This window comes from Cupressus sempervirens, chromosome 4 (genome assembly GCF_028749045.1).
Source record: "Cupressus sempervirens isolate cs-2001-9-10 chromosome 4, ASM2874904v1, whole genome shotgun sequence".
NCBI classification, from domain to species: Eukaryota; Viridiplantae; Streptophyta; class Pinopsida; order Cupressales; family Cupressaceae; genus Cupressus; species Cupressus sempervirens.
In genome coordinates this window covers 8,586,039-8,658,127 of record NC_143121.1, presented here as the reverse complement: position 1 = coordinate 8,658,127, position 72,089 = coordinate 8,586,039, and positions in this window count along the sequence as shown.

Here is a 72,089-nt window from a genome sequence, read left to right as displayed (position 1 = left end):
TAGACAAGAAGAGGAAGAAGAATTTCAAGTTCTTTGTCCACCTATAAGCTTGAAAAATCTGCAAACACTATGAGATAGATTATGAGTTCCTTTGTCTTCTTCATGCTCATGTGGACCTACAAAACCAATTTATACAATCCTACCAATCACAAAAACAAGAAAAATTAGCCAAAATCAGCAAATAACATACAAAACTTGACTAAAAAAGCTAATGAAGATGACCCATGCGGGGTCCCACCGGGCGTGCCAAAATGTATATGAGCAATGTTAGTATGCTAATAGAAACCAAATTTAAATAAAGCTTCTACAAACTAAACAAAATTCATAAACTTCAAGATAGACTAAGATGAGCTCTCAATTGAGAATATGAGCCATTAATGGGCTCTCTCAATGAGAAGCTCTCTTGTTGAGTAGCTTTTGTCTAAAAAGATAGGATGTATGCTCAATATGCTTCCAAAGGCTTCAATGGATGATTGTGGATTTTTGGTGTGGATAGATGGATTTAGTATGAATTTGGCTCTCAAAATAGCATTATAACTTTACTTCATGGATTGTGTTATTTTGCAAAGGGGAAGGATCCAATTTATAGGCAAGAGGCTTGAGGGATTGAGGGCTAAGATGCAAGGATGGGAAAAAGCTTATGGAGGGCTCAGATTGCATGAGAGGAGAGCACATGGATTGTGCTTCCTTATAGCCAATCAAGGAGTGACACATGTCACATGGTGAGAGGATGGAGGAAAGGGCAAGGATGAGTCAACAAAGGAGGCTCAAGAGATAAAATCTTCATAAAGACCCTCATAATGACTTGTAAGAGCAATAAAAAGGCTTGTAAGAGTCATTTATGACCTAGTGGACTTCATAAAGTTTTATGGTTGAGATATTTTGAGGGTGATGAGAGAAAATTCGACTTGGACTTGATTAGAAATGTTTTAAGCTTGTTTAGGCTTGTGCAAATGATTAGAGGATGGATTAGGATGGTTTAGGATTAGCTTAAGGATAGGCAAGTGGATGGCATTTAATGAGGGTGGGTGAAGGAAGAGATATTTGTTAACTTTGGCTTGGGTTAGTAAGTTTTAACCCATGTTTAGGGAATGTGACAAGGTTAGGAGGGGATTAGGATTAGGTTTAAAGACATCTTCTAGAAGAGTCTAGATTTTGGAGGAGGATAAAGACTTTCTAGAATAGTCTAGAATTTCCTAGGATGAGGATGAAGACTTTCTAGAAGAGTCTAAAACTTCTTAGGATGAGGATAAATTAGATTTTTAGGAAATAAATAAAGTTTTATTTATTTCAAGGGTTTGGGTTGAGGAGATATTTATTAAAACTTTTTTAATAAACATGAGGATTAATATTTAATTTTAATTAAATATTTTGAGTTGGGATTAGGGGTAGGAAATGATGAGATTAGCCTTTAATCGAAATTAAAGAAGGATTAGAAGATTTTGGAAGAGGTTATTGGTCATAAGGAAATTGGCCAATTTTTGGGCAAAAAATAAATTTTTTATTTATTTTAGGATTTTTGGTCAATTTATTAATTAAATAATTAATAAATAAGGAAATAATGTTTAAATAAGATTTAAACATTTTTGGGAGGGATTCCTTAATTAAATATTTTTAATTAAGATAAAAGAATTTAATGGCATAAAAATTAATTAATTAATTAATTAATAAATGATGATGTCATCAGGACTTTTTCAGAAAATAAAAATACTTTATTTTCTAAAGGTTTTTAGGTGTCTACATATATTACCTCTGCTTCAAACTTATAATCCATGGCGTGGCTTCTTCTATAGAGTATATCCCCATGCAGTCTTTGTAAATGGATGCCTCCTTTAAACTGCCATTGGGGAGCTCTTTGAATGCTTTCACACAGCTTTCATTCATGTCGTGGATTGTCTTTGTTTAGCATGGAGCCTGGCTTGTGTTCCTTATCATACAGGTCTTGGACGTGGAGCTACTACTCTCTTTTCAGTGTGGGCATAAAACTAGAAAGAAAATCCCCTGCCTGCTATTACGTGGATTGTCCTGTACTGCTACGGCACTCCTCTGCAACACTGGTGTCTATGCACGATTTTAAGAGGTGGAGACGTTTGAAAAAGATTTGACTCCCCAACACCTTCCTTCCAATGCCGTGGGGTTCTTTCTTAATACTGGCAGCTTCATTCTATTGACTATGTGTGTAGAGCATTCTTTATCATGGTCGTGGGCTTCCTTTCTGTACTCCACGGGGCTTTGATTCCTGGAAAGACTTCCCTTTAACAAGACGTGTTCTACTTTTTCTTGCAATGGTCATGGTTTTTCATGCTTGGACGACCTTTGAACTGGCCACTGCTCCATCAATGGCTACGCATTCTCTATTATAGACTGTGGGTTTTGCTTGTCTGAATGCCGCCCCTATTTGATGTGTTGCTCCTTCATATGGCATGGGTTACTCATTTAACATTGTGGACTTCTTAATACTCTATGTTTTTTAACTCCTCCTCCAGCTTTGTCACCATATCCGCCTCCCCTGTTCTCCAAATTGATGCTACTAAAAAGCGTAGAGACCTTCATCTATTTGTGCCTAAGGGTTCCTAATTAATCATAGTTCAAATTCTCTAGCAGTTTCTTCATTTGTCGACCCTAACACTCCTCCAAAATGGGCGTCTCAACCTCTTCACCAATTGGCTCCTTTCTTTGCTGTTCGCCACTAAAGACATCCCCTTTTTTTATCCTTTTGACATGGGCATTCCTGACTGCAGCAACCTCTTTCCTTTACTAGTATCTTTTCTTTAATGAACAGGCATTTCAATGTCGACATGTCTTATTAGGGAGTTAGTGTCACAGCATGCAATGGTGGGGATATTACCAAGTGCTTATCTTTTCCTAACATAAGTTTCCCTTGACAAATAGATGCACTGACATATTTGATTAACCACCTTGGTGACCTTTGGTCAAAGATGTTGATTCAACAACACTAGCTGCCTTTCCCTTGTTGCTAGTAACTTGATGATACCCAAGAACAATCAATAGAAGAACAAAAGGTGATGTAAATATTTCAATTTGGAGGCCTCTGGAAATACAAAAAGCACACTTGGGGCTCTAATTGTGATTTTACAATTAAGTTTGAAACCGCTCTGCCTGGTCATATTACTTTGCCTTAAAATTAGTAGCATGTAGCATAAAAACCCTCGTTACATTTTAATGACCAATATGAGACCATTTTGACTAGGTGGATACTATAGTATTTATAATCTGCACATCTTATCAATCTTATGCAATTAGTCGGGCCCCAAAGTGGGCTTGGCTAATATTTTTTTTTCGTTTCCGAACAATTGAAACACAAAACTGACCCAGTCACCATCCAGCACTAAAATGAAACAAATTCGAACACTCAATAATTAAATAAAAACTCATTTTAACTCCTTTGCAAACTGTCAATTTTTTGAGTCAGGAGGTCCTTTCACTAGCCTTAAAAATTGATCCGAACACCTGACCAAGCTCTGAAAACTAGGGCACTAATTCTCTATTCCGCACACTTTTACCCCGTCGAATCTCATCTCATGACAAATTCCAAGTCAAAAGATATTCATTGTCAAAGTTGACTTCTTAGATTTACCTGCAAGAAAACATGTTAGAAAACACTAAATTGGGTTCAGATTTCACTTTGAAAATTGGGTAAACTGACACTTGGGGAGACGAAAATTGGGGCATTGGTTCTTTGTCTCGAGGAGATTATGGATCTATGATTTGGGCTCATAATGAATAACTGGGCACAAATAGCGAGTGGTCAAAGTGGGCTACTCAGATTTTGCAAACTGGAAACACTTACAGAAAAGCATTTTTTGCAAATGGAAATGACCATGAAAAGTATGCAAACAGATTCGTCATGACTTGCAAACTAACATACTTAAAGTATTTTCAAAGGACAACATAGTGGTACAGTCCATTTGATTTTACCAATCACGAGTGTCAAGATATGACATCACGAACAGGGCTTCCAACTAATCTGCAAATGCTGACTCCAGTAAAAAGTTATAAATAACGTTTGGAATCGCGTTTGAAAACTGATCAAATGGATTCGTCATTAGCTAAAACTTGAAACATAACAAGTCTCTGACACTACAATGCAACGCAAAAGGAATTTGAGCATTTTGGTCAACTGAGTCAAAGCTATAACATGTCAAACATGGCTTCCCAGAATTCTGAATATTTGCATCAGCATGAAAACATTAAATAACCAACTTTGAGGGCTTCAAAACCTAGTCAAATGGACTCGAAATGACTCAAAATCTAAAACATAGGTTCTGAGGTATGGACTCTAAACATTCCCAAAGTGGTGAGTCATAAAACATTTCTAGGTGCAAGTTACTTAATAACAAACACAACCTCCTGTCACTGTTTGACACTTAGTGTAAAATTATAGATTTAACAATTGCTTAAAACAAAACTTCACGGGATGGCTCAAAATCTCAATTTAACATCATGGAACATGTAGAAACACTAAATGAAAGATGTCAGAAACATTAAACACCTCATATGCTTCAAAGGTACAATCGGGTACATCTGCACTTAAAACCATTTATGGGGCTTGATTTTCTCAACAATGCTCAAAATTCAGGGTACAATTTTGAGTGCCAATAGTTGCTTTGTCTGGGTATGCATGTCCCTTGTGGGCATGGAAAGATTTCAGATCTCTTAGAGAAGTAGACCACACACTTGGCTTCAAAAATTCTCTCGAACAGCTTTATTGAAAACAGGAAACAACAACTAGCACTACTATGTACAAGCGATGAACCCAGGCCACCGAAAAGTTTCAGAACTCCTTACCTTTGTCATACACTTGATTTTCATTTACATTCTCTTGAGGAAAACTAAAATTCTCATTTCCATTTGTTTCACCCAGCACATCAACATTTGCAATCAGCTCATTAGGCAAAACAAAACTATCATCATCTTCATAGTGCATATAAAAATCAGACATACATTCTATATCTTTCTCACTATGAAAATATAAATCAGCGTGATCATAGCAACTGAAAACAAATTGAAACTGATCACTACTAACTGAATTATGGATTCCTTCAACCAAAAACACAAAAGCTTGGTACTCTACTTCATTAAAAGAGTTACATGAATTAATTTGTAACTCACCTTGTGCCTCTGGGTGTGAAGTGTATGTAAAATCTGATTTCTACTTGTTTGAAATATCAGTACTCCATAAATCAGATTGAACATATGTTACATCTTCTTCACATTCGAACAAATGATTAGACCTCAAATCATAATAATTATCATGAAATTGCATGTTCACTAAATGTTGATCCATATCAGATTTTCCCTCAAATAGCTCACTAGGATAAACCATTTCATTAGTATTACTTTTCTGAGCACATGAGCTATCTGAACTTGTCTTAGCCTCATGAAAACAAAAACAAAATGAACCAGCAACAGACCTTATCCCTACATCTTCATTCTCAACATAGAAGTCGTCATGTGCATTGATGTACATATTGCCATCACATACACCTCCAAAATTTGACAAAGCATATTCTAAAACTGTATCTCCTTCAACATCAAATTTAGGGGAAATGACTTCACCACATGAATTTGCATAACATGTCAAAAAACAAGCATCCTTAGATTGGTTAGCATACCTTTCAAAATCATGAGCCAACAAGTCAAAAATCTCATCAACGCTTAACAAGATTTCACTACTAGTTTCTTCTCCTTGGCTGAGATCATTATCTGGATGGCTTGGCACATTTGTAACAACATAATTGTTAGTAAAAGAGTGTGAAAAATCAGAATTATGATCACCACATACATCTACCTTTTCAAACAATACCTCAACAACCGGCATTGTAACACATTCACTTTCATGACTAGAAGAAGGACTATTACTGCTGTCACATTCTTCCTCTTCTTGACAATTATCATCATAAAGAGATGAATCCACATTATGACTATTATCAAATTGCTGATTACTGTCCTTTGATTCATAAAACTAAGACTCCTCATATTCATTATCACTTTCAATGGATTCGTTACATTTGTTAACATTAGACTCATTAGCCTTTAAAGCACTTTCAACCTCCATGATAAAATCTTGGATTTCATAAATCTTATCTAATCTTATATTGGTTGGCCAATCAACCAAACGTGGCATAAAAAATTCTAAGAGTACCACTAGCTATGAAGACTCCTTAGGTCTAAAAAACTTGTCAAGATTCTTAACTACTGATTTGAACTTCATATAAATTTGAAATCCACTAAGATCCTTAATATTAGCAATTGTACTTCTTAACATTAAGACATTCTTATCATGAATCTTTCTTTTCAATCTAGCAATATTTGCATGAACACTTTCAAGAGTTGGCACATCACTTTCAGACCTAGACTCAGAATCCATCTTAGAAACTTTTAAAACTCCCACCTCTTTTTCTTAGTGCTAAAAACACTAGATGGAGGCAACCATTTCGTTCATTCAATTTTCATGAGAGACAAATATATGAAAATTGAAATACCTTTATGTGTTGCTGTCTGAAACTTCAGATCTGCTAATTGGCATAGGTGCAAGCATGAAACCCTTCACACCGTAGATAGAATCCTTTGTAGAGCCACCACCTCCTTGAAGAGGAAAATAGAATCACAACAATGATTCACCTTTTGAAATCAATTATATCAGTAGATACAAACAATCACATAAACTATTAATCAGGAAACTTTACTTCCTCTTTCCAAAAACACTAGATCTGCCCATGAATATTGAAAGCCTTTGATATTTCAAACAAACCATGCACTAGCACAAAGATTTTGACTACAGTCCCCACTCACATTTAGTGAGAAAGATTTTGAAACTATTTATCACTTGTAAATTCTGAACCAGACTTTCAATACAGAAAATCTTACATATTCACAATTCGCAGCAGATCTATACAACCTTTTACTAAATAACTTTCTTCAAATACACTTCACAAACTTAAATACAACAACTGAAACTCAATCCAATGAATTTTATGAAACTTATCAACTATTCTCCTCCTCTTAGTGTTAAGAATCACCTGATGGAGAACATGCTTCTTAACAATCAATTTTCATGAAAAGAAAATACATGAAAACAAGAATACCTTAACATCCAGATGACTAAAAGTTCTTTGTCCACTAATTACAATAGCAGACCCAAAATCTTACCAAATCCTTACTGAGCCTTTTGAACTGGCACATCACAAATCTTACCTAGCTTCTAAATGTTTCAACCTCTTCGAATCTGCTCTTCTCATGCAAGAACTAATCACAATTCATGCATAGAAATACACTAGTACAGAGATTAACTTCGAGTTTCCACTCACATTAAGTGAGACATGAATTGAATTAGCCCTAAAGATACCACAAACTGATTTGAAACAACAACAGATAGAAGACCACTCTTCAGATTTATCTTTACTTTGAAACTTCCACACAAAGCTGAAACATAACTTCTTCAACAACATCAGATCCAAACTACACTTCTCTTTTCAAACAAAATTTTCAACAACAAATCCAAATCTGCCCAACAATGTGCTGAAAACCCTCAACAAAATACACACACAATTAAATGCCACTGGTTGCAGAGATAGGGTCGCCACTCACAATTGTGAGAATAGATTTTGAAACACAGATTATTACTGATCTAATTCTATACCAGACTTTTAGCATAAGACAAACTTGCAAATCCTCAAACATTTTGAAAAGAGAACAAGATACTCTCCATTTTTAGATTCTAGACTTTGATTTTTACAACAACAACTCACAAAATTGAACTGATTGAAGGTACATTCATTTCTCAGCACAATTTACATCCAAGTCAAGAACTACTATTGTAAGAGAATAAAGCTTACAGGGGAACATGAAAATATAGCAAGGAAATGGACTGAACACATCAACTTACTACTATACAAAAACTTTCTCCATGTAGTTCCTTCTGTTGTGTTGAATTCCTTTAAATTCTCAAGGTTTGTCTATCATGAATCTCAACACAACTCCCTAGAAAAGTCACCATTTTGTTGGTGTTGAAAACATTGGAGGGTTTTCAATTATCCCACTGAGAAATTGACATATCTAGGGGCAGCTAACTCCCATTTTCAACATGCCATTTCTGACAATAGGCCAACTATAAGGCATGACCCTTCTTCTACTTTAGGCTCTGCTAAACCTAGGCGAGTAGACCTAAGATTCAAATGATACCTTACCAGTGTAAAAACATATCCTTGAATCTATTAAGCAGATGAAAACCCCTTATATCTCCTAATTACTCATGAAATGACACAGGTCTACATTAGCTAAATGCAAATCTATGAATCACATAAGCTGAGTGAGGGTTAAACTATTCTAGCTCGTCAACATAAAATTGTAAAGATGATTTGAATTTGATTTGATTTTATGTGGGTGGGGAAAGTGGATGAAAACCATGTATAGACAACAACTTAATGACCCCATATCTGATCAGTGCCTGATCCATTGGGCAAACTCATGAATCTCCCTCATGCATTTTAGATATCTAATACTTATTCATATATTCAAATATATGATCTATCCATTCACCTTGTAAATAGACATCAATGTTCAACTCAAATCTCATTCTTACCTAATATCCTCCTCACTAAATCTGCAACCCTATTGAATCTCTGAAGCATTTACATAATTCCTTGAATTACAAGCAACAATGAAACAACATATAACCTTAAGGGACTACAACTATGACCTAGGCTCTTGTTCAAAAATCATAAAACATTACAACTCACTGAGAATGGAGACAAGATTTAAACTAAAACTAAACCCTCACTGTCCTTTGTATTGATTTCCTTGAAATAATACATGAAAATGCATGAAATTAACTCACAAATCACGTAATAAACCAGGCTGTACAATAACATATGTTGTCATACAAGAGAGAAAATGGTGGGAATGAGAAATTGATGGGATGAGAAGGGGGTATCACAGCCAAAGCATAGCTTCATGGTCTGGAACTGGCACATCCTAGGTCTTCCATTTAGAATACCTCAATTCCAGGGCCAGTCCTACTAACTATCTTCATACTAGAGAAACTTTCCAAATTTTTCAACAAAAACCAAAAGAGAAGAAGAAAGAAATAAATATCAAGAGTGCAATTCTTGTATTGAATCTGCAACTGATAAGTGCCCCCTCTGAATTCCTTCCTAAGAAGATCAAAAGCCTCTCTCTACCTTCTCTCTGTAACTAAAAATTAAATTCCCATGATTCTGGCTCTTAGAAACATATAGAATATCAGATATTTCGCAAAAAATATAACTGATTTCTGATGTCGCTTTTGAACTCAAAGTAAAAAGTGAAAAATTAGTTATATGACCTTTAGGAACCAAGAAAATATCACAGAATTTTTTTTCTTCACTTTCACATATCACCAAGCCTTAATATCTGTCCTTTAACCAATTGTGTTGATCAATGATGAGTTTTGCCTATTCTGCTGAGAATGCCCTAGATTTTATAATTTGGCTTATAGCTCAAACTGGTGAGCACCTGTGCACAAATTGACTTCAGAAATGGATAGTTCATCTTTTGCCAATTCCAACAGTATATTGGAGTGGATATTTTTCGTACAGGAAACCCCTTGAAAGTCAATTTGAAAAATAGTCCCCTACTATAACTATCAAGTCTGCAACATCTTTGATTTTAAATTTTGAAAAATTTAAAATGTCCTAAGGGTCAAACTTTATAAAACACCAGTTTTGCATCTAAAAGTCCACATGTGAAGGAATGTAAAATAATAAAGTTTTTATGACTTTAAAATTTTTCCTTTTCCTTCAAATTCATGGTCAACCCTAGTTTAACTTTTTCCTTTTTGCCACGTGGCAGCCTCTGATTGGTCAACCACTACTCATCAGATTTCACATCATCATTTGTGGGACCTGCACCACGTGTCATCGTCCTGCAATCCCGCATTATTTATCCCGTGAGCACTTCTCTTTTGCGGAAATGCACTATCTATCGGATCTACCATGTGGCAGTATCCTGTGCATCAATCTCAGACTACTCTTTTCGCGCCACAACGAGGACCCATCACCACGTGTCAATCAAGGGCATTCCTGCATTATTTAACTCATGAGCATCTTAATCTAGTGGGGATGCATGGGCCGTCAATCTGGCCACGTGGCAAGATCTCATAACAATTGCCAAACCTACCACATCATCGTTATAAAGTACACCTCATCACCCCTAGCCTTGACTAGATTGCCACCTTGTAATGCACCCCAGGCCCACTGCCACGTGGCACCTAGGTGCATTCCTGCATTGCTTATCCTCTGGGAAACTTAATATTGTGGGCATACGCCCATCACCAGATAAGGACACATGTCAAAAATCCAAGCGTTTGATCTATTCTAGTGCCAACTCATCATATTCGCATTTTTCTTTAAAATTTATTTCATCATTTTCCACCCTGGCCTTTGATGGGGTCCACCATGCATGCGAGTCTAGGCTTCCATTTGTTGTAATGAATGATATTTAAAGGTTAAAATATCCCATGTCCCAGTCAATGTGGGATAATGGGAGTATCATTATTTTACCTTTGCTTCAAACTTATAATCTATGGTGTGGCTTCTTTTGTAGAGTATATCCCCACATAGTCTTTGTAAATGGATGCCTCCTTTAAACTACCACTAGGGAGCTCTTTGAATGGTTTCACACAACTTTCATTCATGTCGTGGACTATCTTTGTTTAGTGTGGAGCCTGGCTTGTGTTCCTCATCACACAAGTCTTGGATGTGGAGCTACTACTCTCTTTTTAGTGTGGGCATAAAACTAGAAAGAAAATCCCCTGCTTTCTATAACATTGATTGCCCAGTACTACTACAACCCTCCTCAACAACATTGGTGTCTATGTTCGATTTTAAAAGTTGGAGACATTTGAAAAAGGTTTGGCTGCCCAATGCCTTCCTTCGAATGCTATGGGGTTCTTTCTTAATACTGGCAGCTTCATTCTATTGATTGCGTGTGGAGAGCACTCCTTGTCATGGTCGTCAGCTTCCTTTCTGTACTCCATGGGGCTTTGATTCTTGGAATGACTCCTCTTTAACAAGGCATGTTCTACTTTTTTCTTGTTGTGGTCATGGTTTTTCACGCTTGGATGATCTTTGAACTGGTGACTGCTCCATCAATGGCTGCGCATTCTTTGTTATAGACTGCAATTTTTTCTTATCTGAATGCCGCCCCTGTTTGACATGTATGCTCCTTCAAATGGCATGGTTTACTCATTTAACATTGCGGACTTCTTAATACTCTATTTTTTTTAACTCCTCCTCTAGCTCTGTCACCATATCTGCCTCCCCTATTCTCCAAATCGATGCCGCTCAAAAGCGTCGAGACCTTCATTTGTTTGTGCTTGAGGGTTCCTATTTAATCAGGGTTCAAATTCTCTAGTAGTTTCTTCATTTTTTGACCCTACCACTCCTCCAAAATGGGCATCTCAGCCCCTTCACCAACTGGCTTCTTTCTTTGCTGTTCGCCACTAAAGACATCTGCTTTTTTTATCCTTCTGACATGGGCATTCCTGACTACAACAGCCTCTTTCCTTTACTGGCATCTTTTCTTTAATCAACAGGCATTTCAATGTTGACATGTCTTATTGGGGAGTTAGTGTCACAAAATGAAATGGTGTGGATATTACCAAGTGCTTCTTATCTTTTCCTAATGTGAGCTGCCCTTGAAAAATAGATGCATTGACATATTTGATTAACCACCTTGGTGACCTTTGGTCAAAGATGTTGATTCAACAACACTGGCTACCTTTTCCTTGTTGCTAGTAACTTGATGATACCTGAGAAAAAGCAATAGAAGAACAAGAGGCAATGTAAATATTTCAATTTGGAGGCCTTTGGAAATACAAAAAGCACACTTGGGGCTCTAATTGTGATTTTACAATTAAGTTTGAATCCACTCTGCCTGGTCATATTACTTTGCCTTAAAATTAGCAGAATGTAGGATAACAACCCTCATTACATTTTAATGACCAATATGAGACCATTTTCACTAGGTGGATACTATAGTATTTATAATTTGCACATCTTATCAATCTTATGCAATTAGTTTGGCCCCAAAGTGGGCTCAACTAATTTTCTTTTTTGTTTCCGAACAACTGAAACACAAAATTGACCCATTCACCATCTAGCACTGAAATGAAACAAATTCGAACACTGAATAATTAAATAAAAACTCATTTTAACTCCTTTGCAAACTATAAATTTTTTGAGTCAGTAGGTCCTTTGACTAGCCTTAAAAATTGATTCGAACACTTGACCAAGCTCTGAAAATTGGGGCACTAATTCTTTGTTCTGCACACTTTTACCCTGTTGAATCTCGTCTCATGAAGAATTCCCAGTCAAAAGATATTCACTGTCAAAGTTGACTTCTTAGATTTACCTGCAAGAAAACACGTCATAAAACACTAAATTGGGTTCAGATTTTGCTTTGAAAATTGGGTAAACTGACACTTGGGGAATGAAAACTAGGGCATTGGTTCTTTGTCTTGAGGAGATTATGGATCTATGATTTGGGCTCATGAGGAATCACTAGGCGCTAATGGCGAGCGGTCAAAGTGGGCTACTCAGATTTTGCGAATGGAAATGACCTAGAAATGTATGAAAACAGATTCTTCATGACTTGCAAACTGAAATACTTAAAGTATTTTTAGAGGAGAACACAGTGGTACAATCCATTCAATCTTACCAATCACGGGTTTCAAGATATGATATCACGAACAGGGCTTCTGACTAATCTACAAATGCTGACACCAGTAAAAAGTTATAAATTGCATTTGGAATTGTGTTTGAAAACTGATCAAATGGATTTTTCATAAGCTGAAACTTGAAACATAACAAGTCTCTGACATCTACAATGCAACACAAAAGGAATTTTAGCATTTTGGTCAACTGGGTCAAAGCTATAACATGTCAAATAGGGCTTCCCAGAATTCCAAATATTTGCATCAGCATGAAAACATTAGATAACCAACTTTGAGGGATTCAAAACCTAGTCAAACAGACTTGAAACGACTCAAAATTTAAAAAATAGATTCTCAGGTATGGACTCTAAACATTCCCAAAATGGTGAGTCATAAAACATTTCTGGGTGCAAGTTATTCAATGACAAACACAACCTCCTGTCACTGTTTGACACTTGGGGTAAAATTGCAGATTTAACAATTGCTTAAAACAAAACTTCACGGGATGGCTCGAAATCTCAATTTAACACCATGGAACATGTAGACGCATTGAATGAAATGTGCTAGAAACATTAAACACATCATATGCTTCAAAGGTACAGTCAGGTACATGTGCACTTAAAAGCGTTTATGGGGCTTGATTTTCTCAATAGTGCTCAAAATTTGGGCTACAATTTTGAGCGCCAATATATTCAATGGTCAATTTCAAGCTTCTATAACTACAATTTTAGAGCCAAGTTTGGCTTTGGAAACACAATTCAATCATTCACATTTCTAGATGATTTAGCATAAGCCATGCCACTATTGGTTGAGTCATTTAGACAAGTCAATTCATAGGATGTTGTTGAGCCCAATCATAGAAATTGAAAGATTAATAAATGCCAATGTTGTTGTTTAGACCCAATATCAACAAATTTCTAATCAAGTGTGTAAAATAAAACTATTAGATATGGGGTCTATAATCATTCTTTGTTACAACCCAGTATTAATTTCCATGACACATCAAATGAGTTTCCATTTGATCTTTCCAAAAGGAATAGTTTGTGCCATAAATTCTTGGACTATCCTTGTTAAAATTTATCATCCTTGATAACCTCAAGTTATTAGATTTTATAATAGAAACCTTTCTCTAATACAAAATTATGCAAACATAGCTTGTAACACAACTCAAACATAGAATATCCTAAAACAAGATTTCCAATCCTTGTAGAAATGAGTCATAACACAAACACATCAAGATGTAATAGAAAAAAAAAATTTGATTAACCATGAATCTGGTGATATCAAATGTATCGATTGTAAATCCTTCTTGATTACAACCGCAACAAAGAAAACCCACTCATATGAAATCCTTTGTATACCCATACCTAAATCCTCTTGAGCTTTTGTAAGGATTCTTCTCAATCCTCAATAGTCCATTAGTGCCCTTTCACAATCACAAGCCCTAAACTTATTCACATAAATTTCTATAGGTCAGTATTCAAACATTACAGATCCCAAGATAAATGTATTAGACCAATTAGTCAAATAAAAATAATTATTTAATTCACTAGGAATAATTTAACCACCAAGTTAGCTACACACATGGCAACCTCCAAATTTTTTTCATTCAGCCTCAACAATTAGAAACTTCTACCACAATGCCTACCAAAAAAATTGGTTAACATGAATGTATTAGTGAATGAAGAAAACATTACTCAAATTGGTAGGGATAATGAACCAGTGAAAGCATAACCCATAAGATCGATGAGCACACTAAACAAGTGAGAATGGAACTAGCCAAAGAGAACACAATAGGTTAGACCAGTGAACACATTTAACTAATGCATGGAGAAATCAAAAATAAATCCTTTGAAGATAATGTAGGAGTATAAAGAACCCAAGATGCTCCTACACACACTCGCAAGTAACAAAATATGTTCCATAAGAAGGAATTGTGAAAATTTTACATAATTAAGAAAATGAATCTCATGCTCATTTGTAATTTGACTGTCCTAATTATCTGATACCTTAGTACCTTTCCTACAACCATTTCTACTATTTTTGCATTCAATCCTCTTGTTCTCAATAATATGACAAACTCCTATGATGCCACCAGCATCAAATAGCTTAGCTCTACCACAAATTATTGACTAATTCACAATCACAGTATTCTTAACTCTATCTTTGTTCTTCACCATATGATATTTAAGTTTCCTTGGTGAATCTTGCAAACTCTTCCCTATCTGATCAAATTTATCTTTTCCATCAAGCTTAGCTTCTTCATCTTCCTCTATAGCTATCCTTCCTATATGCTCAACAACATCCAAACTATGGGTCTTGAAAACTCTCAAGTTCATTTCATTTCTCCTTATATCATCCTATAAAGAAATCAATGTAAAAATTTGACTACATTTTACAATAGTACTAGTATTCTTCCTATAGTCATTAATAGATTCCTTATCATATTTCCAAGGTCTACCAAGGAGAATACGACAACCATTCATTAATATTAACCACATCATAAAAAATATACATCCTTGTAAGGTCCAATACTGAATTCGAAAAACATTTCTCTCTAACTGTCACCCAATTATTATCTTGAGATCAACTTACTTTATTAAAACATGGATTTTTAAATCTCTAAAATCCAAGTTTTCATACAATTCCTTCTAATACAAGGTTAGTAGTGCTATCACCATCTATAATGACTTTACAATATTTTTCCCTTGACTTGCAAATAGTTCTAAACATGATTGCATTCTCCTCTAAAATATTTTCAATAAAAAAAAATTACATTCATTTATATATTTCATCAACCTTATAGAAATAAACAAGGTTGAGCTTACTAAACACCTAATCACAAAGCATTTTGTTTTACAACAAAAATTACAAAGTCATCAATCAAATATCCTCTAGGACATAGCAATGATCCAAAACAACATCCTCGAAAATGAACAACTCTTAAACTCTCACCATGATGTATTTCAATGCACTACACCATCAAGTTGTCAAAGAATAATATTATGTTAGATAATTGAGAGGGAGAGGGGGATGTGAATAAGTTATGATCCAAAGGCCCTTTCAAATAATTCACCACACTTATTTTAACTTTAACTTATCAAATAACCAACTCAATAATCAAAATAAACTTAATCTTTCATATGCATTAAACAAATTGGCATGAATACTCAATATCAACAACATTAACTAACTTTACAAAAAATAGTAATAGTTTCAACATGCAAAGGAAAATAACATGCAAAATATACATAAACTCTTTCACGCCATAATTTTTAATTTAGAAACTTGAATATGGTAAAAACCACCTGGTACTACTCAAATGAGATAATTGCACTCTTCTAGATTAAGCTTAGTTAAGATCCAACCTTGTTAAAGGTTAAAAACATACTGCTAGGTGTGACCTTGTTAGGAGATTTTAACCTAAGATCATCTAGACCTTGTCACACTCCCATGAGTGGTTTGTTGAAAGGACTTACAATCATTCAATGGAATCTTGCTACAAAAATCAATATACAAATTAAGATTGATATGTCCACTTAGCTAGGAGATTTTCTACTATAATGGTTATAGAGTAATTCTCAAATTATATGATAAAAATGCAACTCAGTTCACTTGTTTAGATCTCCATTTCTACTCAATATTTGGCCATCACATCAACTTTTCACTTCTTCTCAAATTGCACTTCTAATCTTCTCAGTAGGATCTCCTCCACATCCTTTGTATCCACCTTACTATCAACTTGACCATACAATTTCCTTTCTCCTCTCTCCATTTTATAGATATTTTTTTTTGATTTCATCTCCTTGATTGATTTTTCTTCTTAATCACAATCATTGCTTAATCTTTTCCAAATTGGATACATTAAATCTAGTCACTTAAGAAAATGTTCTAATCCTAAACTTTTTAATTTGCCCTAGATCACTAAACACACTTCAAGTCTCCATCATCAATTCTTTCTTGATTTCTCCAGCTATAAATATTGCTAACAAAATTTAGCCTTATTTTAGAAATTTCTTGATTAATTTAGATCTTTGAACTTTTTGGGCCTCAACACAATCTTTCTAAAAATGTTGTTCATTTACCAATTGGTGTTGTTCTTTTTTTCAACCTTCTTCATATTTGTTTGATACTACACTTAGTTATGACTAGATATGTTTCATTGACACTTATCTTGATCAATACTATCTTTACTCAATTCACCTTTCTTCCTCTTCATTTACTAATTGCTATATACAACTTAGTGTATCTTATCTTTGCACTCTTTAGCTACATTTCTTTTCTTATTGGTGAGACTAACTTACTTATACATCTTTTAAACACCTCTTAAAGTCATGTAAAATAATCAAATGGAAAATATATTGTTATAGACTAATTCTTTAGTTTCTGAATTAGGTTCACACACGTAACATCACTTCCTCATTCTCATCTCCATTAAATGTCTTCAACTTCTTTATCCAACATCATAACCTTCAAATGATTTCTACTTACATAGATTAGTAACATGCCATATAGCTTGACATTGATGACAATATAACAACTGATATGAGTCTTTCACATAAACTTTGTAGCTCAGTTCTAACCTTTATCTTTATCAGATTGGATTCTATCCAACAATCTCACATTTACTTTGATTAATTCTTGACATTATTCCATATAGAAGGAAAAACTAAAACACCAAAAAATGAGTTTCTTTAATAGAAAACTCTCTACATTTATCAAGTACAACTCCTTGATTTAAAAGATTTTGTAATTAATTGTTATTTTAAAATATTAATTTATAAGAATCTTTTTAATGAGAAAGTATATGGTAATAACATTCAAATCATAAAAATGTTAAAAATCTACAAATTAAAGAACTATTCAAATTTCATTGTAACAATAAGCCACATGACTAATCACAATGATGAAATCATTAAGATTTTGGAATTCTTTAGAATAACTTGTTGTGGGGGGGGGGGGGGGGGGGGGTTTGGATCAATTATCTAAGGTCCATATGTACGATTAAAATTTTTCATAGCTTAATGAACCCATATCCATAAAACATATTCATCATGCATGCATCCATTAGGTCATACATATACTTAAACTTGTAGGTTACTGTCAAATCAACTTCCCTGAAATGTAAGCATGAAACATAATAGATTCAATAACACATTGGATGCAATGATTCAACATGGAAATCCAATCTGGGAAACGCCACTAGTAACATGCTACTCATTATCACTCTTCTTAAGTGTGTCATGTGAAAGGCCAACCCTATTAAAGGTTATAATGCACACTATTAAATGTGACCTTGCTCAATGATTTCAACCACTTTGTTAGGAGTGAGCCTTGTTAGAGGACTTTAGATCATTTACCTGGAATGTCACCTAGTTAAAGGATTTACAAATTGATGTTACGTCAACCTTAACCTAAAGGATTTACCTAGACTAATACAATGATTAGAGAGTACTAGTAAGGCTTGATCTAATAACAACTTACAACACACTCACAGATTACAGATCTTTGTTCGAGTCCTTCATTCTACTTGGCTTTCATACACTTCAGCTTTGAGAGCTTGTTCACCCTTCAAGCATCTATACCCTTAAGCCTTCTTGCTTTGCTTGCAAATGCAATATCTTCTCTTAGGTCATTGAATGAAGCAAATACGCTAGAATCCCTATCTTCCTTAGGTTCTTACACATGACAACCTTTACTTCTGACCAACCATCTCTTTAAATAGAAAAATAAGATCTTTTTTCATTCATCCTCCATCATCCATTTTAGGGTTAGGTTGCATTAGGTAGAGTTCAATGAATTTTCCTATCTTTTCATTTCATCCCCTTCTAGAAACTTCTCCTTCAATCCTCTTTGAATTCATCTCAAAATGGTCTATCTTGAATTTTATGCCACCAACTCATCAAGCTTATCTTCCACATAGTTCACATAATACAATAAATCAAACTTGTTGGCTAAGATTCATCAAATTCTCTATCTTTCTCAAAATGGTGACATTTTGCATTAACTAGCTTCTGATGCTTGACACATACTATGTTTCTCAATATCCACTATCAAATCACTCCACATGAACTAAAGTTTACTAGTGCTCGACATCAACTAAACTTTACTTAGCTTATAGTGTATCACTTGGCTTACTTTGAATTTTGACTTTTCTCATCTCCAATTGATTTTCTGCTTGGCTTTCAGTAACATTTCTCAACACCTATTATGTAGACTATTAAGCTTGGTATACATAATTTGTTTAACTTGTTCTTCTGAACTTAATTAGTGTAACCATCCTTTATAACCTTAAGTAGATTCTCAATGCACAATAATATCACTATCTTAACTAATCCTTGTAGTCCTTTTCCATAGCATAAGTCAACCTTTCCTCTAGGTTCTATTATTGCCTCATTTCATCAAATCCTCTTCATCAATCAAACAAATGATAGTACTCAAATCATATAAACAATTGTCTTACCAACAAGAAGCAGGTTTGACATTAGTGACAAAATAATTATTGAAACACATATTCATACTTGTATCAATCTATTTTCAATATAAGATTGATTAACTTCTAACAAATTCTTTCTTCCACTTTGGATTTGAATAATTTCATATCATGAAAAGAGAATCAATTAACATATCATTGATTTCCATAAGAAAGGAAGCAACATACATTTATAAACCATGAGATTTACTTAACAAATCATTCATATATAAAACTATAGAATTTTGTATATCTATAGCATCATATGTCATCTGAAATAAATCCATAAATAAAAACATATAATATAAGTTTATTTGTTTCAATAGAGAGATAACCCCCTCAAAGTCACAAAATAATATTCAAATAGCCACACAAGGCATCCACATTTTAGTTTTGAAAACTAATTCCTCTTAGAGTTGGTAAACTATTATAAGTTTTTGAATAAGTTTTAAAAACAACTAACTAAAATAAGAAAATACCCTATTTGCCAATAACCTCTACATCCCTATATAATTTCTCGCTATAGAAATAGGATTAGCATATTGGTCTAGGTTACTTCCTTCCATTCAAGGATAACTTTAAGAAATACCTCTTTGGAAAAATATATAAAATCATGGTGAATCCAACATTATTTTTGGGGAAAAAATTAATTTGAATTGGTGATTTTGTTTTTCAAAATAGGAAAATATTTAATTTCATTGTCAGTTTTTTTTTGTCGTATGAAAATTTTGTAAAATCATGGCGAATTTTTAATTATGTCAAAAAATACAACCAAAAGTAAAAATATGTAGAAACCATAAATTTATATCATCCAAGATATAATAACCCTTTTTAATGAATGTTAGATGATCATAAATAAATGGTTTAAATCCCATTTCAGGCTAAAAAGTTAAAGTACAACAAGTTTTAGAGAAGGTTTTTGAAATAATGACACTTTTCCATAATATAATCTATTTTGGGCCAAAGATTATAAGGATTAAAAGTTCCTTTTAAATTCTTCGAAATAGAGACACTTGTCAAGTATATGTAATTTACATATAACTTGACTTAAAATTTTAACATAGATTGGTGAATGTGACCATCTATTAAGACCTGCCTCAAAAATTGTCAAAAAAAAGATATAATTTACCATGTCGAGAGGTTAGATTCCATTGGCAAAGTTTTTGTCAAATTAAAAATGATTATGTATCAGTATTGGCAATTGGTCTAAGCATGTGACCTAGTTTTCTTAAATTGTGGGTGATGTCGCCACCCCAAAAGTGCAATTTTTTTTGCCAAATCTAGGGTCCCTAATGAGTAAGATTAACCATTTGACAAATATTTTCCACTAAAGTAAACCCTAATTCCATTCCTTTTGCATGACCATGAATTTAATCAATTGCTTTTGTTGTGGTACTCTTACGTATTCCTGCTAAAAAGTAAAGTCCACCAAGTAATTGGGGGGGAGGGTGTTGAATATGTTGTCAGATCAATACAAATTTTATCAACCTTATTAAACCTTAACCACTATATCAATATAAAAAAAAACCATAGGAAGATACAAATAAATAATAACACTAGATATGTTAACTAGGAGAGCCCTCAATCAGAGAGAAAACCTCAGTAGCAATGGTACCCAAAAAATGATGTATCAATATAAAAGATCCTTGTATGAGAATGGCCTTTCTTAGGAGCTAATGAAATAAATTTAGTACATATTAGTCCATATTAAAATACTTTGAATCCCTATTAGGATATTTCAACCCTATTAGGCATTGTGAGAGTAAGATGAACCCACTATCAAACAAGCTTCAGTGGAAAGACTATCAAACTCACCCTCCAAGTGCCCTCTATATTATTCCTTTTGGAATAATATAAATGCAAAAATTCTCAACAAATCAAACTCTTTCTCTGTCATCTTATTGTGCCAATATCGAACCAAAAACTTCTTGGACCTTAATACTAGATCTCTAACTTCACATCACATTGATTCCTTTGACTTCTTACTTGCATTTACCAACTTCACATATCCAATACAATTTTCTTACAATACATATACACCTTCATAAGGGAAATAAATTTCTTTTATGCTAGGTCTTCAAAATAATTCTTTGAATCAATGTTGAGGCTTTCCTAATTAATTATAGTAGGAGATCATTAACATAATATAGCTCACTATATTTTTTCATAGTTGCGAAATACTATCAACTTAGTCTTCACAACTTTTCATACATGTGACCTTGAACCTTGCACACTTGCTAACTTCATCATCAAGTTTTCTACTATCACTATCCAACTTCACTCATCAAGATTCTATCCCTATTAGGAGATGCAATTTGAACATCAAAACCCACTTCTCAAGTACTTTTTCTACACATTGTCTTGTGTAAATCACAAATGATTCTCACATGTCTTCAACTTCCTGCATGCACACTCATTCACATAATTAGGATAAAATATAGAAAATATCCTCAACTATGCTTGACATTATCATCAATACTAAATCTATACAACTTTAATTTTTTTCTACTACTATGCCATTCTTCTTAGTATGTTTGTATCAATGACAAACATAGTCATTAATGCAACACATAATCTTTCTAACCGATTCTTAGCTACTATATCAATGCTAGAATAATCCTCCATATAAATTTCATTTGCATTCATGCTAACAATCTCCCCCTTTGGCATTGATGACAATATAGATGAAAAACAACTAATTTCCAAGAATACCATATTCAACTCTATTGATGTTGTTTCTCTACTCTTTACAAATTCTCTTGATTACTCTATTGATGTTGTTTCTCTACTCTTTGCAAATCCTCTTCATCAATCAAGTATGAAACTCTCAAGAACAACTACTCCTCCATTAATAAACTTATCTTCTCCCCAGTGATATCAAATCTATATTTTATTCATTTCTCTCCTCCATTCAATATGATTATCTTTCCATGCAGTCTCTCCTTAATATTTTGGAGAAGTTTTTCATGCACTCTCTTCCCCATCAACATTAATGACAAAGGAATCATTATATCAATAATCTTCAGGTAAAAGCATAGATCCGTGTCACCTTTTGTGATACAAAAACCTGTTTTAGTCAAATCTCATTTCTCTATCAAAACTCAATTTAAAAAAAAAAACTAAAAATACCCTTTTATAGATTTCAGATTCAATATCATCATTATATAAATTTTTGAGTGTTTTGATTAGTTATAATATGTTATAATCTCAAAATATTATAAGTCGATATTTCAACATTTCAGAAGATGCTCTCTCAATAAATGATAAAAAATAGTAAATCATATCAAAAAAATAAAAAATATATATTTATCACTAGAGGAGAGAATCCTCTTCACGAATATGTAATTTATTTTCAAGAAGGTATAGATTTGATAGGGAAGTTTTGACGGGAGGAAAAAACTGTTGGATTTTGACAAGGTCAAACTTGAGTACTTATAACAAAAAAAATATACATAAAAAATAATTATTTCTTTTTTTTTGCACTAGCTATACATGTCATCTATAAAATATTTTCAAATTAGAACAAAAACAGGTGATTTGCACATACTTGTTTGACGGGAACTACATCCTATATTTTTTACAATTAAAAAAGGGACTTCAAAATAAAATAAAATGAATAAATTCTTAGTCAAAAAAATTATAAAAATTATAGGCATAAAATTCATACAATTCTACACATTTCATTAGTTTACATCATCTTCATATTTTAAACACAAATACCATTTTTTTTGTCATTAATGTTGAACTGTCACATTCTGATATCACATTTCTTTATAAAAGGTGACACAAGTTTGTGCTTTTACCCCTTCTCAATGTCTTCAACCATCTCAACTATCCAAAGATAGTATTTAATACCATCTACCAAGAGTCCTCAGTTACTCTATGCATCCACATATACTCCCTCATAAAGGAAGCATTAACATTTAGTCTAGATAAAAAATAGTGCTTTGTACCACTAGACTGATGCAATCTCTACCTCAACTACTTTGAAATAGGCATGGGAATAACCAAAAGAATACCTCTAAAATAATCAAATGTATCCTTAGGAAAAGGCTATATAACTTGATATCTACAATTTACTCATTTTTATTAACATCTAGTCTAATCCGATGTCTTTATCTACAACTTTCTTTCTTAGAACATGTTACTTAATAGGTATATGATTTCTCTTAGAATGTAACACATGATTCTTAGACATATTCACTATACCTTTTTTTTCATGATGTATTATAATAGGTTCAAATAATCCTTTAGTGTCTGTTTCATCCACATGATTTGATTGCAATTATTTTTTGTTGCTGCATACTCTCCTTCTATTGTACTCTGTGGAATAAAATCTTATTTGTTTCTTAGCCTAGAAACCAATTTTCCTCCAAGGAAAAATGTTCCAACACTTATACTCTTAATATCATCCATATTGCCTACCCAATCAACATCACTATATGTGCTTAAAGTAAAGCCATTTGATCTATCGTAGCATAACCCAAAATATGATGAACCCTTTAGATATATGAATATATTATTTAGTTCTGCATAGTGTGATTCATTATGGTATTCTTAGAATCTTGCTACAATACCAACAACATTTTCTATATCTACTCTTCTATGAGTTAGATATTACAAACCTCGGATCATAGATATGTACGTCTTCTACTCAATTGTAGGTGTCAGATTTGCTAGATAACTTATGAACAATTATCATATGTATGCCAACATGCTTACAAATTTCAAAGACAAATATCTTCAACAAGTCTATCAAGTTCTTAGTTTGTGATAAGAAAAATCCATCACTATTCTGCACAAGCTATAAACCCAAGAAATATTTCATTTCTCTAATCATACTCATCATGCATTAATTTTTCATTTAATTAGAAAAATTGTCACTTGCTTCATCATTACCTCCAAAGTGTTGGCATTATGATACATTTTTGTCATTAGTTACAACACTTATTGGATTCTAAATTCTTACCGAGCTCTCACCAGACATTCCTTTGTAAGCCAAGCTTTACCTAGTTCTTAGTGTTTACCAAGTGATCGAGGTGAACAAAGAAGTCAGTGTTTACCGAGTAATCGAGGTAAACAAAGCAGCCAGTGTTTACCGAGTGTTCGAGGTAAAGAAAGGAATCAATTTTGACCGAGTGAAGATGTACTTAGTATTGACCGAGAACTTCGTGATAACCGAGCTCTTGAGGTTATCAAGGAAATTAATTTTATCGAGCTCAGACGGTTATCAAGGAAACTAACTATCACCGAGTCACAAGGTTCTATCAAGTGTTTCCTTTGATCACCGAGCTACAGTTCAGATAGAAGTGTTCACCGAGTGACATCTCTTCTACCGAGTCTCCAATGGTTACCGAGTTCAGAACTACTCAAAGTGTTTAGTATGGACCGTGCCTTCACTTCTACCGAGTGCATGACGATGCCGAGTAACGCAGTGGATGCCGAGTATCAGAAGGACACCGAGTCAGTTCAGTGAACCCGAGTTTTTACCTTGGGCCGACTTTGTATAGAGATTTGCACTTGTTGTTTTGGCCGACCTTGCATGTATTGTTTATTTGGATGGTATATATATGCAATATATTGTATCATTCAAAAGTAATGGAAATAGTAATGGTAATGAATGAAACTACGGAAGTGTGAAAGAAATACATGCATGCGAAAGTATGTGTACTGAGTTGTGAAGGAATTCAGCAAGGTCGAGTTTTGGAGCAGAAAAGTTTTATTTATCACATCAAGGTAAATCAGAGCATAGCAGATCTTATCAGCAATCAGTTGTAATCAGATCCACTGTTTCATTCTAACAGGTGAATCAGTTTTTGTAAATCCTTTAACAAGGTAGACTTAACAGTCCTTTGTAAATCTCCTAACAGAGTGCATACTTTATTGTATGTTTGTAAATCCTCTAACAAAGTGGATCTAGCAATCCTTTGTGCTCCTAATAGGGCAGATCACCAGAAGTGGTCATTGTAAGCCTTAACCGGCCAACTTCATACTGCAGTAACGAAGCTTTGTGGGTTTCATCCCCACCCCAGTTTTACTTTCTATTTGGAAGGTTTTTGGGTCACCAAATCTGTGTGTTCAAGTGTTGCAAATGATTTTGTTTCATGCTTACAGTAGGTTACTTGGATGAATGGTGAATATATCAGTATGCAGTTTTATTGTTTGAAATTTTAGAAGTTACTGATTCACCCCTCCCCTCTCAGTAACTTGTCATATCTTGAATATTTCCAACACAAAGATTATGTCATTCTCAAACATCACAATAATCAACAAGCCATTTTCATTTTTTTTAACTATAAGTTATTATCTACAGTACCTATAGAAAATCCCAAATTTTCCAAATACTTGTCCAACCTCACACATATTAGGTTTTAGGTACTTGCTTTAGTCTATATAATGATTTCTTCAACTTGTATACCGTATCTTCTACTTTGATAGAAGGAAATTTTTTAGGCTACTCAAGATAGACTTCTTCAATTTCTCAATTCAAAAATGCTTACTTCACATTCATCTGATACACTTTGAACTTCTTATTTTCTACATAAGCCAAGAACATCCTTACTACTTTAATTTAGGAAATAGGTGCAAATGTCTCTTCATAGTCTATGCCTTCTTTCAATGAATATCCTTTACAAACCAATATTTCTTTCTTTATCACAACCTCACCTTGTTCATTTGTCTTGTTTCTGAAAACCCACTTAGCTCCTATAACATTCCTATCTTTAGGTCTAGGGATGAATTCCCACGTTTCATTCTTCACAATCTAATCTAGTGTTGATCTTTAAGCCTTATTTCCTATTAGTTTCCAACACTAAGGAATTCTTTTAGGAAGCATTGGTTAGTAATCACTATGACCAAGCCATCCAATGAAGACTAAACTAAATCAACTTATTTATATTTTTATTACATGGCAAACAAGTCAAATTTTGTTAAGTACCCTAGTATAGACCAAGTCACAATATACACCGAATGGAAAATATGTAGACTGACCAATGTAATATTAGTTTATGCCGAGTGAGTTAGTACATCTTGAGTATATAGAAGTTGAGGGACAACATGAATGTTAGTTATGACCGAGTGTCAAGTTATTCAATTGTCAAGTAAACCATTTTTGGCATATGTATTTGTAATGGCACAAACACTTATGTAAATCATTTTTCACAACTTCTATGCGATATTTATGGATTGTAGAGATAATCAAGGAGATAATTAGAATTTTCTTCAAAGGACATCAATCCTAAGAGTAACATAGTAACCATTTAGACAATCAGAAGGACTAAGCAATGAAAGGGTAAATTCTAGATTGGTGATTATTATCTAGAACCTTCCACTATTGTCTATTTAAGAAAGGATCAAACCTTGAATCAATGAGTCTGAAGGAAGATTGTAAATGCACACAAAGGATAAGAAATAGTGAGGAAGGCTAAGTTTGTTAAAATGATCAAACAAAGAAGCCGAGCAATGAAAAGTAGAACAAATAAAATCAAATACATAAGAGAAAACCAAAGGATTGGGTATTGAGACATTATAACTAGTGTATCAAGGAAAATTGCTTAATACTAGTTTTAATAAACCTAGTTAAATCTTCTAATAGAGTGCTTACTTAATCACAAGTTTAAATCATTTAATCAAGGTAGACTTAAAAATCTTGTAATTATTGTATTTTAGAAGAACCCTCATAGGGAAGATCATAAAAAATATCAACATTATATCCCTAATAAGAAAAAATTATTACTAATGTAGTGGAGATTTATGGGTTTCATCTCCACCCAAGTTTTACCTTCACCTTGGAGGGATTTTGGGTAGCCAAAATGTTTGTGTTATCTATAACATTTTTATGTTAATGGATAACATGCATGGTTAGATTTATTTCATTTTTATAATTCATGATTATAAGGTTTATGATATAGATATGAGATGGATTAGGAGTGAATTTAGTTAATTAGTTATTTTATTTAAGGGATTAATTTTTTTATATAGCATGATTCAATCCTCAATCTCATTATCTTGCTTCCCAATAAGACTTCCAACATCTAGTTCTTCCTTCATTCCTTGAATCCAATGGTCATTATTTCTTGTTTCATTTGTACTCTTTGGTTCTATTGGAACTAATCAAGACTAGCTAGGTTACTAAGAGGGGAGGGATGAATCAATAACCTCAATTTTTTTAACAAATTAAGCACTTAACAACATAATCCATTCATCATTAATTGATCTAATCTAGTGCATACATGATAAACTAAAAGATAAACATTCATGGCACATGAACACAATATTTGGTGACCTAGAAACCATCCAAATAGAAAGTAAAACTCGAGTGGGGATGATACCCACAAAACTTCAATACTGCAATATAAAGTTGGCCTATTAAAGCTTACAATGATCACTTCTAATGATCTGCCCTATTAGGAGCAATTAGGACTGCTAGGTCCACCTTGTAGACATGTAAATCTGATTACATCAATAAGTAATCATATTTAGTCATCTCCTAGGACATTATTGATTAAATATTTATTATTTAGTTAATTAATTGTCATCCCATAGTTTATTTATTTATTTAATTAACTATAGTCCAATTGATAAAATCAATTGATCAATTAAATCCCTATTCCTCTATTAAATTGGATAAATCATCAAATCTATTCAATTTAATTCCATACTCCCATTTTATTGAATAAAATATTTAATAAAATATCTAAAACCCTTCGTAAATCCTATGCTAAGCCATAATACAACCCATTCACCCATACTAACCTCACTTAGCCACCTAACTAACCCATCCCATCAAAGCTAAATCACTCACCCCTAACCCCCCTTCTAAGCTAATCCTAAATCCCCTTCTAATCATGTGCACAATCATAAACATAGGTTAAGACTTGCTAACCAAAGCCAAAGTCAACAAACTCAACCCCACCTCTTACATCCCCAAAATATCTCTTACGCCTCTCTTAATGACTCTTACATGACTCTTACATACTCAACCACCCTCATCAAGCCTTTGACCAACCCTTATCCTACCTTCTCACATTCATCCTCCTTGTGACAAGTGTCACCTCCCCATTGGTGCTAAACAAGCACAATCCATGTGCTCCCTTTTGAGTGCATCCTTACCCTTCCTCACCATCTCATTGTCTTGACATCTTGGCCCTCCATTTCTCCAACCCTTGGCCTATAAATTGAACCTCCTCCCTTCACAAAAGGATCCATCTTTTCATGCAAAGTTATCATGCTATTTTGAGAGCCTAAAAACTACCAAAATACCATCATAATGTTGAAATTCCTCCATACCTCCATTGTTGAAACCCTCATCCACACCCATATTTGATTATCACCCATCCACTTGGAGCTTGAGCATAATGTGAGCATACATCCCTTCTCATCAGGGACATAGCTTCATCATCATGATAAGCACTTGAGGAGTTTACCATCTTTGGTCTGCTTTCCTCAATTTTGTCTTCTTTGGTCCTATCTTAAGTGTTTACTTGTTTTTAGTATTGAGAATATTTTTTTATAGATTAGTGTTCATTTTACACTACTAAAACATTGGTGATACATTTTGGCATGCTCGGTAGGATCCCACATTTGCATCAATCTAATCAATTTTTGAGTTTTTTGTGTTAACTAACCAAAGTAACCTTGTTTTCTTGTGTGTTTTTGTAATAAGTTTGCTGATTTTGTTGTAGGTACACAGATCATCCTTTGGAAATTGTGCTCTCGGCCATCTAAGTGTTTTTCATTTTTGGAATGCTTAAAAATCAACTCACTTTTCAATCTTGTGACCTTAGGAATGTAATCTCGCGATCGCAGGAACATGGCTATTCGCTGGTGGGAATGTGAACCTATGATTGTGAGTTCGTAGTTCATCCCCAACTAGTTGCTACCACGTGTTACAGAACAATTATGCATCCCCACTAGTTCTTTTTTTGTGGGAATGCTAGAACTGCCTACGGGATCGCTTATGTTTGCATATAGGAATGTGACCTTCAACCAGTCAATCTTTCAAACTCATTCCAATCCTTGACCTCTTAAACCTGCTGAAGAATTCTCCTATCAAAATGTTGATAAATTCACTTGCGGGATTGCACTATGTTTTTTAACCCATGGCCTCATTTTCTGCACTTCTTTTTCACTAGTCCTATGTTGCATTCCCATGACTTTTTCTTACATTCTCGCGCCTATGGGATCGCTTCTTAAACCCATAGGTTTTCTGTTCTAACTACTGGGTTCAAATTTCTGACAGTTTTGCATACAGGTTGTTATTCTGACTTGTTTTCTACAGGTTTTATCATCATGTATTTAAACTCATAATCAAATCATACTTTAATAATTAAAAAAAAAGTATAAATCAAATTTTGACTTTTAGTGGTTCCATAGGATATGGACTATTCTGAGTTGATTTATGCATATCAAAATTAACAAAAAAAAAAAAATATATATTTCCCATAATTAAGCTTTGATTTTGGGAATTTTTGGGTGACTAATCAAATTGATTTTTTGTTGCATTGCAGGTTAGAGCATCTTACAAACCTAATCATGTTTTTTGTAGGTTTTTCTTAGAATAAACTTGCATGTTTAAACACATCTCTCATTGAATGAATGTTTCTTAAATCAATCTTGAATGCCATGGACTAAAATCAACTTTTTATCAGAATGCATGCTTAAAACAACAAACACAATCTTGAATGCAAAGGATCAAATCATCATTGCAATACCTCACACTCCAAATTTGGGCATAAAACAATTTAACTCAATCATGAATGCCTAAAAATCAATGAATATTACATGGTTTTGACACACTTCAACAAAGCTTAAATTTCTTATGTTGACAAACTCTCGATTTTCATTATGCTGACGACACTATCAAGTTGGAATGAACATTGTATGCCATAACCACGAGTGTCTTCAATCATAGCTTACAAAATCTAAATCATCAATTGGAAAATAACAAGTTTCTTTTAAGCCCAAGGTCACTTATGTGGTCTTGTTTTACACTTTTTAGGAGGCCTACTTGGGGATTTCATCACCCCTTGGGATGATCTCAACTCTAGCATTCTGGCAGAGTATAGATAACATGAGGTTAATCAAAAGACACCTCTCTTGGAAGCATAAACTTGTCACTCTTGGCTAAGCCCCAAAGAACTTTATACCTTTGGGAAGTGAAGGTGGAGATTTGGGTTACCGTCTTCTCCCGGTTGAGTGGCATTATTTTCTTTCATCTACAGATTTGGGCCTCACGTACCTTGTGTATATTGAGGACACCCTTAACTAATCTTGTATATCCTAGAGAACATCTCATAGGGCTGTTGGTGTGTTTGATGTGCTTGAATGTTCAAAATCCTCCCAATGTTTCAAAAATAATAATATATTTTTGCTAAAAGAGATCACTTGTCTATCCTTAAAACGATTGTTAGCAAGTCCATTCCCAACAACCCAACCATTGGTCAATCATTCAAATGAAAGGCATACTTAGCATAGTCATTTCCTCATCCAAGATTTATCCAAGCTTCCAAGCCTTCCTCTAGTACCATAATTCCCAAGGTCTTCCATAGAGTCTTCCTCTTCTCTCCATGTCTTAACTAGTCACATTCCATCCTTACCCAATTCATCATCTAAATCCAAATATGAGCTTCCCAACTTATCCTAATCTGCATTTCTATATTCATCCTTCATCTCCAAAACATCATGTCACAATCATATTACGATGAGTTTTTTCATCCCACCTTTTCCCCCACCTCATCCTATTCCAATGATGATGATGATCTTGTCGACTATGACGGGTATATTGAAAGCCTTAGAGATATTCCTCCAAACATCCCCCAAAATCCAAATATTCCTCGAAACTGCTCCATCCTTCCTCCATGCATACCTACTAGTACTTCCTACCATACCTTTGACAAGGGAAATTCATTAATATCCTCATCTTTACTACCTTCCTATATTGTGCCCACATATTCCTCTTATACATTAGTCATATCTCCATCTTCCTCTACCTTCATCTCCTAGTCAGAACAATTCTAGTAGCTACATCCCTAGTCCAAATCCACCATCCCAATCTCTTCCAAACCCCTTTCCAAATCCTCCAACTAATCCTATTTATACAACACATCACCCAATCCTCTTACTCCTCCCAATCCAACACACTTGTCTCTAAGGAATTTTATAAAGAAGCCCAAAGCAACTCCATTTCCCACACCCATCACTCCTCTTACCTCGTCCTATCACTACCATCCCTATCTCATCCACCTCACTTATTAAACCCCTTCCATCCCTTACTTCTCATCCATTGAATCCCTCCAAATCCCATCTACATCTTGTCCTCCTAGTATTACCAAAATCCCATGTACTAAACCTCACGAGCCCATCCCCCATCAACCCATCCCCATTGAAGAATCTCCCACCCATCCATATACCTTACTTAAAGAAACCCTCCATACTTCTCCTATCACACCATACACTCCCATCCATTCTTATCATGATCTTGTCCAAAAGCATGTCAAAATATCCCCTGACACAAAAGATGATCTCACCATCCCACTTATTCCCCTACATGATGCACTTTTATGATCCCCTCCATCTCTGAATCCTACCACCTTACCTACTCCTTCTCAAGCTCCATTCCCATCACTCCATCCAAATCAAGATCATATCCTTCCATCCACTCTACTCTATGATCATACATCTCCCATAATTCATGATGATAGATCCATCGAGAAGAAGAACTAACTATCATAAATGAAGCTTTGACTCCTTTAGCTAATAATGGACTCACATCTTGTGTTCCAAATAATGAACATCATATTGAAGAAAGAAATAAAAGTGTATCTCTAGATGTTGGTATCCCCTCTATACCTGCATGGTAACAAGTCTTTACAGCTTCAGCCCAAAGTTCCCATCCCTCTTGTTCTACATCTATTTTGGGCCCTTATCCTACTCCTTATTTCCAACCCTCCATTTTGTGTCCATATATCCCTTATCTAAATCCCTCACCCTTTCCTTCCATTTTGGGTCCTTATATACCAAATATGAATGCTTTCTCTCCTCCATCTATTTTGGGACCTACACCTTCCTAGTTTCCATCTATTTTAGGCACATATCCTTCATTCCCTCCATCCATTTTAGGCAATTATATGCATCCATATCCTGTATTCCAATCCATCACTCCATCCCCTCAAATCCACCAGCTAGATCATCAAAGGAACTCATCCTTGAATCCCTTCCTACCTTCAGACGCTATTACTCCATCCATAATCCGTCCATATCCCCCATGTTCTTATTCCCATACCATGGCTAATAAAGGCATATTGGATGCCAAATAGAAAAGCATAAATCCATAATTCCACAAAAGTCAAAGTTTTGACATGTCCCTTCTAAAATGCATGTTCCCAACGAAAAGAATTTGATCCAAATCAAAGAAAAATTCAAAAGGCTACAAAGGCCCTAAGCTACAAAAGTAAAAATTCATGTGGATACCCAAGATTCTCATAAACAAAATGTATCTCAAAGAAAGCTCTCACTTGGCATCCATTCATGCTACCCAAAAAGCTTCATTCATTCATCCTTTATCTAAATCTCCATATATATATCCTTCATCCCCCCAATCCCCTCTTAGTCCATATACTTCTTATCCTAGATTTCCAATCCTCCATCTCCCAACCTTACTTTTAGTCCTTATATTGCTCTTCCTCCATTTTCTCCTTAACCTCATTCAAAACCATCTTTCCCACTACTTCATCACCTTTCAAGGTGTGTGCCAATGATGATCTTTCCATTTTCCTTAGCCATTTACCCACAAGACTCGTATCTTTTCCATCCCTTACCTACCAACTATCACCCATCATTCTGCTTGTATAATCCAATACTTTTTAGCTCCCTTCCATCCTACCAACATCTATGAGTAAAAATGCATCAAAAAAATAAAAATAAAAGTAAAAAATTGTCTGATGGTGAAAACTTGGCAATTCAAGTGCCTTGGACAAAGTACCATGATGAAAACTTGGCAAACAAGTGTCATGTGTAATCCCTCCATCCACATGCTCTGCACACTTGGGGGCACTTTCCATCATCCACCATACCCCTCTCATCCCACTCTTTTGACCCCATCTTATCCCTTTCATTGACCCTCCTCCTCCAAATTTTGATCCTAATAAAGCCCACCAATAAATCCATGCTTTTGGTCATCCTTTTTGACATCCATTTCCCATCAAAATTTGTATCCACCTATTCTTTATCTACCCATTCTTTCATCCATACAATCCCTCCGTCAGCCTCATCCACCCTTCCTACTTATCCTCTACATCATTAACCTTTCACATCCTAGCTTCCATCTATCTCCCTCATCCTCTTGTTGACCAATATTCCATCCTAACACATCCCTCATAAACACTCCTCTTGAATAGCATATTATAACTAGGGGCACTATATTTCTTGGAGATCATGTTGTGTCCATCTTCCCCCCCATCCTCACCCTATTTTCCTCTTGTCATCCCCAAACTGGTCATACCTTTTTCTCCTATCCTTTTGCTTCTAATCATCTCTCCATCTTTCCATCACCTAGTACATCCATTGTCATTGGTATCTAACACTAGGCTATCCCCATATACCCCAATTTCATATACCCCAATGCCCACCCTTGTTGCAAGCTTTGGTCACACCCCCATCATCATCACTGGGATCCATCCTTCCCTCCCATTATCTTTAGGTCTATCATTCCCTTATCCATATCACCCTACCCACCATCAATCCATTTTACCTCTTGCTATCTCCTCATCCTAAGCTTTTCTTACTCCCCTCTTAAGCTTTTCACAAACCTTCAGTGCCATCTTGATCTTTTCATCCCCTTTATCTTCTCATCCCAAGGTTTTCCTCTATCTCCCTATCCCAACTCTTTCATCTGCTATCTTCTCATCTTTATCTTTACCATTGCTATCCTCTCATATTGAGCTATGTGTATAGTAATCCATTGTGAATACTTTGGTCTATCAATTTTATATGCTTTGCACATCATTTCTTAAACTAGGTACCATTGTATACCTCTCATCTCTTTGCATCAATTCTTGCTTGATCACAACTTGCAGTTCTCTTGATTAGGTGCTTTAGCAAATCCTCGTACAAGATCCCTTGTCATCAAAATGTTGTCCTAAAGAGTTCTGATTTCTTGACTCATCCTAGTCATTGATATTACCAATAGATCCTTTCTAAATGCATCCTTCCTCTCATCTGATCTTGGTCCATTAGTATCCAGTCCTACTGATCTCTTTGGCAAATGGTTCACTTTTTTATGGATTTACATATTCTTTTGATTTGTTTTCTTTTCGGGATTTCAAATTTGGTTCTTAAAGTATATCTTCCAAGTGATTTGTTTTGTTCCCTCCTCAATGTCACCATGATCTTTTATATCATGGTGTGCTATGAATGGGGCAATTCAAGTGCAAGGTCTTGATCAAGTCTTTAATCTTTTCTTTTTTCTACTTTTGGGTTCCCCAGTATCATTCCCACTCTAACTCTTCCCAAATTCATGTGCGATGTTGGGGCAATCCTTTGGTGTTTGTTTGACATTAGTCCTCTGTAATATTGGTACAAAGGCCTTAATTTTCTTAGTAAACTCGGCATATCTCCAATATTCCTATATCAAAATATGTGCTCAATTACATGGTGGTGTTCCACTTTGGAACACCTCCCCACTCAGGCTTCAATCAATTACATCAAAACATCACATCCCATCCTATCAAAGAATTCCCTCCTATCCAACTGTCTTATCTGATCCAAAATATCCCATCCTATCCAAACATCCTTTCCAAGCATCCCATCCAATCAATCCTACCATCATGATCCAGCCAATCTATCAATCCCATAGTATCCATTCCTGCATCAAATCATAATCATATCTACTATCTCAATCATCATCATATCTCTTGAATCAATCATCACTCATATCTTTTTTATCAATCACAATCATAGCTTTTTTATCAATCACAATCATAGCTTTCTTTTCAATCACAATCATAGCTTTTTTATCAATCACAATCATAGCTTTTGTGTCAATCACAATCATAGCTTTTGCATCAATCATACTCCTAGCTCCTAACTCAATCATAATCATTCCTTCTCCATCAATCTTCATCATAGGCCTCACCACTCATCATCCTCGAATCATAATCTCCCCAACCCTACCATCTTCCAAATCACTTCCCTAAGTTTAATTTCAATCGCCGATCACCCTCCCATTCTTAACCCTTGGTTATCCTTATGCACATGGTTTTTCTTTGTACCATTCTCCCATCATGAGAGTATGCACCTCTTTAGAACCCTCTCTTTGCCACACTTAGTCCTCCCGCTCATCCTTGATTCTTGTACTTTTCAAGAAGCTATTGAGCCTCGCCTTCTCTCTCCACCGCCTTCTTGAAGGGGTATCATATAGTCCATTATCTCTTTCTACTCGAGGTTGGAAAAATTCTTCTTCATGTCGTTTATATTTGAACTTCTTTGAAATAATGTTGCTTCAACACTATGTCAAAGATGGGCAAAATGTAGACACGTAAATCTAATTACATCAATAAGTAATCATATTTAGTCATCTCCTAGGACATTATTGATTAAATATTTATTATTTAATTAATTAATCATCATCCCCTAGTTAATTAATTTATTTAATTAACTATAGTCCAATTGATAAAATCATATGATCACCCAAAATCAATTTATCAATTAAATCCGTATTCCTCTATTAAATTGGATAAATCATCAAATCTACTCAATTTAATTCCATACTCCCATTTTATTGAATAAAACATTTAATAAAATATCTAACCCTTCCTAAATCCTATCCTAACCCCTAATCCAACCCATTCACCCATACTAACCTCACTTAGCCACCTAAATAACCCATCCCATCAAAGCTAAATCACTCACCCCTAACCCCCCTTCTAAGCTAATCCTAAATCCCCTTCTAATCATGTGCACAATCATAAACATGGGTTAGGACTTGCTAACCCAAGCCAAAGTCAACAAACTCAACCCCACCTCTTACATCCCCAAAATATCTCTTACACCTCTCTTAATGACTCTTACATGACTCTTACATACTCAACCACCCTCATCAAGCCTTTGACCAACCCTTATCCTACCCTCTCACACTCATCCTCCTTGTGACAAATGTCACCTCCCCATTGGTGCTAAGAAAGTACAATCCATGTGCTCCCTTTTGAGTGCATCTTGAACCTCCCTCACCATCTCATCATCTTGACATCTTGGCCCTCCATTTCTCCAACCCTTGGCCTATAAATTGAAACTCCTCCTTTCACAAAAGCATCCATCTTTTCATGCAAAGTTATCATGCTATTTTGAGAGCCTAAAAACTACCAAAATACCATCATAATGCTGAAATCCCTCCATACCTCCATTGTTGAAACCCTCATCCACACCCATGTTTGATTACCACCCATCCACTTGGAGATTGAGCACAACGTAAGCATACATCTCCTCTCATCAGGGACATAGCTTCATCTTCATGACAAACACTTAAGGAATTTACCATCTTTGGTATACTTTCCTCAATTTTGTCTTCTTTGGTCCTATCTTAAGTGTTTACTTGTTTTTAGTATTGAGAATGCTTTTTATAGATTAGTGTTCATTTTAGACTACTAAAATATAGGTGATACACACCTTGTTAGAGGTTTTACAAATATACAATGAATTATGCCCTCTATTAAGAGATTTAAAGAAAAGACTATTAAGTCTACCCTGTTAAAGGATTTGAATCTGATTCATCTATTAGGATGAAATAATAGTTCTGACTTACAACTAAATTGCTGATTAGATCCCTAAAATGTTGATCACCTCTTTATGATAGATTTGACTTGACTGCTCCTTATTTGACCTTGCTGAATACTCTACTCTATTGCTGATACACATTCGCATTCAATCTTCTCAAAATATTACAACTTTCTCATCCTTGGGTGTGATACAATATATTACATATATACCATCCCAATTTTCATAATTACAAAGTCAGCCAAAACACAAGATCACACTAATATTACCCAAATGTAGAAACTCGGGTTCTAAAAGCTGACTTGGTGACCTTCTAATACTCAGTGTCTACTACATTACTCAACATCATCATGCATTCAATAGAAGAAGAGGCTCAATCCATACTAATCACTCAATTTAGCTTCAAACTCGGTGAACATTGGAGACTCGGTAGATATAGTATCACTCGGTAGAAATTGAATACCATGTTTACCTTGCCTTCACTTAGTAAACACTACTCACCTATTGCTCGGTTAACATTGGCTTCAAATCACAAGACTTGATGACTTGGTAGACATTATGAAGCTTGGTAACAACTGAACTACTCAGTGATAATTGTTGGACTTCACACTGCCCGTTTCCATTAGTAAGCTTTAGAATGCTCAGTATGAATTGTCAAACTTGGTAACTACTGAATTTCTTGGCAAACACTGGACACTAAATGATGAACATGGTAACCATATAGAATTATGAATAAGCGTTGTCGCTAATGACAAACATAAATTAATGCCAATAATCTCCCCCTTTGGCATTAGTAACAACAGCACTTATTAGCCAAAACATATGTACATTTTCACATATCTCCCCCATATAATGTACATACCATGTAATATCATACTAAGTGTATATACAAGCATTTCTTCTTCTTTAAAAGTCTCTCCACAAATAGCTCTTTCTCCCACTTTTGATAGTAATGCCAAACATTTATACACAACATACTTATACAGAGACACTAAAATGTGAGAGAAACTCATAATGTACCTTGAGAATAAGAGCTAATTTCTTATCCCACTTATCTTGCAAAATTTTGCAAGTTTGAAGTGCCACTTGAACTTCTGCTAAGAGTTCAATCATATGATCTGCAATTGAAAAATTGTTATCATGGATCAATGTTTTTGAATAAGTAGTGTGCTTATGCATTGAGTCCATGATTGGAAGGATCATATTTTGGATGTTTATTAGAGTAGATTGGATCCTTGCTTCCTCTCTCAACAATTCATCCTGTATATTAGATAGGAATCTGACCCTCATGTGATGTTTTGAGCTTGAGTTGGGGTCAAGCTGCAACTTTTGAGTACTAGCCTTCAGATCCTCATCTATCTTATTTAGTTTTCCCTTTATTTCTTTTGTATACTCTGTAATGTCACATAACTTGGCAAAAAGAGATGTTAAATTTGTAAAATAATTTTTAAGATTAGCCAAAATTGAGGAAAGCTTTACCTTATGAATAGAAATATGCTCAAGAACCTTATTATCAAACTTTTTCTCTACTTTTTCTATCAACTTTTCTTGGCCAGTAGAGTCCTCATTGAATTTTTTTACTACTTCCTCTACCTATAAAAAAATATGTTGAGATGAATCAACATCCACACCTATGGACTCTATCAAAATATTATTTGCATTCATAATGCTTTAGAATTCTTTGTCCCTTTCCTCTCTTAACTGCTTTTGTCTAGCCTTTTGTTCTAGAAGATTGCTAACCAATCTCATTTGATCAATAGTAGCATTATTGAAATCCAACTTAGGAATTTCGATTTCCTTGTCCAAGTAAATATCTTCATCAATTTATTTTGTACTAATTAGAAGTTTAAGTGGTGTCCTTGGTTCAACTTCTAATATTACTACTTTGGACTTTGAAACAAAGACAATGGTAGAAACAGTAGGGCTTGCAGTGAAAACTTGTATAAGGCCTACTGATGAAATGTTGATTGGAGTGCTAGAAGAATCCAAAATTGATGTGCTACCCAAAATTGAAGTAATTACTAGTGGAATACTGATAGAAGTATTTACAAATGAATCACTTATAGGAGCATGCAAAATTGAAGTAGAAAAAATTGTAGAACTAGATGTTGTGCTTAATGCTAATGTCCCTAACTCGGGAGCTAAAGAAGAGGAGGGATGTTGCACAGTGGATGAAGTGGTAGACACTTCCATTAGTGATACTTGGAGTTGAGAGGGTGCAAAGAGTGATTGAGCAGATGATGTATCTATTGAGGTTGCAATCAAACTTGCTAAAGTTGTCTCCATGCTAGATGATGTAACAGTTTTTGGTGGAGAGTGAGGAAGAGAGGCTATAACTTGTCTAGCTATCTTCACTAGATCATTTTCTTCTTCTTCTCCTTCCCTATCTTCCTCTTCATCTTCTACCTCTTTCTCTTCTTCACCATCCTTTTCAATGTCTAATAATCCTTAGCATCTATAGTGACACAAGGTTTATTATCTTCTTCATCCTTGTCACTATCATCATCATTTATTTCCATTGGATCCTCACTTGGCTTATGCATATGATAAAAAATTTTCCACATGGATGTATCATCCTTAACTACATGCTCAATATCTTTCACCAAAATCAAACAAGTATGAAATCTAATCATGATCTTATCTTCATTTCTCTTCATTGCTTCCTTAACCTCTACATTTGTAAGATTCAGTAGCAACTATCTCAAAGATTGTTCATATATATCCTTGGCTACCTGCATAGTTGATTCCCATCTAGGTTTTAACCTTGCTAATAATTCATTGGAAATCTAAGGGGCAATTTGATCTAGGGAATATTTCCATTTTACCATCTTTGTCAGCACTAGCTCCTCAATCTATGTATCTTCTCTGCATCAGTTCTAGTTTCATACTTCAATGCTTTAAAATTTGTGATACTTGCACCATCTTTTAATTGCTGCAATATTTCTTGGAAGGTAACTAGGGGCTTACTAAACACAATCTCACTTCCTCCTTTCTTCTTGGATCTTCTTGTAAATACAGTTGTAGAGGCCTTGGGTGGCTTGGTGATAATTATCTCACATTTCTTTCTCACAGGCTCTTCCTCCTTTTCTCATTCTTGTTCTTCATCCTTATATTCTTCATCATCTTCACCTTTTCCCTCGGTAAGCATGAGAGGGGCACTTATTGTTTTCAGTTTAGATATCCTCCTCTTTCCTTTGTTTACCACCTATGGGAGCTTGATCTCAAGCTCTATTTTGACTTTTTCTTCATCATAAGTTCCAAAGAAGGGTACCTTTGGATCCATAGGCTCATTCACTAGTGTAAGGAAACTCAAGTGCAAAAACAGATTCCTACACTAATCTCTTAAGAGAAGTATGGTGCAAATCCTATTAAAATATTTTACACTTATAGATTCAATATCATGTAAACAATAATATTTCAGCCAACCAAGCATAAAGAAAATAGGTAGAGAAAGAAAAACATAATAGAAAGATTTTCCGGTGGGGAAAAACCTTTCGATAAAACAACCCCACCCCTCCAGAACCTACACAATGTATTATCTTCAATACAAGGTTACAATACACTTTCAATGCAAGTTCAATAGCGACAACTGAAGACTCTGGTAGCAACTCACAGAACCAATAATAAACTTTCTTGCATCACTACTCTTCACAACCCTAAAAATGCTTATAACATGTGTTTCATTTTAGGGTTACTCCTAAAGGTAACCATATTAGGGTTTTACCATTCTCCAAGAAAATACGAACATGTCTTCATCAGTACACTCTACGATTGGGGTAGAGTGTACAGTACTCAAATTTATCAGTTGCCACATGTCTTCACCTATCATTGAATCTTCCTGACATAGCTCTTACGTGTCATAGGAATCTGTCATAACCGTTTTAGCCATGATCTCCTTATACACAATTCAAGATGCTGACACATCAACATTATTTGCAAGAAATACATTTTACAAAAAAAAAATTAAGAATAGGAATTATCCAAGGTTGAGACACCTTATTACTAACAACTAAGGCTTCAATTATCTCCTTTGTTTCATCAATATTGACATCATAAGGAAGAGGTTTCACCCATACAATTCTGGGCCTAACTGCCTAAATGTACACTCTATCATAGTCAACCATGAAACAAACATCATCATTGTAGTCTTCAACTAATTTTGGTAGAATATGGAACCTGTTATTTATCTTTTCTTGAAAACTTCAAAATAGTTTTCCACTATACTATCAAAATTCTCACCCATTTCTATAGTAAACTCATTAATTTGGTACAAAACTAGAGTATCATTTCTCCATAGAACTAATCCTTTGGAGGGGAAAAACTTTTGAACATAAAAGAACAAACAAGTTGATAAAGAACAAAATTTACATGGGTTATTCTTTAGTGTTCTTATGCTTTCCATGTTCTTGTTTAGCTGTTTCAACATTAAATCTTTCAAATCATATTCCGAATTGTTCTTTACAACTTTATAAGCTAAGTCCATAGCCTCACACAACACACTATTTAGTCGACTAGAGCTATATATCTTATGTACAATTATATGAATACCAAACCTAAGTTCCACATTAGATACATTGCTGATTTTCAATCCTCTACCATACTACTCTGCTAGGGTTTTCTTTTGTAGCTCATCCCAACCTAGGGTTTTGGTAACTTTAACCTTATTGAGCATAGGGAGACCTATGATTCTATGAATCATCTTTTTTATTATCAAGACTGGTTGCTCTAACCACAACTGACCATTATGCACTTGGCTCAAAATATACCTAATCCATTTGATTTGGAAGTTTCTTGGCATGTTTGAAATGTGGGTCAAGCCTTTCTGCTCTAGATGTTTATGCTCAAGTTTGAGGGTTCCATCCACACATAGTTCACCTAGGGCACTATCCATTTCTAGGGTTCCAATTTCTTACACAACACATTTGAAATGAGTATGAATATCATTTATAAGGAGTACCTTTGGTGGAATTTGTGATAGAGCTCCATTAGGGTTGAGTCATTCTATGATCGTTGGCACCAATTTGAAGTTCGGAGCCTTCCATTCGACACCTAGCACCAACATATCTAATCCTTTCTTTGCCTTACTACTACTACTACTAGTGGATGCCATGATCACTCAGTAAGATGAGAAAAATTCCTTGAAAAATTCACTACAAACTTTGCTTAAGATTGCTTGAATGCTCTACAAATAGCTCTACTCGAGGTATACTGAATTCACGGTGAAAATGAAATTGAAAATTTTCCTTTTTGATGAAAATTTTCCATTAATTCTTGGTACGATGAGTGCCATAATGACATAATTATTGATAGGCTATCATCCATTATCTATGTAGATTGCTCGATAGAACCTTGTAACTCAGCGACCAAAACTTTGTTACTCCTGACCTTGCTCAATATGACCTAGCTATTCTTGATGAATACTGATGCTAAACTCCTATGATCCCTCTGTAACTGAAATAGTGATTTGGATCTTTTACTTCCTTTCATTTGAACTACTTAAGATATGACCTTGAAAATATAGTTCTAGTTCTTCCTTAAGAACTTAATTGGAAATGGTGGAGTCACCCACTTCTTGAGTGACATGACCATCATTTGAATTGGCTTTCTTGGTAGATCTGGGAATCCACTACTATCTCATCTACTTCCTAATCTTATCATCTTTTTTTTTCTTTTCATCTTCAACTCTACCTATACTCATGCAATTCTTAGCTATATGACCAAGTTTAGCGCACGTGTAACATCTTATTGTAGTATCTTTTCTTCTCAAGTGATGTCTTGTATAGTTTATGCCAATGTGTCCATATTCTCCACAGTAATGACATCTACACCAAGTATTGTAGTCCCAACCAAATATTTCCTTTACAAATTGTTCAACTAGATCGAATGGTTTAGATCTACATTCATATGCCTTCTAACCTTGTTTCTTACATTTGTGACATTTACCTTAAAACTTTGGTTTCTCCTTGCATTCATTTGCTTTGTGACCATGTTGACTACAATTATAACATTTTCCATTGAATTTTTCCTTTCCATTGCTCCAATATTTGTTTGATTCATGTCCTATCTTGCCATAGTGATTGTAAGTAGGTCTTTGATTCCTTTGAGTACCTTATTTGGAGGATTTCATTATTCTTGGGATTTCATTATTCTTTCATTGAGTTGCTTCTTAGAATTTTGATCAAACTTCAATATTTCATTTATTTTTCTTTCATTGTGTAAATCATTCCTTAACCTTTAATTTTTAGATCTCAGACTCATGATTTCCTCATTTGCATTGGAGAGCTAATTGATAAGGCCTTTTTGCTAAAAGCATTGATTTTGAGTTTCATTGTTTCTTGCCTCCAAGTCTTCACTTCCCTTATTTCTTTGTTCCAAAATTTCACAGAATCTTATTGATTGAATTTCCTATTGTCTTTTCAATTTTCTTACCTCTTCTTGCAGGGAGCCATTCTTTTCTAGGAGTTCTTTGATTGCCTCATTTGCTTCATCTAAGTTGCTTGAAGGGAAAAAGCCTTCAATCTTTTCTTCAACATACTGGTGGTCATTCATCTATTTTGCAAGTTCCTTCCATCTTTTTAGGGATTCAAAAAGATGCTCTTTTGCTTCCTTGAGTTGAGCTTGTTGGAATAATGATACATTTGTCATTAGTTACAACACTTATTTGATTCTGAATGCTTACCGAGTTCATCACTCAGTTTACAGTTCATACCGAGCATTCATTGGTTACCAAGTATGATTAGTAGTGTTTACCGAGTCAGGAAGGTAAATGAAGGTTTTAGTGTTTACCGAGTCAGGAAGGTAAATGAAGGATTTAGTGTTTACTGAGTCAGAAAGGTAAATGAAGGATTTAGTGTTTACCGAGTCAGAAAGGTAAACAAAGGATTTAGTGTTTATCAAGTCAGGAAGGTAAACGAAGGATTTAGTGTTTACCAAGTCAGGAAGGTAAATGAGGGTTTTAGTGATTACCAAGACAGAAAGGTAAAAGAAGTATTCAGTGCTTACCAAGTGAATTGAAGGAGTTAGTTTCTACCGAGTGACACAATGTTTACCGAGTCACCAGTGGTTACCAAGTTCCAAGCCACTCAAAGTGATTAGTATGGACTGAGCCCCTACCTCTACCGAGCGCATGACGATGCCATGTAATGTAGTGGATGCCGAGTATCAGAAGGTCACCGAGTGAGTTTGAGGAACCTAAGTTTTCTACTATCTGGCCGACTCAGTAATGTTTTGTCCACTTATGTTTGGCTGAACTTGTTGCTGTAAACATTGGAATGGTATATATGTAATGTATTGTGCCATTTGCAAAATAGAGAAATAGAAGAAGAGAAGTGATAGAGAAGCAAGAGCGAAGTAAGAATGTAATTGAGTGAATTGAAAGAGAATCAGTAGCAGAGTATTCAGCAAGGTTATCAAGGAGCAACAAAGATATATCCATCACATCAAGTGATCAAGTACATAAGATCTAATCAACAAACTAGTTGCAAGAAGATCCACTGCTTCATCCTAATAGGTGAATCAATTTTGTAAATCCTTTAATAGGGTAGACTTAACAGTCTTTTGTAAATCTCCTAACAGAGTGCATACTTCATTGTATGTTTGTAAATCCTCTAACAAGGTGGATCTAGCAGTCCTACTTGCTCCTAATAGGGCAGATCACCAGAAGTGATCATTGTAAGCCTTAACCAGCCAACTTTATACTGCAGTATTGAAGTTTTGTGGGCATCATCCCCACCCCAATTTTACTTTCAAATTGAAAGGTTTTTGGGTCACCAAATCAGTGTGTTAATCTTTTCATGTGTACAGTAAAGTAGATGAATGAATGGTGAATTTGTTATTATGCTGAATTGGTTTAAATTTTTTAAAATTTACTAATTCACCCCTCCCCTCTTAGTAAACTTGTTAGTCCTAAATATTTCCAATAATTGGTATCAAAGTTTTATGGTTCTCAAGACAGAGCTTGGTAGCTTGAGCAAAGATCAAGGACAATGGAGATATTTAGACTTGACAAAACTATTGAGAATGAGAAGCTAGATTTGGAGATGGCCATGGTTCAACTCAAAGAAGCAAAGGAACATCTTTCTCAATCCCTAAAAAGAAGAAATGAACTTGAAAGACAAATAAAGGACCATTTTTATGTTGAAGAAAGGATTGAAGATTTTTTACCATCAAGTAATTCAGAAGAAGCTGACAAAGCAATCAAAGAACTTCTAGAAAAGAATGGATCTCTACAAGAAGAGGTAAGAAAGCTTAAAAGAGAGCAAGAAATACAGTCAATCAGGCTATGTGAAGTTTTGGAACAAAGAAACAAAGCACAAGAAGAATTGGAAGATAGAAGTCATGAAACTCAAAATCAATCCCTTGAACATGAAGATCTAGCAGATCAACTATACAATGCAAATGAAGAAATCAGGATTCTTAAAGCACAAAGTGAAGGAATGAGAAATGAATTGAATATTGAAAGACAAATGAATGAAAGTCTAAGAAGAGACCTAAGATCTGAAAGGAAAATCAATGAAAGCTTGGAAAATGATCTAAATGTTGAAAAACAAGTCAATGAAAGGATGATGAAATCTCAAGCAGACATGAATCAATTGAATCAGAAAAATGAGCAAAATTTTTATAAGCAAAAAGGTAAAGCTGGTCTTGGACACAAGGAAGAAGGTGAATCTTCTGAACAAGGTACCCAAAGGAATCAAATACCCACTTGTAATCATTGTGACAAGATAGGTCATACATCTAACAAATGTTGGAGTAATGGTAAAGGTAAATTCAATGGCAAATGTTTCAATTGCAATCAGCATGATCACAAAGCCAATGAACGCAAGGAGAAACCAAAGTTTGAAGGAAAATGTCTCAAATGCAAGAAACAAGGACACAAGGCATCTAAATGTAGATCAAAATCATTCAATCTAGCAGAACAAATTGTCAAAGCAATATTTGGTTGGGATTACAATACCTGGTGCAGATGTCACTATTGTGGAGAATATGGACACATAGGAACAAACTGTAGAAGGCATCACCTAAGGAAGAAAGATACAAACATAAGATGCTATACTTGTACTAAACTTGGTCATATAGCTAAGAATTGCATGAATATAGGAAAGGTTGAAGATGAAAAGAAAACTAGAGCTGATAATATTCGAAAGCAAATGAAACAACAGTGGATTCCTAAGTCTATCGAGCAAGAAAATTCAAATGATGGAAATGTCACTCTAGAAATGGGTGACTCCACCATTCCTAATTAGACTTATCAAGAAGGATAAGGGACTGCATCTTCAAGCCATATCCTAGGCCATTCCAGAAAGAAGGAGTGGAAATGATAAATTAGTATTGCAGATACAAGTCATAATTCACAGTGCTGCATCTATCGAGTAAAGTTGGTTTTCAGACTTTACCGAGCTTGGTCGGGAAAATAAGAAAGGTTTTTTGTATTCACTGAGTTGCAAGGTTTATCGAGTAAGTTGGTGACTATTTATAAAACCCTAATTCTCAGCTACCTTCGTACCTAAGCATTAATGATAGGATTTCGATCAAAAAAGGCAGAATTTGATCTCATTTTTCACCGTGAATTTAGAGTTAATGAAGAAAATATATTTTCAAGTGCATCCAAGTGAGTTCAAGTGATTTGAAGAAATTTTCCAGCAAAGAATTTGTGTTACAAAATTGTTCTCTCACCGAGAAGCAATGGCATCCACAAGCACCAGTGGCAGTAAGGCGAAGAGAGGTTCTAAAATGCTTGTGAAGGGAGTCGAATGGAAGGTGCCCAATTTTAAAATTGTTCCTACCATCGCTGAATCACTCAACCCGCATGGAGCTCAATCACAGATCCCTCCAAAGGTACTTCTTATCAATGATATTCGTACTCATTTCAAGTGTACTGTGCAAGAAATAGGGACACTAGATATGGATAGTACCCTAGCTGAGCTATGCGTGGATGGAACCCTAAAACCTGAGTTTAAACATTTGGAAACCAAAGGCTTAACCCATATCCCGCATCTGCCAAGGAGTTTCCAAGTAAAATGGGTGAGGTATATCTTAAGCCGTGTGCATAATGGACAATTGTGGTTAGAGCAACCCATCCTCATAACAAAGAAGATGATCCACAAGATCATGGGCTTACCAATGTTGACCAAAGCCAAAACCACCAAAACCCTAGGTCAAGATGAACTTCATAAATTAACCCAAGCTGAATGGGATGGCAGAGGTTTAAAGCTCAACAATTTTTCAGATATAGAACTGAAATTTGGTATTTGTGTTATTGCATACAAACTGTATAGTTCCAGCAGGCTAAATAGTGTACCCTGTGAGGCTATAGATTTGGCATATAAGATTGTAAAGAAAAATAAGGAGTTTGACCTAGTTGATGTGCTATTAAAAAAATTGAATAAAAACATGGATAGCATAAGGACTGCAAAGACAAACCCCTATAAATTTGGTTATTTGCTAGTTTGTTTATTTTTCTATGTACAAAAATTCTTTCCATCTAAGGGTGCAGTTGTATGGAGGAAAGATACTCCAATTTTGTATCAAATAAACGAATTCATAGCAGAAATGGGTATGAATTTTGACAAGGTAATGGATAATTATTTTGAAGATTTCAAGGAAAGGATGAACAACAGGTTCAGGATACCTCCGAAACTTGTTGAAGATTATAAGGATGATGTCTGTTTCATGGTTGAGTGTGATAGAGTCTACATCTAGGAAGTCAAACCCTGAGTGGCATGGGTAAAACCATTGCCCTATGAGCTAAATATTGATGATGCCAGAGATATCATTGAGGCACTGGTAAATGAACCAGTGGATTCCAAGTTGCCTGCATTTGGAACCTATGAAGAGGCAAAGGTTAGAATAGAGCTTGAAATCAAGCTTCCTCAAGCAATCTCTAAAGGCAAGAGAAAGATAGAAAAGCTAAAAGATGATACTGGACCTCTCATGATAATAGAAGGGAGAGGAGAAAATAAAGAAGAGGAGGAAGCTGAGTCTAAAAAAGAAGAAGAGCCTCAATGAAAGAAAGGTAAGGTGACTATCACCAAACCTACAAAGCAAACCACTGCAGTGTTCTCCAGGAGAACAAGATAGGGAAAGAAGGAACCTGTACTTGTTAAGCCTCCACTCACCTTTGAAGCAAGACTAAAGCAATTAGATGAAGGAGCTAGCTTCACAAACTTCAAAGCATTAAAGTTTGAAACCGAACAGAATAGGAGAAAATGTAGATTGAGGAACTGGTACTGAATAAAATGGGTAAATGGAAATACTCCCCGGACTAGATAGCCTCTTAGATCTCCAAAGAGATATTGGAAAGATTGCAACCAAGATGGGAAGCTGCAACCAAGACTGTCAAAGACATTTATGAGTAGACCCTGAGGAATCTCCTGCCAAGTCTCACTAATGCTAAAGTGAAGAAATCACTGAAAGATCACGAAGGTAATATGATGATTAGATTCCACACTTGTTTGATACTTGTCAAAGACATTGAGCATGTAGTAAATGATGCAAAAAACATGTGGAAAAATATCTATCATCTACACAAACCCAGTGAGGATACTGTTGAAATCACGAACAATGACAGCAGTGATGATAATGATGATGATGATGATGGTGATGACATTGAAGACATTCCAGAAGACCTACAATCATTAATGTTAGAAATTGAGGAAGAAGCTGAAAGAGAAATGAAGGAAGAAGCAAAAAAAGCTAAGGAAGAAGAAGCTGAAAGAGAAATGGAGGAAGAAGCAGCTTCTACTGGTGAGATTGTGAGCTCAATAGCCTCATCAATTGATCAATCTCCACCTGTCTTCTCTCAGCTCCAGGTTTCTACAATGCAAGTGCCGAGCACTTCATCTACCGAGCTGGTAGTCACTTCTTCAGTTACCGAGCTTCAATGCACATCATCAGCCACTGAGTCATCCACTACAACAGTTACTTCACCGAGTGTATCTCTTTCACCTACAGCTTGTATAGTAAGTCTTCCAAGTTTCTTACCAATTTTGTCTTCCTCAGCCACATTGGCCCCAATTTTTACTCCAGTCAGTTCTCCAATTGTAAATATACCAGTATGTGCATCATTTTTGACTCATACATCATTTTTGGGAAGTATATCAAATTTTGATACAGCCAACACTTCTCTTAGTTTACCTTTAGTTGGTCCCATTCTAGTTTTGACTACTAGTCCTACATCATCGACCATTCTATCTACCTCAAAAGGAAAAGAGGTAAGCATTGCAGATAAACCGAAGAAACCATTGAAACTGCTGCTTATAGGAAAATTATTAGATAGTGATATAGATTTGGATGAAGAAATTTTCATTCCACAGATAAATCTAGAAACTACTACAGTTAATGAACTAAGATTGGCTAGTCAGCGTCTAGAGCAAAAGGCACAGCAAATGCAACTAAGGAATGAAAGGGACAGAGAATTCAACATAATTGAGAGTGCTAAAAACATAATAACTGAGGCTATAAGTGTTGATGTGGATTCATCTCAACACATTTTTTTACAACTAGAAGAAGTGGTGAATAAATTCAATGAGGATATCTCAAGACAAGAAAAGTTAATGGAGAAAGCAGAAAGGAAATTTGAAAATAAGGTGCTTGAGCACATTGCTCAGCACTTAGCAATAAAATAGGTTGAATTAACCTCAATTTTTTTTGACATTGAAAATTATTTTAATAATGTAACCTCACTTTTTGCACAACTTTGTGATGTTACCGAGTATACAAAGGAAATAAAAGAAAAGTTAAATAAAATTGATGAGGATATGAAGGTCAGTGCCCAAATGCTACAATCTGACCACAGTGCAAGTTCATCCCATCATCTGAGAATAAAATTTTTGTTAGAGAAATAGGCATAATTGATAAGAAAGGAAGCAAGGATCAAGTCTTCTCTGATTGACATCCAAAATATGATCCTTCCTGTCATGAACACAATGCAGAAGCACATTGCATATTCAAAAACATTGATCCATGACAATAACTTCTCTGTTGCAGACCATGTGATTGAACTTTCTGCAGATGTTCAAGTAGCTCTCTCCACATGTAAAATCCTGTAAGACAATTGGGATAAAACTCTGCAACTAATTCTTTAGGTACATTATGAGTTTATCACACATTTTGGTGTCTCCATGTAAATACATTCTTTATTCTTTGGCATTATTGTCAAAAAGGGGGAGAAAGTAATATATAGAGGAAAATCAGACACAAAAAGGGAGAAGGAAATAAAGCAATAAAGAAATAATGATAGTGGTGATAAAGAATAAAGTCATATAACTCATGTAAAAACCTTGTGTATATTGTACGGGGGAGTTATATGTAAGGTAGCCCATGTATATTCAGCACAGCAGAATCAAATCAGTTTTGTCAGATCTTGTATATAAATTTTGGCTCATAAGTGTTTTTGTCACTAATGCCAAAGGGGGAGATTGTTGGAATAATGATACATTTGTCATTAGTTACAACACTTATTTGATTTTGAATGCTTCCCGAGTTCATCACTCAGTTTATAGTTCATACCGAGCATTCGTTGGTTACCAAGTATGATCAGTAGTGTTTACCGAGTCAGGAAGGTAAACAAAGGTTTTAGTGTTTATCGAGTGAGGAAGGTAAACAAAGGATTTAGTGTTTACCAAGTCAGAAAGGTAAACAAAGGATTTAGTGTTTACTGAGTCAGAAAGGTAAATGAAGGATTTAGTGTTTACCGAGTCAGGAAGGTAAACAAAGGATTTAGTGTTTACCGAGTCAGGAAGGTAAATGAAGGTTTCAGTGATTACCAAGACAGAAAGGTAAAAGAAGTATTCAGTGCTTACCAAGTGAATTGAAGGAGTTAGTTTCTACCAAGTGACATAATGTTTACCGAGTCACCAGTGGTTACCAAGTTCCAAGCCACTCAGAGTGATTAGTATGGACTGAGCCCCTACCTCTACCGAGTGCATGACTATGTCGTGTAATGTAGTGGATGTCGAGTATCAGAAGGTCACCGAGTGAGTTTGAGGAGCCTAAGTTTTCTACTATCTGGCCGACTTAGTAATGTTTTGTCCACTTGTCTTTGGCCGACCTTGTTGCTGTAAATATTGGAATGGTATATATGTAATGTATTGTGCCATTTGCAATATAAAAAAATAGAAGAAGAGAAGTGATAGTGAAGCAAGAGCGAAGTAAGAATGTAATTGAGCAAATTGAAAGAGAATCAGCAGCAGAGTATTCAACAAGGTTATCAAGGAGCAACAAAGATATATTTGTCACATCAAGTGATCAAGTACATAAGATCTAATCAACAAACCAGTTGCAAGCAGATCCACTGCTTCTTCCTAACAAGTGAATCAGTTTTGTAAATCCTTTAACAGGGTAGACTTAACAGTCTTTTTTAAATCTCCTAATAGAGTGCATACTTCATTGTATGTTTGTAAATCCTCTAACAAGGTGGATCTAGCAGTCCTACTTGCTCCTAATAGGGCAGATCACTAGAAGTGATCATTGTAAGCCTTAACCGGCCAACTTTATACTGCAGTATTGAAGTTTCGTGGGCATCATCCCCACCCCAGTTTTACTTTCAAATTGAAAGGTTTCTGGGTCACCAAATTAGTGTGTTAATCTTTTCATGCATACAGTAAAGTAGATGAATGAATGGTGAATTTTTTATTATGCTGAATTGGTTTAAATTTTTTAAAGTTTACTGATTCACCCGTCCCCTCTCAGTAACCTTGTTAGTCCTGAATATTTCCAACAGAGCTATGGCCATCTCTAGATCTAACTTCTCATTGTTAATGGCTTTGTCAAGTCTGAATATCTCCATTGTCCTTGATATTTTCTCAAGATAACAAACTTTATCCTTAAAACCACAATGCTTTGATACCAATTGTTGGAAATAATCAAGACTAGCTAGATTACTAAGAGGGGAGGGGTGAATTAGTAACCTCAATTTTTTTAACAAATTCAGCACTTAACAACATAATCCATTCACCATTAATTTATTTAATCTACTGCATGCATGATAAACTAAAAGATAAACATTCATGGCACATGCACATAATATTTGGTGACCCATAAACCTTCCAAATAGAAAGTAAAATTGGGTTGGGGATGATACCCAAAAAACTTCAATACTACAGCATAAAGTTGGCCTATTAAAGCTTACAATAATCAATTTTGATGATCTGCCTAGTTAGGAGCAATTAGGACTACTAGGTCCAACTTGTTAGAGGGTTTACAAACATACAATGAAGTATGCCCTCTATTAAGAGATTTAAAGAAAAGACTATTAAGTCTACCCTATTAAAAGATTTGAATCTGATTCACCTATTAGGATGTAATAGTAGATCTGAGTTACAATTCAATTGTTGATTAAATCCTTGAAGTGTTGATCACCTCTTTGTGATAGATTTGACTTGACTACTCCTTATTTGACCTTGTTGAATACTCTTCTTTACTACTAATTCACATTCACATTCACTCTTCTCCAAACATTACAATTTGTTCATCCTTGGGTATGATACAATATATTACATATATAGAATCCCAATTCTCATAATTACATAGTCAGCCAAAACACAAGATAACACTAATATAAATGAGTTGGCCCAAATGTAGAAACTCAAGTTTTGAAAACTAACTTGGTGACCTTCTAATACTCAATGTCTACTACAGTACTCGACATCTTCATGCATTGGGTAAGAGTAGAGGTTTGGTCCATACTAATCACTCAACATAGCTTTGAACTCGGTGAACATTAGAGACTTGTTAGATATAGTGTCACTCGATAGAAGCTGAATACCATGTTTACCTTGCTTTTACTCAATAAATAATACTCACCCATCACTCGGTTAAAACTTGCTTCACATCATAAGATCTAATGACTCCATAAACACTATGAGCTTGGTAAAAATTGAACTGCTTGGTGATAACTATTGGACTTCACAATGCCTATTTTCACTTGGTAACCTCTAGAATGCTCAATGTGAACTATGAAACTTGGTAACCATTGAATTTCTAAGCAAACACTGGAAACTAAATGATGAACTCGACAACCATACAAAATTATGAATAAGTCTTTTCACTAATGACAAACATAACTTAATGCCAACAGGTTCAACTTAAGAAATTAAACATAATCTTCATATACTCCCTTTCTTTTCATAACTCCTCTATCTTTATCTCTAATAAGTTGACCAACAAGGTGATTCTTTGTTAAATTATTGTTTGGTTTATTGGTGTCTAATTCATGTTATCCATTGGTGTCAAATGCTTAGTCATTTCATATGAAAATTTGGTCAGTCATCACTATGATCGAGCCATCCAGTGAAGGCCAAATGATTCTAGATATGTTTACTTTTCATTTTGAACTAAGCAAGTCTTAGGTTTCCAAGAACCCTAGTATATATCAAGTGTTAGTTTATATAGAGTAAGGATAGAAGTAAAAAGATGCCAAGCTAAGAAAACTCAATTCATGCCAAGTCACACAATTAGTGCCAAACATATTGAAGTCAAGGGACAACATGAGAATTGGTTGTGAAAAAGCTTCATGGTATTTAGTTGCTAAGTAAACAAATTTTTATATATGTGTTTGTAATGGCACAAAAACTTGTGTAAACCATTTTAGGAAAATTCTACAAATTATTTAAAAATTATGGAGACAGTGAAGGATTTTTTGCATATTTTGTCAAAGGTCATCAATCCTATTGAGACATTATAACCAACTAGAAAAATAAAAGGACTAAGAAACAAAAAGGAGAAATATAGATTGTTGATCATTATTGAGAACCTTCTCTAGATGGTTATTTTAGGAGGGTCCAAACCCTACATCAAAGTATGAGTGTGAGATATGAAGGAAATATTTAAGAGGCAAATTTATGGGCAAAGGAAGGTTGTGGTTGATGATTAGAAAAAATGTTAGATAGAACAACCTAGTAGTGAAGGACACAACATAGTTTATCAAATAAGGAGATCAAATTAGAATTGGAAAGAGGAGATCGATAATCTAGAATTCAAGTGCTAACCAAAGGGTCAACTATTGATACATTATACCAAGTGAATCAAGGTAAATATCTTAATAGAGTGGTCCTAATATGCCTATTCAAATATCCTAACATAGTTCTTACTTAGTTGTAAGTTTAAATCCTTTAATCAAGCTAGATCGAGTAAGTCTTGTAAGCTCTTAATAAGGCAAACCCCTTGTAGAGTGGATCACCAGAAGTGATCAAACATTGTAGCCTTAACAAGAAAATTTTATTGGTACAATAGTGAATATATGTAGGTGTCATCTTAACCTCAATTTTACCTTCACCTTGGAGGATTTATGCGTAACCAAATATACTTTTTCTTTCTCACAAGATTGGGCATGTGAGAAAGAACTACAAGATGCGAGCAGCAATACCTAGCAATAAATAGAACAAAGAAAAGAGAAAATTTGATGTAGAACAAACAATGAATGGGATGATTCAAGCCTAGAGAAAAAAGGAAGAAGAAATCAGTAGTGGAAACAGTGAAGCAGAGGTCACCCAATCTAATGAATTAGGTGATCACACTACTTATAACTAAGAAAATATGGTATATAAGGAACTGCACATTTGAATGCTACATTATACACCAATTCCTAACATAATTTGTCTTAAAATTCCATATCTACATTAATAAAGATTTATTAGGACATATTTGAGGCAAGAAATAAGCAAAGAGTTCATATGCATAATTGATGTCAAGTATAAATATTAATGTCTATAGTGACATAGTACTCCTATGTGAATCAACTCCTTAATAGATTGAGTTGATGTGTTGATCAAGACAAGTGTGAAAATGGTAATGATGAGTGAGTTGTGGTCTTGACCAAGAGATGGAAGGAAGGTATTGTTAACCAAGTTTTATGTTGAGGCTGAGCCAGTTATATTGCACCTACCATTGTAAAAAGCATCTATTGTAGACCTAATTTGACAATTTGAAACTCTATCAAAAAATTTGAAGATCACTTTTACTTACCTAGTGATTAGAGAACCTACAAAATGATTCAAAGGTGATTTATAGAGCAATTGGTATGAAAATTTATGTAATTCTATAATGTGTTGTCAGTAATTGCGAGAAGAAGCAACTAAAGTTTGTGAACTGAGTTTAGTGATTTTTGTGAAGTTCTTATATTATTTTGAAAACTTATTTCAAAATATCATCACCTATATTTTGAAGTGGAAAGAAAGCTTTGAAAGAAATAAATGCACATATTTGTGAGGAATAGTGCATGTCCCCCACCAAAATTTAAGGCGTATCAAGAAGTTATGATGATTGGAGATGGATCTAGTGCATTATCATCCATGCCTCTCTGATTCATCATGGTGCATGATGTGACATCATGCTTGATGCAAGGAGGGTAAGAATAAATAGGGCGAAAGGCACACTCAAAAATAAAAACCACCTTGCAGAGTAAACACAATGGATGCAAAAAAACAAAGAGAACATCACCAAGAGAGAGGGAGAATATAACACTTTTATTAATTCATCAAATAATCAATATACATGCCTAGTTGTAAGGCCTTCTGGGTTACAACTAGGTACAAAATACATTCAAGATCAAAGATCCAACTTCAAATTTGCACTTCTAGATGCATATGCATTTAAATTTCTAATGCAAATTTAATGATACAATCTTGTCTTAGAATGTGTTTAGGTCATTTTAAGGTCAGCTTTTTTGATATGTAATGTTCTAGAATCTTCTGTAAGCCATTTTGGCAAGTATAAATAGGGTGTTTAGTCTTAGAGTTAGGACAAATTTGGTAAATTTTGAAGAATTTAGAAAGTTCAATGCATATGTGTCTAGAAGTGCAAATTTGAAGCTAGATCTTGAATGTATTTTGTACCTGGTGATAACCTAGAATGCCTTATAGCTAGGCATGTATGTTGATTATTTGGTGAATCAATAAAAGTTTTATGTTCTCTCTCTCTTGGTGTTGTTCTCTTTATGTGTTTGCTTTCATTATGTTTACTCTATAAGGTGGTTTGGATTGCTGGGTGTGCCTTTGGCCCTAGTTCTTCTTACCCTCCTTGCATCAATGTTATATTTATAAGATTGGAGAAATCAATTATTTTGAGCTTAGGAACACTTATGAGAATCTTTTTTAGAATAGATTATTAAAAGTAATGAACAAAATTGGTTCCCAAAAGGTCTTACCCATGCCCTATGTTTTCACAAGATTTTCAAGGTGATGTAGATAAAAATGTTTTGAGAAGGGTAAATGACATGAATTTATGGCTGGAGAATGGGCCAATTGGGATATCAAAGATAATTATTCATCATGTGACTAGGTACCCTACCCTAGATCATGTAAAGACAATACATTTCCCACCCAGAAATGTGATAGAAGAAGAAACAAACCCCAAATGAAATTCAAGAGAAATGTTTATTGATGGCATTATAGACCCTATCATTGAGTTTTTAGTACATGTCATTGTACACAAATTCTATCAATCTAGCCAACCAAACATTGTACCATGCATTACAGTAGACTTGGGCTATAAAATTATGATGAAGGATCACAACCAAAATATTTTCACAATAAAGTTGATCCAGTTAGTAGAGAATCTTTGAGCCATTAGGAAGGCTAAGAATACATCATGTAAATATTTCTCATGGTTGATATGCATATTCTTTTATGTAAAGAAAGGCATTTCCAACCATAGGTGATATTGTGTGGGATAAATCTAGACCTATAACTAAGAAAATCAATGGTTATATTGAATACCTACAATAGAACTTTTAAACCATTTGAGATAGATATTTTGATGAATTAAAAGGAAAAAGGAAAACTAGAACGATGATCCCCAAGTCATTTTTTGATCATTACTATTATGAAATTTTCTTCATGGTGGATACTAACTACAACTATACACAAGCTATTTTACCAAGGGTTGCATGGCTAAGGCCTATGCAATATAAAGTGAATGTACATGAGATATCTATAGTAGTGACAACCTTGCTATTAGAAGAAATTTATTAGAATGCTAGGCCATTTGATTCTTATGAGACAATGAAGATCAAGATGCTTATGCAAACAGAAATCCAAATGATGGATAGGAAAATAAAGAAAATGATTGTATATCATGAAGACAAGCATGGTTAAGGACCCTTGCAAATTATAGAAGGAAAAATGAAAGATGAGGAAATTGATGAAGATGAAGAAGATGAGTCAAAAGGAAAAGAATTGGTGGTTTCTAGGCCTAAGGAACCAAAATAAATGAATAGAGTGATTATAGATTCTTAGGTCAAGAGGAATCTAAAGAAAGATGTTACAACTCCAACCTCTACACCTCAAAGAACAATAATAAGACAAGAATCTAAGGAAACATCACCTACAACTGTTGAACCAAAGAAAGGGACAATAAAGATCACTAAGCTAGTTAAGGGCAAGTCCCCACCAAAGAGAAAACCAATAACCAAAGGGACCAAACAATGTCAGAAGAAGCTGAGGAGGAAACTTGATGTTGTACCTGATGATGAAGAGGATGAAGGAGAGAGAATTGAATTAGTCAATATGGGAAAGTTTCAATTGTTCCTAGGCAACCTCCTCAAGATATTTAGAAGATATGTGATAATATCATGAATTTTAGGTTTCAAACATGTTAATTATGATTCTTTCAAGAGGATTGATATAGAAAAGGTTGATAAGGTAGTATTAGATATGATGATAAAGTTGAAATACATACTTGTACAGTTCGGCAAGGATATCCCTAAATAATTGTATAATAAAATTGATACAAAGTGGAAATGTGGATTATTTGCTGAAAGAAAAATAAGAGAAACCAAATTAGCCCACACTATGTGAGATTTAGGGATGACATGCATGTCTATAACCCTAAGGGATTATGCCAAGAATTTTGTGCCCAAGACAAGGGTTTATTAAATTTTGAAAAATAAATTAGAAGATGTAGTGCAAGAAATCATATTAGTTTTAAAAATTCATTTGGGTTGTTAGTTTCAACAACAAAAGAAGAAAAGGAGGGAGAAAGAGTTGAGATGGATAATAAAGAAGATTATAATGAGCTAGACAATTCAGAGGAAAAAATAAGGAAAATGATAGAGGAGAGTAACAATATGTTCTCACTATTGGAAACATTCATGAGCAAACACAAACAAATATTAATGTCTTGACCTCAAGAATAAAGCATTCATTAATGCCACCTTAGACACACCTCTACCATGCATCAATCCAGTATTGGTACAAATTCATGATTGTCCAAGGATTGAGGATGCACCAGCTATAGATTTAAAACTTTTTCATTAAATAGACATAGTTGAAGAAAAGATCTTACATGATGTAAGTGTCAAGGAATAGGGCAAGACAATTATCACACTTTTGCATCCAATGCCCACAAAAAAATATTATCATTAAAAAAGAAGGAAGATGAGAACAAGAGAATGAAAATAACTCTTCAAATGATGCCTCAAGACCTAATTTTTAGGGAATCAAGGAGGTTGTGCAAAAAAGGACTGAAGAACCACAAAAAACAAAAGAGAAAGTGGCAATTTAGACATTGGTTCAACTATCAAGTGTAGTACCTTGTACACTATCTAGAATAGTGATAACTATTACACCTAGTTAGAAACTAATATCTACTGAGAAGGTTATTGCATCAATAGGCCAAGAGATGCTAAGGACAAGTTTTCAAGTGACACCATTGAAGATAACATTGTTGAGAGCTAGCACACCAAGGGCCAAGAAAATAAAGAAGATGGTTAAGTCACTTAGAAAGCTAGTGACACTAGATGAGGTAATTATTATTCCCAAGTTTGACCTTGATAATATGGCTCTAGATCAAATGAAATTTTTTCTAGATGTAATGGAAAGAAAGATTAAACAAGAAGAGATGAAATAGGAACATCAAAAGATCAAAGTATTGCATGAGATTTAAGACATCTTTGTTGAAGCATTTGATATACATGGTATTAATGAGAAAGTACTTCTTATAGACTAATTAGTTAACATTGTTGAGAAGGTTAATAATGATTATATTGAGGGAAATGAAAATTTTTTGTATTGGTTTCAGAAGAAATTTGAGAAATAAGTTTTGGAGAAAGTGTCAACCAAGATTTCCATAAGGCAAGTTGAAGATGTATCAAGGTAAAGAAAATTCAAATTTTGTATAAAAAATTGTGTGATGTACCGATGTTAACAAAAGATATTCAAGATTATATTGAGAAATTGTAGCTAGATCTAAAGTCAATAGTAAATTCTTTGATCATGGATGCATGTTCAAGCTCTATTCATTTTAACAAATTAAGTTTTTCCCAAGGGAGATTATTTAAATTGCAAGCCATGGATAGAAAAATGAGAGATAAATTCATTTATATTAAAATTATGTAGATATCTCATTTAGTGGTAACTCAGAGAGAGAAAGCATTATCTAAAGAGATAGCAAGTTGAGATTCACATCTCTCTACTGCATAAAATCTAGTTGAATTAGCTGGTCAACTAGAGATTAAAATTTTAGTTTTGGAACATGTCAAAACTAGTTGGGATAATGTACTTTCTATGGTTATAGATATTCACAAAATATCTTTAGAAAAATATGGTTTTACCCCTTCACCTTGACAAACAAGTTAAGAAAACAAGGGGGAAAATAGATATAAAGGAAATACATATGTACAAGGGGGTTTAAGATTTGAATTTGAAGGTCATGGATATGTCATAGATAGAACTCAATGATCAAAGGTATGACATTATGTAATGCATTACTCATTTTTTCAAACATGTATAAATGATGTATATATTGAAGTATGTGAAGACCGATTCATAGTCTGATGGTTGGTGCTATTTTGAAAGTTTGAATGGAATTATTAGTCATGACAAAGTATTTTTGCCAAAAATGTCAAAGAGTGATATTATTGCCCACTGAGTCATGTTTCCTATTAGTGTAAAATAATTAGTCATTTCCTAGGTAGATTTTTTCAATCGTCATTGTAACCAAGCCATCCACTAAAGGTAGAATGATCCTAGACTTTTTAACTTTTCATTTTGAGCTGAGAAAGTCTTAGGTGGCAAAGCACCCTAGTATATACTGAGTTTCACTTTATGTGGAGTAAGGATAGAAGTCATAAGACATTGAGATAAGAAGATTCAATTCATTCCAAGTCACATAGTTAGTGTCAAGAATATAGAAGTTGAGGGAGGTCATTAGAATTAGATGTGATTGAGCATCAATGTATTCAAGTGCCAAGCAAACTAGTTTTTATATATGTATTTGTAATAGCATATGTAGTTTTCTAAACTAGTCTAGCCAACTTCTGCACATGATTTAATGATTATGAAGATAGTGTTGTGATGTGGAGCCTAATCAAACCCAAAGGTTTATTTGGCATAGTTTCCCTCCAGATTATTTCTACAGGGGTTTGGGGGCAACACTCACAAGAAAAAGTCAAGGGGTAGTGCCCGTACAGTGTCCTAGGGAAAAAAATGCCCTTATATTATAAAAGGCATCAATCTTATTTTTTTATTATTTGAGCCCTAATTTTGTAAGAAAAAAAAAATCTCATATAAAAGGCTCTTAGGGTTATAAATTTTCATTATGTGTAATGTGAAAATTCAATCTTGCAGTGGTATTGAACTACAAGGGATTATAGATTATAATCAAGTTGTAATCACTAGATAATCATAATATTGGACTTGTTGTTGGTGGACATAGCCCAAGGATTGGGTGAAACAATTTAATGGGTAAAACTTTCAATTATGGAAGATGCAAATGGAGGACTATCTCTATCAGAAGGATTTATGGAAGTCATTGGAAGGAAAAACTGAAAACCAAGGAACGATGACAAATGAGGAATAGGAGATCTTTGATAGAAAGACACTTGGAAGCTTTGGTTATGCTTGGCACCATAAGTGATATTTAACATTAAAAAAGTGAAGACAATGGAAGAGTTTATGGAAACCCTAGCAAAATTTTATGAAAACGCCTCCACTTCAAATAAGGTATTTCTCATGAAGTGTTTATTTAATATGAAAATGGTAGAAGCTAGATCTAGATCATTTAAATGAGTTAAATATTATTACAAGTCAGTTATCTTATGTGGTTATTAATTTTGATAAATAAATTAGGGCTCTCTTGATCTTGTGTTCTTTTCTTGAAAGATGAAATGGCTTGCTAATGGTCGTGAGTAATTCTATTTCTGGATTTAATACCCTAAAATATGATAATATGATCTATGTTATTTTGAGTGAGGAAACTCGTAGGAAATCATCAGGTGGATTTACATCAAGAATTGCTTTGAACACACAAAGTAGAGGTAGAACAAATAAGAGAGGAAATAATTCTAGAAATCAATGGAAATCAAGAGGAAAGTCAATAGGCAAGAGGTCTCAATCTAGAGGATCGAAAGATTGCTACTATTGTGGTAAGGAAGGGCATAAGAAGAAAGATTTCTGGACTCAAAAGGAGATAAATGAGAAGGGAACAAGGAGGCAAATATGGGAAGTAACAAATACAAAAAGGATGCTTTACTTCTGTCTTTAGAACATGTTGATGATTCATGGGTTTTAGATTCTGGTGCTTCATTTCATGCTTAACCTCATAGATGTTATTTCATTGATTATGTCCAAGGGGATCTTGGGATTGTTTATTTGGGGGATAATGAACCTTGTTAAATTGTTGGAAAAGGAAAAGTTAAGAAAAAGTAACAAAATAGGAATCATTGGCTACTACATGAGGTATGACATGTCCCTAGACTGATCAAGAATTTAATTTTAGTAGGGCAACTCGGTGATGAGGGTTATGTAGTTACTTTAATGATAAAAATTGGAAGGTTTCTAAAGGTTCCCTTGTAGTAGAAAAAGGTGGGAAAGTAGGAACATTATATCTTTGTATAGGTCATATTGTTACTTCTAATTTGAAGATTTTAGAGAAAAATTAACATTCAAGAATAGTTGTTGTAGTTGAGCAAGGAGAACAAATAGCTACTGTAGATTTTGATACAATCTTGTGGCAAAATAGACTTGGGTACATGAGTTAAAATGGTATGAAAGTACATCATTTAGAGAGAGATTTACTAGGTCTAAAATGTGTTAAAATGGATTTCTTTGAAAGTTGTGTGTATGGAAAACAAAATAGAGTGAGTTTTGTGAAGACTAGGAAGGAAAACAAAAGTGAGAAATTAAACCTTGTGAATATACATGTATGGGGACTAGCTCAACTATCTTCCCTTAGTGGCTCTCATTATAATGTGAATTATATTGATGATGCAAATACAAAAGTATGTTTTTATTTCCTTAGAAAAAAATTTGAAGTATTTCAAAGTTTTAAGAAATAGAGATGATTGGTTGAAAATGAGATTGGAAATAAATTAAAATATCTCAGATCTAATAATGGTGGGGAGTATTTTAGTCATGAATTTGAAGATTATTGCGCCACTAATAGTATTCATAGAGTGAAAATTGTTCCAAGGACTCCATAGGAAAATCGAGTGGTTGAACACATGAATAGGACTATAATGGAGCATGTGAGAAGCATGAGGTTGTATGCTTGATTGCCCTTAAACATGTGGGTGGAGGCTATCAATACTACTATATATTTTATTAATAGAGGTCCTTCTACACCTTTGGGTTGTGGTATTCCAAAGGAAGCATGGACTAGTAAGAAGGTGAGTTATTCTTTTCTCATAACCTTTGGTTGTGAAGCATTTGTTCATATAGATTATGAAAATAGAACCAATATGGCAGCTAAGTTAAAGAAATTTTTATTTTTTGGATATGGCATTAATGAATTTGGTTATAGGCTTTGCGATTTTGAAAATCATAAAATTGTAAGGAGGGATTTCATATTCAATGAGAAAGTGTTGTACAAAGATCTGTTGGAGCAACATGACAAAAATCAAGATGATTATGTAGTGTTGGATGATACTCCAAAAGATGATGTTCTAGCAATTCCTCATGATGTGCAACAACTGCAACAACAAATAATACACACCCTAGTGAATGTTAGATGGTCAACAAGGATAAGTAGACCTCCAAAAAGTTTTTCTCCTTCTTTGTACTATATTTTACTTACTAATGCTAGTGATCCTGAATGTTATGATAAAGCTATGTAGGTTGATAAAAAGACTTAGTGGGAATCTACAATGAAATATGAAATGGACTCTTTGCTAAAAAATAAGACATAGGATTTATGCAAGTTGCTTGTAGGTAAAAAGGATTTATAGAATAAATGGGTTTATAGGTTGAAAGAAGAGGATGGAGGTAAGAAATGATTTATATCTAGGTTTGTTGTAAAAGTCTTTGGACAAAAAAGGGCATTGATTTTAATGAGATATCTTCCCCTGTTGTTGAAGTGACTTCTATTTACATTGTTTTAAGTATTGTAGCAACTGAAGAATTGCATTTGGAGTAGCTCAATGTTAAAACAACCTTCCTTCATGGTGATTTGGATGAAGGGACATATATGACATAGCCATATGGATTAGAGGTCACATTTAAGGAGAATTTACTGTGGAGATTGAAAATGGTTTATATGGCTTGAAGCAAGCATCTCAAAAATGGTATCTAGAATTTGACAATTTTATGCATGAGCACAGATATAGTAGGTATCAGTCAAATCATTTTGTTTATTTTAAGAGGTTGGATGATGAAAACTAAATTATTTTATGTCTATATGTTGATGATATGGTTGTAGTTGGGTCTAACATGGATCACATTAAGGGGTTGAAACACTAGTTAGCACATGTATTTTCTATGAAGGATTTGGGGGTAGAAAAACAAATCCTTGGTATGAATATTGGTGGAGATAGGAAGAACACAAAATTAATATTATCTCAAGCTAATTATATTGAGAAGGTGTTGTAACATTTCTCTATGTAGAATGCTAAAGCTATTAGCATACCTTTACCTAGTCATTTGAAGTTGACTAAGGAGATGTGTCCAAAGACACACGAAGAGGAGGATAAGATGTCCAAGGTACCTTATGCTTTAGTTTTAGGGAGCTTGATTTATGCTATGGTATTTACAAGATAAAATATTACACATATAGTGGGAGTTGTTAGCAGGTATATGAGTCATCTAGGAATTAATCATTGGAATGTAGTCAAATGGATTCTTAGATTTTTGAGAGGAAGATCTAGTAGATGTTTACAATTTAGAGGCTCTAATACTAACTTAAAAGACTATGTTGAGTCATATTTGGTTGGGGATATTGATACTAGGCATAGTACTATATGTTATCTATTTATTGTTTGTGGGCTAGCCATGAGCTAGGCTTCTAGGTTACAAAAGGTTAATGATTTATCCACTAAATAGGAAAAGTATGTTGCTGCTACAAAGGTAGCCAAGGAGATGATATGGGTTCAGTTCTTCCTAGAAGAATTGGGACACCTTCAGAAGGATAATTATTTTTTTGCAAATAGTTAGAGTGTCATTCATCTTGTAAAGAATTCATCTCTACATTCAAAGAAAAAACACATACAATTGTTGTATCATTTTATTTGATTAGTTTAGAATGATGGACAATGAAAGCTAGAGAGGATACATACAAATGACAATCTAGTGGATATTTTTACAAAGGCTACGAAAAGGGAGAAGCTAATCTCCTCTTTAGCTTCAGTTGGTCCTCTCAACTAAATAGAATAAGAGAACAACAGAGTCTAGGGTGGTTTGATATTCCAGTTGTAGCTACAAGTTTACAAAGGCTATGAAAAGGGAGTAGTAATGTCCTCTTTGGCTTCAATTGGTCCTCTCAACTAAATAGAATAAGAGAACAACAGATTCTAGGGTGGTTTGATGTTCTAGTTGTAGCAACAAGTTTAGTAGTGCCATGATCAGTATCCAAGTGGGAGGTTATTGTTGTGTAGCCTAATTAGTCTCCAAGTGGGAGATTGTTGTGTTGTGGAGCCTAATCAAACTCAAAGGCTTATTTGGTGTATTTTCCCTCTAGATCATTTCTATAGGAGTTTTGGGATAGTGCCCCCAAGATGAGGTTAAGGGACAACACCCTAGGTGTGTACCCTAGTGTAGTGTAGGGTGGGGTCAAAGAGCAACGCCCCTGTATGGGTTTTTGGGGGAAATTATCCTTAAGCCAAAAATGTTCTTATATTGTAAAAGGTGTTAGCTACTATTTTTCTATTATTCTAGCCCTAATTTTGTAAGCAAAAAAATGCTTGTATAAAAGGGGCTTAGGGTTGGGGATTTTCATTATGCATGATGCACAATTAGTTCTTGTAGTGGTATTGACCTGTAAGGGTTTATGTATTGTAATGATATTTTAACTACTAGATAATAATAATATTTGACTTTTTGTTGGTGGACATAGCCCAAGGATTCAATGAACTATGTTAAATATTGGTGTCTTATGTTCTCTTATGTGTGATCAATTATTTTTGATATTGGTTATATTTGCATGTAACTATTATTTATGTCTAAATTTAATTGTAACAGATAACTAAGGAGTTGTTTTGAAATTTTTTAGATTTTATTAATCCCTATAAAGGTAGTATAATCAATTAGAAAAATGAAAGGACTAAGTGGAAAAAGGGAAAAATTTGAATCATTGATTATGGTCTAAAACCTTCACCAAAAAGTTATTTAAGGAGGTTCTAAACCCTAAACCAAAGTATGAGTGTAAGAGATGAAGAAGATATCGAAGAGACAAATGTATGAGTGAAGGAAGGCTATTTTTGATGATTAGAAGTAGATATAAAATAGATAAACCTTGTAGTGAAGGAAAAAATAGAGTTTATTAGATTAGGAGATTACATCAAAATTTAAAAGAGGAGATCTATAACCTAGCAATAGAGTGACAACTAAAGGATTAGGTAATGATACATTCTATCAAGGGAATCATGGTAAATATCTTAATAGAGTGGTCCTGAGAGGCCTATTCAAATCTCCTAACAAATTTCTTACTTAGTTGTAAATTCAAATCCTTTAATAAAGGTAGATAGAACAATTCTTATAATACATTTGTACTGAATACCCCTCATAGGGTAGATCACCATAAGTTATCAAATGTTGAAGCCTTAATAGGAACACTTAATTGTTGCAATAATGAAGATATGTTGGTGTGATACCCACCCCAGATTTACCTTCACCTTGGAGGGTTTCTAGGTAACCAAATCTTTTGTGTTGTATGTTTACTGTTACTTTAATGTTTGTTGATGCAATGGATAGTTAGATTTATTTAAGTTTATGATGGTGATAAAAGATAGGTTGATGGTGAATGCATTTGATTTGTTTCAAAGTGTTAGAAAAATTACCAATATCTTACTTTCCCAATAAGAGTTCCTACGTGGTGTTTGAATTAGTGTCTCAATTCTTACTTCTTCTCTTGGTTTGGATCTCAATTCATCTCTTTTTTCCACAAATTGAATGTCATTTTGCAAATCATTGTTAGCCTCATTATAAGTGTTAAGATTTTTATGGATAGGATTAGAATTAGCTTCTTAATCATTAGAATTATAATCAAGTATTTTTTCTTTAACATCCAACTTCTCATTCACTTTTACATTTGTGCTCTCAACATAGTCCTAGTTCTCTGATTAAAACATCTATAATCTTTTCTTTTAAATGTCAATATCTCTCTTGATATAAAATTTGCATCCAAAATTTTTAAACTACTTCACTAATAGTGCATATCAAAATATAGTTCATAAGGTGTCTAGATTGTACCTTTTCTTATCTACACTTGATTCATTGTATATATTGTTGTATTAACTACTTGTCTCCAAAATGTCTTTGATACATCATTCTCAAAGATCATAGCCCTTGTTGCTTCTATTTTAGATCTATTTCTTCTCTTAGCAATTCCATTCTTCTTAGGATTTTTAGGAGTTGATAGCTACCCCTTAATGTCATTCACTACACAAAAAGTGTTAAACTCATTCAAGGTAAATTCTCCAACTACATTAGATCTTAAACACTTAATATTCAATCTAGATTTATTCTCAACTCTATTCTTAAAAAACTTAAACTTATCAAATGCTTCATACTTTTCTTTATGGAAAGCTAACCACATCATCCTAGTAAAGTCATCAATAGTAATCATGAAGTTACTTTCAACATAGAGTCATATTGTCTTAGTGGGACTACCTAGATCTATATGAACAATCTCCAATTCTTCTATTCTAGTGAACTTCTTTCTAGGAAAAGAGATTTTCTTCTTCTTAGCCATATCACATTCCTTTCATAGAACATTAGTAGGCTTCACATTTTTTGGTAAATATCTAACAACAAATGTACTACTTTCCTTCATAATAATATCCAAATTTATATGACATAACCTTTTATGCCACAACCAACTATTATCAATTTTAGCAACCAAACATGTCATCTCTATAGGGTTCATCTAAAAAACTTAATCTATGGATCTTGTACCAGTCCCAATCAAATCACCATTTTTGTCCTTAATAATGTACATATTCTTTATGAACTATAACTAATATCCCTTATCAACCAACTATCCAACACTCAATAGCTTATGTTTTAATCCATCAATGAATTAAACATGATCTGAGATAGTTTTCCATTCAAGAGTAAAAGATCTTATATATTCACTTGATATGGAAAGCCACATTGTAACCGAACCTAAAAATTCCTCCATCATGGCTATTTAATTTAAGAAATTTATTCATATCACCTATCATTTGATGTGAACAACCAATGTCTATGATTGAATCAACTATCTTCTCAACTTTTGACTCTAGCGATTTCTCTTCTCTAACTTCTTTTTTAGGATTTTCTTCTTTTTGTAGATGCTCAAAAATGGTTGGCATCTATGGTTTCACCACTTCTTCATACCAATTTGTCCCATTTTCTCATTCTACTAACTCTGATCTTTTGGCCAAATTGATCATACTTTATCATTTCTATTCTCTTTCACATTAATTTCATGTAATTTCAAAATTATATCAAACCAACTCAGAACCATTTCATATCAACTCAAAATCACCCCAAATCAACTCAAAATCACCCAGAATCAACCTTAATCATCACAAAACATGTCAAACATCTCAAATCAATCACCATCTATCCAATCCTAGTCATTTTTTTGGCTTTCAATGCCTTGGAAACCTATCAACCTATCAAATCTTATCAATTTGGCCTTAGTACTATCGTGGCTCTCAGTGCTAGGTCAAACTATCATTCATCTCATATGATCCTTGATGTTGTTAAGGATTTTAATGTTTGATCATGGCATCATAAAACCGCTTTAATTATATTGACTGTGTCTGTCGATATTATTATGATCAACGTTATCAATCAATCTTGATCCTGTAGCATTTACAATGTCGGTTAAATGCTACATATCAATCAATTCATTTCATGTGTCCTTGGCATGTTATCAACTTCAATCAATCAACCTAACCATGGCTTTGGTCTACTTGTCATCATCTCATTCATTCTATATTATCATCACATTTTCATCAAAGGATACTATCGCACTTATTTAATCAATTTTGGCCAATCATCTACTAAGTTTCTCTATAGGATTAAATAACCCATAATTTAGTCCTATTATTCTTTCTAATTATTCTTCCTAATTATCATCCTCAATTAATTAATTATATTAATTAATTGGTCGATCATCCAAAAACCATGAAAATACTTAATTTTCTAAGTTCCATTTTCCATCATTAATTCCATTTCTTACTAATTTCTATTTTTTGGAATAAAGTATTTTTAATTCAGATATTCCATAAAATATTGACATCATCATGACACTTGGGTATGACACCTTGTGGATTCCCCTTTGACACTTGGCTAAGATATATCATAATCCAAGATTCTTTTTCTCTTACGCACATCCATATTTGGCTTCTTTGTCATAGATTCTTGGCTTTATGTGGGTTGAGGTGTCTTGTGACATGTTATAGATTCTCTTCCACATTTTGCCAAGTTTGACTTCCATGATTCATAGAATCCTACATTTTTCATCTTTTCTCATATGCATCATGGATTCTCAAAGGAATATCTTGCCACATTGCATATGTAAGAGTGAAAAATCCAATGCTTTCATCCTCCATGCCAATTATAAAATGCTCATTCTTCCTCTCATTTATAGTCCTAATTTCTTTTAGATTTTTCACTCCATCTCTCACATTCAAATCAAAAATTCTAATATTCTCATAGAATTACCACCATTATCATAGGCTTTGCTTCAATTTTGTGTGCACTATAGGAAACTTTGGAGCTACATCATTTGGAGAAGAAAGAAGGACATGGGAGCTACAAATGAAAGATGGGGTTTCTATTGCTTTCTTTATTAGTTTCCATTTCATGGTAGACTAGTGGGTACTAATTGATGTTGATTGATTTTGTGATTGCTCATAGTATGTTATGCATTTAACCCATTTTTTGGTCCCACAATTGGTGAACCCGACATGAAGATGCTTATCTAACTTGGGTTTTCTTGTTTTGTGCTTGTAGGTGCAAGGAAGGAGCTCACTTGGAAGGGTATAAAGGCTATCTACACTTTTGTATCACAACTAGATTAATTATGGGGTCAAATAACACACTTTTATGCTCTTGTTTCATTCATTTTTTTAGCTTGCTGTCCTACGCTGCACTCTACTCTATCAGGGTGCCCTTGGGACCCCTAGGAGTAGTTTTAGGAGCATAGAAGTCACCAAAACCCATGTCTATTGTTTTTTATTGCCAAAATACACCCAAAACTTACCAACTATGTCATTGACATAGTTTTTACTATTTGGGTGCACTTGGTAGTATAGGTGTCAAAATTTGTAGTTTCTAGGTCTCATTTAGGGCACAATTCCCCACAACTTGCACCTCGGCTCTCAACTGCACCCAAAAACAACCAACTACACCCAACTAGGCCCCAAATACATCATGGATGTAGTTGGCACTGTCTCGGCACACTTGGGGGTGTTTTGAGCCATTTTGGCCATCTAGGGTGCAACCTACTCTGTCAGAGGACACCTAGTTCATAGGAAACACACACATAACACATAATATGTATCTAAGGTTTCTATCACTCTCTAGGACATAAGTTAGATAATTTTGTGTTACTGATGGTTTGTTTGCAGCATGTGGCAATCATTGGATTAAGACATGATCATGAAAAACTACTAATGTTGTTTGCAGGACATTTTCAAAGACCATTGTGTGTTTGTCAAAACCATGTGTGTGGATTTCCTGGATTAGATACCACTTTTTTTGGTGCTTAAAATGAAAATATTCTTTTCTTCTTGGCATGTCTATAGTGTTTAAATCCCTAGGAGTTACATTTGAATGTATCCTCTCCCTCACCATTCGTGGATCTTGAGTGTAAGAGAAATTCATGAAACTTCTATAGGAGGCCTACCTTGGACCAAGATACTTGATATTGGGTATGCCAGGGGATGACCTTAGAGTAGTAACATGACAAAAGCTAGGTCAATGTTCCAGCCACTATAGAAAATTCAATTACAGTGAAAACTATGCTGGCAATATTGTTGCTTGATAACTCTCCTCCAGTACCCTTGTGGTGCATCAAATGCTAGTTCTTGGGGCTGGGAGACCTTCTACAAAAATTTATCATTCACTTCCTAAACAGAATGCCCTTACTAAAAACTATGTTTTAGTGGCCAAAATCCTTTCTATCCACTAACTCAAGGGGTCACCAATATCCATGAAGACATCCTGCATTCTCATGGTCCTTAGTAGAGACAACAGTCCCTTGGGAAGTCATGCCCCTTGGGAAGCACATCTTGGTAGCCCCTAGAAGTGAGTGCACTGTAAGGGGGAGCCAGTGGTGCCAAGATCCTAGGTTGTCCACTCTGGATAAGTGTGGTTGAACTTTAATTCAAGTAGGAATTCAGTAGATATAGTCGTAAAGCCTAGGTTGTGGTGTGACTATTCACTTTTAACAATAGCTATTCTTGTCTTAATGTGTCTTGCATGTGTCTAAAACATAATCAAGATAAAGGCCAACATTCAAATTTACACTTTGGAAACTTTCAAACACTTGTCAAAACATTACACATTGCCAAAACATTTCAACCTTTGTCCAAACTTTGCAAACTTTGGTTCAACACATTCAAATCTTGGAAAACGTGGCAACTTGTGATCCTAAATGTGCTTGGCAAAATGTAGATTTCATCCTTGCATAGGATTGACTTACATTCACCCTATTCTAGACCTCATTCTTGCATCATATAGACTTCATATTGCATCTTTTAGTCCTCATTTAGTATCTATTACCTTTCATATTGCATCCATTTGGGTTTAGTTTAACTCTCTTTGTTTTTGCATTCTAATCTCCAAATCTGCAATTGGCATCCACCACCTTGCATCTTTGCATACCTAACTATCATCTTGCACACATTAACCCTCATTCTAGGTATCTTAAGCATCATTTTGAACCTTCATTTTAGTTTTAACATTGTCCTCTATTGTTTACCTCACTGTGGCATCAATCTAGAAAACATAGCACTCAATATCGCCTTAGTTTCAGCCTAGTTTACCAACTACACCCTAAAAATACCAACTACAACCAAACTAGCCCAAACTAAATCATGGACATAGTTGGTACTATTTGAGTGCACTTAGTGATCTAAGGACCTAGTTTGGGATTCTAGATAACATTTTGAGGCTTCAATTGTGTCTTTAGGTACCTAGATAGCTCCCATTGCATTACCTAGATTTTTATTATACATCTCCTAGTCTTCATTGACTTCACTTAGAACATTATTCCTTAGGTCTAACCTCTATTATGCATCTCCCAACCCATCATAACATCTACCCCAACATCTTAGCTTCCAAGCATATCAATTTGGTAAACATACCTTTCAAAATCAACATACATTCAACCCAGCTTACCAACTGTGCCCAGAAACTACCAACTCTTCCCAAACTAGCCCAGCCCCAACTACATCATAGGCATAGTTGGTAATATTGGGGCACATTTTGCACTAACAGGGTGCACTTGAGCACTTGCATGACCATTTTGGGCCTCCAAACTGCACTTTAGGACCCCAAAACTACATTTAGGAGCCTTTGTACCTCCTCATTCTGCACTTAACCCAAAATAGAATCTTGCACCCAAAATCTCATTTTGCATCATAGGAATTGTCCATATCACATATCCAATCAGCATCATCACCATTCCAAGTCTTCTAACCATCATTTTGAACCCCAAAATCTTTGAACTTAGTAAAAAATTTGAACAAAGTATGAGTCTTGGAGTATC